This window comes from Xenopus tropicalis, chromosome 8 (genome assembly GCF_000004195.4).
Source record: "Xenopus tropicalis strain Nigerian chromosome 8, UCB_Xtro_10.0, whole genome shotgun sequence".
Classification (NCBI taxonomy): Eukaryota; Metazoa; Chordata; class Amphibia; order Anura; family Pipidae; genus Xenopus; species Xenopus tropicalis.
This window is the reverse complement of record NC_030684.2, coordinates 121,828,250-121,886,166: the sequence shown is the minus strand read 5'-3', so window position 1 is coordinate 121,886,166 and position 57,917 is coordinate 121,828,250. Positions and strand designations below refer to the sequence as shown.

Genomic DNA, 57,917 nt, shown 5'->3' with positions numbered 1-57,917 from the left:
ATATGAAATAATTTATATCATAATATATGCTATAATGCTATAATAATATATCATATAATGCTATATCTGTAATTAGTATATTCTTGCAAAGTTGCCTGATCAGGCTCATTAGGATCAACTGGATTGTAAAAGAAAAAGGCAGTATAAGACATGACAATGGAAAAAATAAACAAGATAATAAGAAAAACATAGTATACTAGTAGGGAATTTCTATTTATTACTGGTGGCCATGGTATGGGAGCCTCTAACAAGCTTAGTAATTATATATTGATTTGTAACAAGTGACATTCATTGGAGGTATTAGAGCCGGGGAATGACCAAGTTCGTATGCCAATCACTATCCCATTTCGTGAATTTTCAGGTATTATTTTTAACATTTAGTAATGTGCAAAATGTTTTGCCGCATAGGCTCCAATGGCCACCAAAATAAGTTGCACGGAAAAAAACCTCATGCAGTATAAAAAAAAGATGCAACAAAAAACACCCATTGACTACCCATTGACGACATCAGCAGAAAGTCTGTTCCGAGCAGATAGTTCAGTGTTTTACAGCAATTTCTAATTTTATTATCTGAGTTCTGCTACAAACAGTTTCATTCTTTTTATTATTGTCCTTAATTTATTTTACCTGATGCCTTTTTAAATTTAGTTTCTGCTTTATCTCCCATGTTTGCTGTTATATAGACCAAGAGCCACAATAACTATGCCAGCCGAGAACCAAAGCAGCAGCAGTGGATTCATTCTCCAGGGTTTCTCAGATTACCCAGACATACAGATCCCATTGTTCTGCCTGTTTCTCCTGATCTATATACTTACTTTACAGGCGAATGTACTTATCCTAATAGTGATTTACCAAACCTCCTTATTGCACACTCCTATGTACTTCTTCCTATGCAATCTTGCGTTTATAGATCTCTGTACTTCTTCTGTTTCTCAGCCTAAACTGCTTTCTATCCTCTTAAGAGGGGACAATACAATTTCTTTTGTTGGCTGTATGACCCAGTTACACTTCTTTCTGTCTTTGGCATGTTCTGAATTTCTCTCATTGACTGTCATGGCATTTGATCGCTATGTTGCTATTTGTAATCCTTTGAGGTATCTGACTGTGATGAACAGGAACTTCTGTGTTTTATTGGCCATAACTTGTTGGACCTTTAGTTTTTCTGCACCATTGTCACACACTGTGCTCATATCCCATTTACCTTTCTGTAGATCACAGGCAATAGACCATTTCTTCTGTGATCCTTCCATATTATTAAACCTGTCTTGTGCAAGCACTTTTTTTATTGAGATGCTAACATATGTTCTGGACTCAATTGTGGGACTTCCTGCCTTTGCACTTACAGTAGCCTCTTATACCTACATCATTTCCACTATTATAAAGATCCATTCTGCTACAGGAAGGAAGAAAGCTTTCTCTACTTGTACCTCCCACCTCACTGTTGTCATTCTTTTCTACGGCACTACATTGATTACTTATATGATGCCTATATCTCAGTATTCATCCACTACATCAAAACCATTTTCCTTTCTCTACACTGCCTTGATACCATTAATCAACCCTTTTATATACACTTTACGAAACAAAGATATTAAACAACATATTTTAATAGAAACTAACAGGAATATTTACAAGTGGTAGGTGCAGTGCTGGAGCAACAATATATGCAAGTGTGTAAAATGCAATTCACTGCAGTGCAGAACTGGCTAAAGCATATATTACAAAGAATGGTGGTAAACTGAACATTGTCTAATTGGACCTGTGCTGCCACTTTGCAATAAGATTTGACTAAACTGGAGAAAAAGAAAGCACATTGGCAAATGAGGTTCATTGTTGACAAATGCAATGTGTGCACTTTGGTAGGAGATATATATGTCATATATAATGTCATGGGGGGCTTTTTTCTTCTGAGAAGCGCTATTTTTGTGTATTACACATTGCATAAAATGGTATTAATTCAAGAGATGAAACCTCTTTATAGATCCTTGGTTGTTCAGTTTTAGGATCTTAATGAGCTGGAGACAGTGCAAAAACTGCAACTAAACTGATAAAGGGGGTGGAAGAATTAAACTATGAGGTTAGACTGTCAAGGTTGGGGTTGTTTTCTCTGGAGAAAAGGTACTTGCAAGGTGACATGATTACTCTTTACGAGCATGTTAAATAACACCATAGACAGATATTAGAGGATATTTTTTCATAGCCGCCCCTTTAGACTTGAAAAACTGAACTTTTATTTGAAGTAAAACCTGCTGGGAATATATTTGGAAGGGATGGACTTTGGTGTTTAATCATATCAATTTCTATCTATTTTCAGAAGTTTTGCCTGTGTCACATGCAACTTTAGGAAGACAGCAGGAGCTTAAGGAGTTATATTTATGGCTAAAGTCTTGGTACCACAAGGAAATATCAGCTCCATGCTCTAGGAACTCTTTAGCTCACCCACCCCTTGCCATTAAGGTGCAATTTATCATTGGTATAGAGTATTTTAGGGAAGCTAGCGCAGGCAGGCATTTAGATTAGTAAGGGGTCAGAGAAGGAGTGAGGGGCATACAGTTTACCAGCTAAGGAGCTTCCTCTGAAAACAGGCTAATAGTAACCCTAGATCTAACTCTCTGTTACCTAATGTAAAGTGTGTCAGAGGGAAAAGTAGTAACCTGCACGGTATGCTGCCAAATGTACAGAGCTTGTCAGGTAAATTAGGAGAGCTGGAGTTTATTGCGTGCACTCAAAATGATAATTAGCATCACTAAGATCTAGTGGAATAAAACATGCGAATGGGCTGTGAATTACAATAGTCTCACCTATTTTAGGAGCAACAGAGGATAAAAAAGGGCAGAAGGATTTTGTCTTTATGTAAAGCCAGAATTAAGGGGCATGCACTAAAAAAATTACCAGGGTTAGTGCTGGGGAGGGTGTGGAATCCATTTGGGTAGACATTTCTGCAGGGCTAAAGGTTAGAAAGAAAATAATCATTGGTGTATGCTACAAACAACCATGTTAGAATAAAGCTCAGCTACTATTACCAATGAAGGGGGATTCAAAACTGGGTCAAGTTGTTACTATGAGTGACTTAAATAATCCGGACATTGACTGGAGTAATGGGGCGGCCAAGTCAAAAAAGCTAGTAGGTTTGTAAATATGCTAAATGACTATGAAATATGAATATGAAATGCTAAGTGAATGCAGTGGGCAAGTGGAAGGCATCAAATAACCAGAAATTAAATGGCCAAGGACTATCACTCGCCAAATTATTTACGAATAAGTAAAAAAATATACAGTGCTTGAAATTGAAACATACTTGTGTAGCTGACACAACATAAATGTCAAAAGGCAAATGTACCTATACAATATATACATATATATATTTTTTGTAATTGTTTCGGTACTGCAGAAGAGAGTTCAAGATAGAATAGGGAATGAGGGAGGGGATGCAGCTTCGGACACAGAGGCAGAAGGAGGGGGAGTGCTGTGCAGGAGATGCCAGGAAGAGGAGATGAATGAGGAGGCACAGGGTTTCACTTACTATAGGCTACTTTGCATGGGAACAGGATTGGGTAAGTTAACCCTTTTGTGCCCAAGGGAATTGTGCAGATAGCTCAGAGTCCCACCATGAATTCATAAGGCATTTCATTGCTCTCCAGGAAGGGTTAACAATGGATCACAGGGCCATCACATCACCCAGCAGGGCATTCCACGCCTCACCTACAGTATGATCAAGTACCTTCCAAGGCACACATTGCATAGTACTTGTGAGATGTTTTTTCTTTTTATAAAACTAATCCCCCCCAAACCCTTTCCTTTCTGTTTCTGCCAAATCACACTGCATGCTGGCCCTTATTAACCGCACCAATGCCCAGTGCTGCTTATGGCCCCCACACACCTGCTGACATCCTTCCCTGCCGTCTTTAAGCTAAATAGGATGGAGAGGAACAGAAGAAAGATGGCACTGGGAGGGAAAGGAGAACAGATGGAATAATGGCGGAAACAGGAAGAGGGAAGTGCAGCAAAAGGAGACAAGAGATGGGATGCAGAGGAGTGAAAAAAAACAGTGGATGGCAGAGAATGGGAAGACGAATAGAGTAAGGGAGCGTTACTGTGGGTACATTGCCCCCATGCTATCCACACTCAGGATATATGACAGTGGCAGGCAGACAGTAATGAGTAGACAGCTCTGAAAGAGGTAAAGAGTCATCACCAAAACCACATTATTGAGTTTAAAGGGCAGATTGTCAGTCAGGAACGTCCCACACCAGTCAGGGATTCACACAAGAAAACTATGGTAGTTCAGTGTGTGTTCCTCACTGATGGTCTGCCATTTGTACTGAAGTGAACTGGAATGTTCTTCTGGTAACTGTATCATCGCCCCTCCAATGTTGTCTACATGTAACTCTCTCTAACTTAACATCTGTAGATTATAATGGGTAATGTACCCCTACTGAAAATTATACAGATATTAGACGTCACATTGGAGTTACGTAACCCCCTGTTGTAAAATATAGCACTATTTAAAATCACCATAGCATTCCATGAGCTTTATAAAAGATTTGATATGGTCATGGAACTCCTCTGTGACTTATAATATACTTATAGTTTACAATGGGGGGTACTTTATTCACTATATATGTTTATATATGGTTAAAAAAGATCAAAAATATTTTGGTTTTCAAGGATTGTTTGTCTTGAAGGTTTCCCCCTTGGACCAAAACACTGACTGAATAAACATTTTTTTTATATTTATAAAGTCCCAAGCATACTCCATTAATTTTTGTTTATTCAATATTTTTAATGGAGTGCCCTTTACATATACATTATATATTAATATATACAGTATGTATATATATCTATATATATGTATTTATTCATATATGTTCATTTTTTTTCTGTTTTTACCCACATAATACAAGACTGTACCACTGTAATGCTTTTTAGATTTTATCATCTAAGTAAGACTGTATCTCTCCGGGGTTTGTGGATCTATTGAGGTTCCACAACCATTAGGGAAATGCTTTGAGCTACTGTTTTTTTTCATCAGACCTCTATAAAAGAAATGGCTTCTGACATACGTTACACAATACTACAAGCACAGCCAACTACAAACCTTGTGTTCTCTTTCATTTATCTAATCACAATGATGTAATTAGTTTGTACCTCACACTGTAAGTTGATTGTGTCCTGTTATGTTTTTTAAGGGGGTTATATATTTTTAGTTTATATTTCAAACTCAAAGTCATAACTTGATCTATAGAAGCAATTTAGGGGGTTATGGGCACTATGTTTGCCCAGGAGCAGTAACCTACAGTATAGCAACCAATCAGTAGGTAGTATTATTGGTCACCTATTTGAAAGCAAACATCCAATTGGTTGCTATGGGGTACTGGGCACTGGGTACTGGTACTCCTGGGCTAATATATTGCCTTTTATTACATACAGAGGTTAGAGAGATATCAGTTTTAGAGACTAATTAAGCTTCCGTAACTTTATCATTGGGTTTTATTTCTGCAGTCTCAATTACAGAACAATTAAGCAAGAACAAACATGTTCCTAAATAAATGCAAGCACGCACTTGTAGAGCAAAAATACTGTATTATAACCAATTTCTAATTCATTTGATTATGACTAGATCTGTTTGAGGTTCAAATACTCCACAAGACGCTTGATGCAAATTCTACTTTAAACCTATATCTGAACGCTGGCAGGCTATACAACTGCAGATCATTTATTTAATTTTTTATTTCTAAATATAAACATACACATATATACCATGTTTTCTTTAGTGTATGAAATGTTATGTAGAGAAGAATACAGTATATTAAATCTCATAAAATACATATCTCTGTTTTTTGTTTTTAGATGTAACTGTTTTGTTTCAGGACCCTCTTGTAGTTGTGTTTACAGCTGCAGCAGAAAGTCTTTTACAGACAGATTTCTCCTACAACCAATTTCTTTTTGCTATTATCGTGCTTATCAGTTATCTTGCTAAATTTAGATTCTAATATCTCCATTGTTTGTAGACCAAGAGCCACAATAACTATGCCAGATGAACCAAAGCAGCAGCAGTGGATTCATTCTCCAGGGTTTCTCAGATTACCCAGACATACAGATCCCATTGTTCTGCCTGTTTCTCCTGATCTATCTTCTTACTTTAATGGGAAATATGCTTATCCTAATAGTGATTTACCAAACCTCCTTATTGCACACTCCTATGTACTTCTTCCTATGCAATCTTGCGTTTATAGATCTCTGTGCCTCTTCTGTTTCTCAGCCTAAACTTCTTTCTATCTTATTAAGAAGAGACAATACAATTTCTTTTGGTGGCTGTATGATCCAGTTATATTTCTTTATAGCTCTGACATGTGCTGAATTTGTCTCATTGACTGTCATGGCATATGACCGCTATGTTGCTATTTGTAATCCTTTGAGGTACTTGATTGTGATGAACAGAAGGGTCTGTGTTATATTGGTTATTACTTGCTGGATGATTACTTTTGCAGAACCGATGTCACACACTGTGCTCATATCCCATTTACCTTTCTGTAGATCACGAAGAATCGACCATTTCTTTTGTGATCTTTCCATATTATTAAAACTGTCTTGTGCAAACACTTTTTTTATTGAGATGTTGATATATGTTTTTGGCTCATTGGTGGCCCTTCCTGCCTTTGCACTTACAGTGGCCTCTTATACCTACATCATTTCTACTATACTAAAGATCCATTCTGCTACAGGAAGGAAGAAAGCTTTCTCTACTTGTACCTCCCACCTCACCGTGGTCAGTCTCTTCTATGGCACCACAATTATTACTTATATGAGGCCTACATCTCAGTATTCATCCACTTTATCTAAACCATTTTCCTTTCTCTACACTGCCCTGATTCCATTAATCAACCCTTTTATATACACTTTACGAAACAAAGATATTAAACAACAAATTTCCAACAAAATAGAACTCAAAAGGAATCATTTACAAATATAAGTTGCAGTGTTGTGAATGAAAATTAAGAATATATTTAGTTCTGTCATTACTCTATGCTCTTAGGAGGAGACAAAACAATTTCTTTTGGTGGCTGTATGACCCAACTGTACTGCTTTATGTCTTTGACATGCACTGAATTTTGTCTCATTGAATGTTATGGCATTTGACTGCTATGTCGCTATTTTTAACCCTTTGAGGAATTTAATTATGATAAACAGAAGGGTCTGTGTTATATTGTTTATCGCTTGTTGGATGTTTGGTTTTGCATCACCAGTGTCACACACTTTGCTCATATCCCATTTACCTTTCTGTACATTACGGCCTATAGACCATTTTGGGCTTATTGGTGGGACTTCCTGCCTTTGCACTATTATAAAGATCCATTCTGCTACAGGAAGGAAGAAAGCTTTCTCTACTTGTACCTCCCACCTCACTGTGGTCAGTCTCTTTTATGGCACCACACTGATTACTTATAAAGGCACATGTTCAGTAACTGAAAAGAGCAGCAGAGTGCCAAGCAGACAAAAGAGGGGACTATTGCAGAGCCCCAGATTGTGTTAGTTGTTGTCGGAGTCCAGAGGAGTGGGGGAAAAAACTGTAATTAAAAGCTATTCTATTTTTTATCAAGTACCTTCCAAGGCACAAATTGCTTAGTACTTGTGAGATGTTTTTTCTTTATATAAAACAGTTTTTTGTTTTTTTTTAAATGTACCATATTCTTATGCAATGGTCTATTTCTTTGCGCCAGCCTGTGACTAAAGAAAAGTGACTATTACTCATAAAACCATGCTGGAACAGAAGTATAGTATTGTGATTTTCAATGGGTTCATCCTGTCCATTGCTACCCCTATAAAAGCTTTCATACTGATACCAAACAGGCCTATATTTTTCAGCTTGAGAACATGCTCCCTTTTGAATAGCGGCACCACATAAACAATTTGCCAATCTCTTGGCACCGTGACAGATATCAAAGTATCCTGAAAATGTAAATAAAGCGGTTTGGCAGTCACAGAGCTCAGCTCTTTTAGTTCCCTGGGATACAAGTGCAACTGCAAGAACATATTTCAGGGGAAATTGCACCACTTAGTGCTCATTTAGAAAGCACTTGAGTTTGCCTCATGTTGTGCTCTGACTCTCACACAAGATTGTTTAAGGTGCAGAGGGCAGTGGCAGCAGGCTGTAAGTACTGGGTCACATTCAAATAAAGGACCCAGTTAAAATATGAATAACATTTGAAATTAGGGTCTCTCAATCAATTACTTGAATGGTAAAAATATTTAATAAGTTTAAAGTACAGCAGGGTTACATTTGTTAAGCTCATTTGTTTATTTCTATTTGTAATGACTCTTATTTTCACTTTTCATGAACTTTTCTACTGGGAGTTTCATCTCCTTCACTTTGTCATTAGTCTCTGCTTGTTTGCCATCTCTTTCTTTATATGATCTTTGAACCTACAAAACCACTTTCTTCCCCTGAATAAATTATTATTCTAATTTTATAAGCTTCAATGAACCCTTTGAGCATAAACTAATAGAAAAGTATAAAGCTTGCTAGTCCTGGGGAACTTTGGAGTTGTGGCTTATGGATCCAGGACAGAATGCTGAATGCAGAATGATTACTTATCTGCTCAAGCGTCAGAAGTGAGGAAACAAAATAAATCTACGGGCACACAGGAGCTATTAAGAAAGAGTATGTCATTCTAACACCACTACCTGCTGAACTGCGGTAAAAAAATCTGCACACCTTACAATATGGCTGGTTGCTGTGAAGAACTGACAAACAAAGTCAACAGAAGAAATCTGAGGAATTGAGAATCAATTCATTGCTATTAAGCATCAAAGCATATGTAGGGACCCATAGGCAGGGCCGCCATCAGAAATCACGGGGCCTCTCACAACAAAATTTTCTGGGCCCCACCCACCCAAGCCCCCAATGGCCCCTCCCACCGAAGCCCCCAATGGCCCCTCCCATCAATACAAGGGACACACAGGCATTGGTAGCGAGGGCCCACTAAAACCTTGGTAGCCAGGGCCCCCCTAAAACATTTGTGGCCAAGGATTACGTTTTGCATTAGTGCCAGTGCCACTAAAACATTGCTAGCCTGCCCAGGGCCCCCTAAAACATTGGTGGTCCTCCCCCAGTGTCCCCATACAATGGCCCGCTCTCCGCTGCTTCTTGCAGTCTCATATAGTGTCTAGCAAGGAGGTGTGGCTTCCTCTTTGGCTGCCTCTGGATCTCAGGTGAAGGTCCACCCTGCCTGGCAGCAGAACTAGGCCCCAGAAAAGTCTTATTGCCCTTGAGTGTTACCATCCACTCTGGTGAAGTCGGGGGCAGGGCCCCGTGAATGAGGAATAGAAAGAATAGCAGAAATTGTAATAGCACTCTTTAGGAGAGTGATATAGTGAGACTTAGCAAGCAAGGGCAGTTCAAGCCCCATCAAGGATAATAGTTCTGGAAGTACCCTTCCATCTGGCAATGTTGCCTCAGCATAGGGCCACGGAGTAGACATAGGAGACAGGCCAGAACAAACCCTGATCCCTACTCACACGGAGGACTCTTCAGCTAGTGGGTATCAACCTGAGGACTGAGGTATCTATTCAGACTGTTTTCAAAGGGGTACCAAGCTGACCAGGTGCATTTACCCTGCCCAGACTCCCAAAAGAGGTCGGATAAACTAGTGTGTATCCTCTTTTCTTTGTCCTCAGAGTGTACTATCAGCTAACATCTGTATCTGCATTGTGAGTATAACCCTGCTGATTCATTTGTCTCTGACAATAAACTTTATTACTATTACTATACATTATTAGTACTATATGTCCATGAAGATTCTCATTCATCCAGGTCATGATATACAGTATCTAGTAGAATTAAGTCTAAAACAACTGGACTTTTCTGAGTTTTTCTTGAAAACGTTTCACCACTCATCCGAGTGGCTTCTTCAGTTCAAATGACTGGTAGGGAATTCCCCGGTATTTAAACTCTTGATGGTAGTAGAGTCACAGACATCCAATCACAATGGTTCCATTGAACTTGTTCAGTTAGGTGTTAGCTGAAACTGACAGGTGTAAGAAGGTATGATCCAATCACAATGGTACCAAGATTCTCATTGATGAAGGTGTTAATCCTTCAAAGTACATGACTGGAAGTGTGAACTGTTGTGAAACTGCCGGGGTAAGGATGTCAACGCGCCATTGTATGTTGGTGACAAACGGTGTCTCAGGCCCCCTCCTCTGTTCAGGGATGGTTTTTCCAGGTTGGCATAAATGGCCTCTTTCACACCTCTTTCAAACCATCTGTCCTCTCGGTCCAAAATATGCACGTTACTGTCCTCAAAAGAGTGACCTTTTTCTTTGAGGTGTAGATAGACCGCTACATACCTTCTTACACCTGTCAGTTTCAGCTAACACCTAACTGAACAAGTTCAATGGAGCCATTGTGATTGGATGTCTGTGACTCTACTACCATCAAGAGTTTAAATACCGGGGAATTCCCTACCAGTCATTTGAACTGAAGAAGCCACTCGGATGAGTGGTGAAACGTTTTCAAGAAAAACTCAGAAAAGTCCAGTTGTTTTAGACTTAATTCTACTAGATATTAGTACTATAGTTTAACTGCAAGATCCTTCTGGTTGAACCAAACTGTTAATTATATCCTTATAATTGGCGTGTTCTGATGCCTGAATGTGCTGTTTATAACTTAAAGACACATGAACACTAATCCCCCCAAACCCTTTCCTTTCTGTTTCTGCCAAATCACACTGCATGCTGGCCCTTATTAACAGCACCAATGCCCAGTTCCCTGCCGTCTTTAAGCTAAATAGGATGGAGAGGAACAGAAGACAGATGACACTGGGAGGGAAAGGAGAACAGATGGAATAACGGTGGAAACAGGAAGAGGGAAGTGCAGCAAAAGGGGAAAGGAGGTGGGATGCAGAGGAGTGAAACAAAACACTGGATGACAGAGAATGGGGGCAAATCCAGTAAGGGAGTAATACTCAGGATATAGGCAGACACTACAGGGTAGACAGCTCTGGAAGAGGTATGGAGCAATCACCAAAACCACATTATTGAGTTCAAAGGGCAGATTGTCAGTCAGGAAAGCCCCACACCAGTCAGGGATTCACACAAGAAAAGTATGGTAGTTCAGTGTGTGTTCCTGACTGATTAAATGTTATTTGTACTAAGTGGACTGGAATGTGCTTCTGGCAACTGCATCATCGCCCCTCCAATGTTGTCTCCACTTAACTCTCTCATTGCCACTGTCATTCCACAACCAAAAACAAAATATTATTCTCTGGGCTTGTTTGCCCACAGCCTGCCACTGAAAGTATTCTATAGTACTTCAAATATCATATCCTTTCTACCATCCCTTTTTCTGCACTAAGAAAGAGACTGTACTAAGAAAGAGACTGCACTAAGAAAGTGAGTAATGTACCCCTAATTCAAATGATACAGATATTAGATGTCACATCAGAGATACGTTACCCCCAGTTGTAAAATATGGCACTATTAACCCTTTCACTGCCAGCCGTTTTGGTCAAAGCGGAACTTGTATTTCCACAGTTTTTGAACATTTTGCACTGTTTCACTTTAGGGGCCATTCCTCAGGGGGACTTTTAGTTTACCCAGGAAAACAATTTATTGTTTTTTTCATGTCAACCGAAGCTTTCAAAATATGGTCGAATTTTCATGTAATTCCAATTCTGTAACAAGATATAGGCTTCTAAATGTCTAAAAAAATCAAATTTTCCATAAAATAAACACACATACTAGAAACAAAAATTATTTTATGCACAAAAATACAACTGATTTGGAAAGTCCCATGTCTCCTGAACGTGCCAATACCAAATATATATAGTTTTATGGAGATTTCTCACTTGTATAGGTCAAAAACTCCCAGCAGTACACTACCAAATTTCCAAAGCACTGCTCCAGAAAGCTGCATACTTTAGATTTCAAGGCCAAAAATTCCACTAACAGAAGGTTTATCCCAGAAAATTGTACATTTTTGGAAAGAACAGATTCTGGGGAATCCAGAATAGGCACAACTGTCTGTCTACTCCAAACTATCAAGTCACAATGCTTTCCTAAAGTTATTGGTTTTGATCAAAAATTGTGAAACTTTTAAAAAATTGCTTAAAAGCTTCCAGTCTATAGTATCTTATCTCCTACAAGTCATAAAGTAACCAAATAAAACACCCTAAATATGAATGGCAGAGTCCACTGAACAGTTTGATGCCCAATATGTATAGGTTTACCTAAGTATGTGGCATGTAGGGGCCCCAATGTGAACTTATCCCCATATGATCTGTCATTTCAGCTCCTGCAAAATCAACACATTTACATCATTTATATGGGATAAAGCTAGTAAAAAGTACACTCACCCCAGAAAGTCATATATTCTTGGAAAGTACACATTTCCCGAAATCTAAAACGGGTACCCATGTCTTTCTACTCCAAAGTACCAAGCCACACAGCTTTTCTAAAGTTAGCAATTTTGATGACATTTCCAAAAATCCCCTCAAAGCTTCCACTTTGTAGCATCATATCTCCCACATAGCATTAGGTACCAAGATAAAACACCCTGAATTTGAATGGCAGGGATCCACTGAACAGTTTGATACCCAATATGTATAGGTTTACCTAAGTATGTGGCATGTAGGGGCCCCGATGGGAACATACCCCCATATGATCTATCATTTCAGCTTCTGCAAAATCAACACATTAACATCTTTTATGTGGGATAATGCTGCAAAAAAGTACACTTACCCCAGAAAAAATGTGTGTAAATGTATGTAAGAATGTATAAATGTTGTGTAAGTGCAAAAAAACCCCCATATCTTACCTGTCCTGAAGATCAGATCGTTGCTCTGTCCTCCATCTGCAGTCCTGGGAGCAGAAAGTCATGTAGGTCGGTCCTGCGACAATCGCATCGCAGGACTGACATGACAGCTCTCCTGTCTCGTTGCCCAGGTGGCTGTCATCGCTACAAACTCTCTGCAGTGGCGGCACATGCTGCTGCTGCAGAGAGAATCCTTCATCTGCCAATGACGTATGAGACATGTTGTTGGCAGTAAAACGGTTAAAATTCACCTTGGCATTCCAGAACCTTTATAAAAGATTTTATATGGTCATGGAACTCCTCTGTGATTTATAATATACTTATAGTTTACAATGGGGGGTACTTTATTCACTATATATGTTTATATATGGTTAAAAACTTTTCAGTTTTCAAGGATTGTTTGGTCCCCCTTAGGCCAAAACATTGATTGAATAAAAAAATTTTTTTTTAAATATTTATAAAGTACCATGCATTTTTGTTTATTCAATGTTTTTAAAGGAGTGCCCTTTACATATACATTATATATTGTATTTTGTATGTATATATATGTTCATGTTTTTTTTCTGTTTTTACCCACATAATACAAGACTGGACCACTGTAATGCTTTTTAGATTTTATCATCTTAGTAAGATTGTATCTCTCTGGAGGTTTTGTGGATCTACTGAGGTTCCACAACCATTAGGGAAATGCTTTGAGCTACTGTTTTTTTTTCATCAGACCTCTATAAATGAAATGGCTTCTGACATACTTTAAACAATACTACAAGCACAGCCAACTACATACCTTGTGTTCTCTTTCATTTATCTAATCACAATGATGTAATTAGTTTGTACCTCACACAGTAAGTTGATTGTGTCCTGTTATTTTTTGGTAAGGGGGTTATATATTTTTAGTTTATATTTCAAACCCAAAATCACAACTTGATCTACAGAAGGAATTTAGGGGCTTATCGGCACTATGTTTGCCCAGGAGCAGTAACCTATAGCAGCCAATAAGTAGGTAGTATTTACTGGTCACCTATTTGAAAGCAAACATCCAATTGGTTGCTATGGGGTACTGCTCCTGGGCAAACATATTGTCTTTTATTACATATAGGGATTAGAGAGATATCAGTTTTAGAGACTAATTAAGCTTCCGTAATTGTATCATTGGGTTTTATCGTTGCAGTCTCAATATTTAATGGAATTGCAGAACAATTAAGCAAGAACATATGTTCCTAAACAAGTGCAAGTATGTAGATAAAAATACTGTATTATAACCAATTTCTAATTCATTTGATTATGACTAGATCTGTTTGAGGTTCAAATACTCTACAAGACGCTTGATGCAAATTCAACATTAAACCTATATCTGAACACCGGCAGGCTATACAACTGCAGATCATTTATTTGATTTATTATTTCTAATTATGAACATACACATATATACTATGTTTTCAGTGTATAAAACGTTATCTGGAGAAGGATATATTAAACCTCACAATATACATATCTTTGTTTTTCGTTTTTAGATGTAACTGTTTTGTTTGAGGATCCTCTTATAGTTATGTTTACCACTGCAGCAGAAAGTCTTTTCCAGACAGATTTCTCCTACAACCATATTCATTCAATTTCTTTTTGCTATTATTATTATTTATTATTATTGTGCTTATCAGTTATTAGTCAATAACTATGCCAGCCAAGAACCAAAGCAGCAGCAGTGGATTCATTCTCCAGGGTTTCTCAGATTACCCAGACATACAGATCCCATTGTTCTGCCTGTTTCTCCTGATCTATCTTCTTACTTTACAGGGAAATGTACTTATCCTAATAGTGATTTACCAAACCTCCTTATTGCACATTCCTATGTACTTCTTCCTATGCAATCTTGCATTTATAGATCTCTGTGCCTCTTCTGTTTCTCAGCCTAAACTTCTTTCTATCCTCTTAGGAGGAGACAATAAAATTTCTTTTGGTGGCTGTATGACCCAGCTATACTTTTTTATGTCTTTAACATGCGCTGAATTTGTCTCACTGACTGCCATGGCATATGACCGCTATGTTGCTATTTGTAATCCTTTGAGATACTTGATAGTGATGAACAGAAGGGTCTGTGTTATGTTGGTCATTACTTGCTGGATGATTAGTTTTGTAGAACCAGTGTCACACACTGTGCTCATATCCCATTTACCTTTCTGTAGTTCATGGACAATTGACCATTTCTTTTGTGATCTTTCTATATTAAATATGTCTTGTGGAAGCACTTTTTGTATTCAGTTATTGACATTTGTTTTTGGCTCATTGGTGGCACTCCCTGCCTGTGCACTTACAGTAGCCTCTTATACCTACATCATTTCCACTATTATAAAGATCCATTCTGCTACAGGAAGGAAGAAAGCTTTCTCTACTTGTACCTCCCACCTCACTGTGGTCATTCTCTTCTATGGATCCACCCTGATAACTTATATGAGGCCTACATCTCAGTATTCAACCACTTTATCCAAACCATTTTCCTTTCTCTACACTGCCCTGATACCATTAATCAACCCTTTTATATACACTTTACGAAACAAAGACATTAAACGACAAATCTCCAACAAAATAAAATTCCAAAGGAGTCATTGACAAATATAAATTGCAGTGTTGTGAATGAAGAATATATTTAGTTCCTCTGTTTCTCAGTCAAAATGTCTTTTTATGCTTTTAGCAGGAGACAATTTCTTTTGGTGGCTGTATGACCCAGCTATACTGATGTCTTTGACATGCGCTGAATTTGTCTCATTGACTGTCATGGCAAATGACCGCTATGTTGCTATTTGTAATCCTTTGAGGTATAGGTATCGGACCCCTTATCCGGAAACCCGTTATCCAGAAAGCTCCGAATTACGGAATGCCCGTCTCCCATAGACTCCATTTTAATCAAATAATTCAGAATTTTAAAACTGATTTCCTTTTTCTATGTAGAAATAAAACTGTACCTTGTAATTGATTCCAACTAAGATATAAATAATCCTTATTGGATGCAAAACAATCCTATTGGGTTTAATTAATGTTTTATTGATTTTTTAGTAGACTTAAGGTATTGAGATCCAAATTACAGAAAGACCCCTTATCCAGAATACCCTTGGTCCCGAGCATTCTGGATAATGGGTCCTATACCTGTATTTAATTTTGATGAACAGAAGGGTCTGTGTTATATTGGTTATCGCTTATTGGATGGTTGGTCTTGCATTACCAGTGTCGCACACTGTGCTCATATTACATTTACCTTTCTGTACATCACGGCCAATAGACCATTTTTTTTATCTTTCCATATTATTAACCCTGACTTGTGCAAACACTTTTTCTGTTCAGATGTTGACATGTTTTGGGCTCATTGGTGGCACTTCTTGCCTTTGCACTTACAAGTGTCAGAAGAGAGGAAACAAAATAAATCTACGGGCACACAGGAGCTATTAAGCAACACCACTACCTGCTGAACTGCGGAAAAAATCTGCACAACTTACAATATGGCTGGTTGCTTTCAAGAACTGACAGACAAGGCCAAAAGCAAACTTAGTGGTTGGAGAAAAAGGTGCCTGGTCAGCATTTTGAACAGAAGAAATCTGAGTAATCGAGAATCAATACATTGCTATTAAGCTTCAAAGTATACAATGTGCAGTCTATATGAATGAATGAATTCCATATACATACAAATGTAACTGCATTCAAGTTTTGACAAGTATGCTTGTATTTATTATACAGGTATGGGATCCCTTATCCGGAAACCCGTTATCCAGAAAGCTCCGAATTACGGAATGCCCGTCTCCCATAGACTCCATTTTAATGAAATAATTTAGAATTTTAAACCAATTTCCTTTTTCTCTGTTGTAATAAAACAGTACCTTGTAATTGATCCCAACTAAGATATAAATAATCTTTATTGGATGCAAAACAATCTCATTGGGTTTAATTAATGTTTTATTGATTCTTTAGTAGACTTAAGGTATGGAGATCCAAATTACGGAAAGACCCCTTATCCGGAATACCCTTGGTCCCGAGCATTCTGGATAATGGGTCCTATACCTGTATATTATATTTCTATAAATAATCTACAGTTTGGTCATTTCCCTGTTGAACCAAACTATTAATTATATCCTTATAATTGGCGTGTTCTGATGCCTGAATGGGCTGTTTATAACTTAAAGACACATGAGCACTAATCCCCCCAAACCCTTTCCTTTCTGTTTCTGCCAAATCACAATCCATGCTGGCCCTTATTAACAGCACCAATGCCCAGTGCTGCTTATGGCCACCACACACCTGCTGACATCCTTCCCTGCCATCTTTAAGCTAAATAGGATGGAGAGGAACAGAAGAAAAATGACACTGGGAGGGAAAGGAGAACAGATGGAATAATGGCGGAAACAGGAAGAGGGAAGTGCAGCAAACGGAGACAGGAGATGGGATGCAGACGAGTGGAACAAAACACTGGATGGCAGAGAATGGGAAGGCGAATAGAGTAAGGGAGTAGTACTCAGGATATATGACAGTGGCAGGCAGACAGTACAGGGTAGACTCTGGAAGAGGTATGGAGCAATCACCAAAACCACATTATTGTGTTTAAAGGGCAAATTGTCAGTCAGGAACATCCCACACCAGTCAGGGATTCACACAAGAAAAGTATGGTAGTTCAGTGTGTGTTCCTCACTGATGGTCTGCCATTTGTACTAAGTGGACTGGAATGTGCTTCTGGCAACTGCATCATCGCCCCTCCAATGTTGTCTCCACTTAACTCTCTCATTGCCACTGTCATTCCACAACCAAAAGTAAAATATTCTTCTCTGGGCTTGTTTGCCCACAGCCTGCCACTGAAAGTATTCTATAGTACTTCAAATATCATATCCTTTCTACCATCCCTTTTTCTGCACTAAGAAAGAGACTGTTCAAAAGCTTTACATTTCTTAGAATACATCTGTAGATTATAGTGGGTAATGTACCCCTAATTAAAATTATACAGATATTACACGTCACATCAGAGTTAAGTAACCCCCTGTTGTAAAATATGGCACTATTAAAAATCACCTTGGCGTTCCAGGACCTTTATAAAAGATTTGATATGGTCATGGAACTCCTCTGTGACTTTTAATATACTTATAGTTTACTATGGGGGGTATTTTATTCACTATATATGTTTATATATGATTAAAAAGATCAAAAACATTTTGGTTTTCAAGGATTGTTGGTCTTGAAGAAGTTTTCCCCCTTGGACCAAAACACTGACTGAATAAACATTTTATTTTTTTTTAAATATTTATAAAGTACCATACATACTTTATTCATAATTCTTGTTTATTCAATTTTTTTTAAAGTGTCCTTTACATATGCATTACATATTAATATGCACTGTAAGTATGTATATGTATTTACAGTATTCATATATGTTCATATTTTTGTCTGTTTTTACCCACATAGTACAAGACTGGACCACTGTAATGCTTTTTAGATTTAATAATCTTAGTAAGACTGTATCTCTCCGGAGGTTTGTGGATCTACTGAGGTTCCACAGCCATTAGGGAAATGCTTTGAGCTACTGTTTTTTTTTCATCAGACCTCTATAAATGAAATGGCTTCTGACATACGTTAAACAATACTACAAGCACAGCCAACTACTACCTTGTGTTCTGTTTCATTTATCAAATCACGATGTAATTAGTTTGTACCTCACACAGTAAGTTGATTGTGTCCTGTTATTTTTTCAACAGGGGAGGGTTATATTTTGTATTTTGAGTTTATATTTCAAACTAAAAGTCATAACTTGATCTATAGAAGGAATTTAGGGGCTTATCGGCACTATGTTTGCCCAGGAGCAGTAACCTATAGCAACCAATCAGTAGGTAGTATTTACTGGTCACCTACAATATTTGAAAGCAAACATCCTATTGGTTCCTATGGGGTACTGGGCACTGAGTACTGGTACTCCTGGGCAAATATATTGCCTTTTATTACATAAAGGGGTTAGAGAGATATCAGTTTTAGAGACTAATTAAGCTTCTGTATCATTGGGTTTTATCTCTGCAGTCTCAATATTTAATGCAATTACAGAACAATTAAGCAAGAGCAAATGTTTCTAAATAAATGAAAGCACGCACTTGTAGAGCAAAACTACTATATTATAACCAATTTCTAATTCATTTGATTATGACTAGATCTGTTTGAAGTTCAAATACTCTACAAGATGTCTATGAAGATTCTCATTCATCCAGGTCATGATATACAGTATCTAGAAGAATTAAGTCTAAAACAACTGGACTTTTCTGATTTTTTCTTGAAACTGGAAAAACCATCCCTGAACAGAGGAGGGGGCCTGAGACACCGCTTGTCACCAACATACAATGCCGCTTTGACATCCTTACCCCGGAGGTTTCACAACAGTTCACACTTCCAGTCATGTACTTTGAAGGATTAACACCTTCATCAATGAGAATCTTGGTACCATTGTGACTGGATCATACCTTCTTACACCTGTCAGTTTCAGCTAACACCTAACTGAACAAGTTCAATGGAACCATTGTGATTGGATGTCTGTGACTCTACTACCATCAAGAGTTTAAATACCGGGGAATTCCCTACCAGTCATTTGAACTGAAGAAGCCACTCGGATGAGTGGTGAAACGTTTTCAAGAAAAACTCAGAAAAGTCCAGTTGTTTTAGACCTAATTCTACTAGATACTCTACAAGATGTTTGATACAAATTCAACGTTAAACCTATATCTGAACACTGGCAGGCTATACAACTGCAGATCATTTATTTGATTTATTATTTCTACATATAAACATACACATATTTGTTGTATATGTTTTCTTTAGTATATGAAATGTTATATAGAGAAGGATATATTAAATCTCATTAAATACATATCTCTGTTTTTCGTTTTTAGATGTAACTGTTTTGTTTCAGGACCCTCTTGTAGTTATGTTTACCACTGCAGCAGAAAGTCTTTTCCAGACCGATTTTTCCTACAACCAGATTCATTCAATTTCTTTATGCTATTATCGTGCTTATCAGTTACCTTGCTAAATTTAGATTCTAATATCTCCAGTGTTTGTAGGCCAAGAGCCACAATAACTATGCCAGCTGAGAACCAAAGCAGCAGCAGTGGATTCATTCTCCAGGGTTTCTCAGATTACCCAGACATACAGATCCCATTGTTCTGCCTGTTTCTCCTGATCTATCTTCTTACTTTACAGGGAAATGTACTTATCCTAATAGTGATTTACCAAACCTCCTTATTGCACACTCCTATGTACTTCTTCCTATGCAATCTTGCATTTATAGATCTCTGTGCCTCTTCTGTTTCTCAGCCTAAACTTCTTTCTATCTTCTTAAGAAGAGACAATACAATTTCTTTTGGTGGCTGTATGACCCAGTTATACTTCTTTATAGCTCTGACATGCGCTGAATTTATCTCACTGACTGTCATGGCATATGACCGCTATGTTGCTATTTGTAATCCTTTGAGGTACTTGGTTGTGATGAACAGAAGGGTCTGTGTTATGTTGGTCATCGCTTGCTGGATGTTTAGTTTTGCAGAACCAATGTTACACACTGTGCTCATATCCCATTTACCTTTCTGTCGATCACGGACAATAGACCAATTCTTTTGTGATCTTTCCATATTATTAAAACTGTCTTGTGCAAGCACAGTTTTTATTGAGATGATGACATATGTTTTAGGCTCATTGGTGGGACTTCCTGCCTTTGTACTTATAGTAGCCTCTTATACCTACATCATTGCCACTATACTAAAGATCCATTCTGCTACAGGAAGGAAGAAAGCTTTCTCTACTTGTACCTCCCACCTCACTGTGGTCATTCTTTTCTATGGCTCCACACTGATAACTTATATGAGGCCTACATCTCAGTATTCATCCACTTTATCTAAACCATTTTCCTTTCTCTACACTGCCCTGATACCATTAATCAACCCCTTTATATACACTTTACGAAACAAAGATATTAAACAACAAATTTCCAACAAAATAGAATTCATAAGGAGTAATTTACAAATATTAGGTTCAGTGTTGTGAATCAACATCTATTTTCATATTTTCATGTTTAGTTCCTCTGTTTCTTAGTCAAAATTTCTTTCTATGCTCTTAGGAAGAGACAATACAATTTCTTTTGGTGGCTGTATGACCCAGTTATACTGCTTTATGTCTTTGACATCCACTGAATTTGTGTCCTTGACTGCCATGGCATATGACCGCTATGTTGCTATTTTTAATCCTTCGAGGTATTTAATTTTGATGAACAAAAGGATCTGTGTTATATTGTTTATCGCTTGCTGGATGGTTGGTTTTGCATTGCTTTCTGTAGATCACAGGCAATAGACCATTTCTTTTTTGATCCTTCCATATTATTAACCCTGTCTTGTGCAAACACTTTTTCTGTTCAGTTGTTGACATATGTTTTTGGCTCATTGGTGGCCCTTCCTGCATTTGCACTTACAGTAGCCTCTTATACCTACATCATTTCCACTATTATAAAGATCCATTCTGCTACAGGAAGGAAGAAAGCTTTCTCTACTTGTACCTCCCACCTCACTGTCGTGAGTCTCTTCTATGGCTCCACACTGATTACTTATAAAGGCACATGTTCAGTAACTGAAAAGAGCAGCAGAGTGCCAAACAGACAAAAGAGGGGACTATTGCAGAGACCCAGATTGTGTTAGTCGTTACCGGGGTCCAGAGGAGTGGGGGGAAAAAACTGTACTTAAAATCTATTCTATTTTTGGCACATTTTTCTTTTTGGACAGCACTTAACAGAGATTATACATTATTCACCTCAGTTCCTCTCTCAAAGAGTTTCCAGTCTATTGCCCTTGTCACATTTACACACACTATGTTCAATGAATTCATTTGTACGAAACCAATTAACCTGCAAATGGAAAAGACAACGGTGTACCAAATGGAGGTAAGATTATAAACCCCATGTGGGTCATATCACACATTAACCCTTTTTTGAGCGTCGGGAATTGTGCAGGCAGCTCGGCTCCACAGTCCCTCTGTGCATTCATTAGGCATTTCAGCGCTCTCCAGGAAGGGTTAACAATGGATCACAGGGCCATCACCCAGCAGGGCATTCCACACCTTCTCTCACCTTTGATCAAGTACCTTCCAAGGCACAAATTGCATAGTAGTATCATATCTTAAGCAATAGTCTAGTTCTTTGTGCCACCCTGTGATTAAAGAAAAGTGACTATTACTCATAAAACCATGCTGGAACACAATCATAGTATTGTGATTTTCCTATCCATTGTTACCCCTATAAAAGCTTTCCTACCGATACCAAACAGGCCTATATTTTTCAGCTTGAGAACATGCTCCCTCTTGAATAGTGGCACCACATAAACAATTTGCCAATCTCTTGGCACCGTGACAGACATCAAAGAATCATGAAAATGTAAGTAAAGAGGTTTGGCAGTCACAGAGCTCAGCTGTTTTAGTACCCAGCGATCCAAGTGCAACAGCAAGAACATATTTCAGGGAAAATTGCACCACTTAGAGGCCCATTCATTAAACCACGATTAAGTTTTTTTGAGAAAAAAAACTCACTATCCGATAATTTCCGATGCAACCTTGCCTTTATAGATCTCTGTTTCTCAGCGTAAACTTCTTTCTATCCTCATAAGAAGAGGGGGAGGGGGGTAAACCCTGTTGGTAGGAATTTTAGCTGAACTAAAAGTTACTAAGTAAATTTTCATCGGTGTATGTTACAAACTGCCCAGTATAAGTGAGGAGAATAAAGCCCAGCTACTTTTACAAATAGTAGACTTGTTTTGGTTCTTCTTCTCTATTCTCAAACCACTACCTGCTGCACTGGGGGTAAATAATGAGCACTTTACAATATAACTGGAAGCTTTCAGGTTCTGGCAGATGCAGCCAAAAGCTAAGATGAACATGGTGGATGGAAGAAAAGGGGCCTGGCCAACATTTTGGAAAGCAAATGATGTAAACTCTAAAAAATGCAAATGCTAAATAGTTTCTTCTGTTCCTGTTTTCATCTTGTGTTCAAGTTTGGTTTTAGCCACATTTTTTAAAGACTGTGCCACTATAATACTTCTGAGATTTTCTTATGTATCTCCTGAGGTTCCTCAACCATTAGGGAATTTCTTTAAACTACTGCTTTTTTTATCATACCTCTATAAATTGTATGGCTTCTGAAATACTACCAAGCATTGTCAAACAGATACTTGGTGGTTCATTTCATTTATATTAAGAATGATTTGACTGTATTGTACTTCAAACAGTAAGTTTATTATCTACTATATATAACTACAGAGGGTTTTATGGGGTATCTGATATCTTCTCTGGATATCATTTCTTAAGTGGTGTGTTGGGCTTAAAATCAGAATTACTGAAGGCTTCTAAGTGACAATATCATCTATTTATAATTCTACACTATAACTTCATCAATTGAAGGAATTTAAAGAGAGATTATTAGAGACAGAATAATTACCAGTAAGCTGCAGAATGGCCAGTAAATAATTTTGGGTTTTTGTTTCGCAGACTCGGTTAAGCAAGAGCAAAGGTTGCCTTGAATCCTAAAATACATTTCATTTATATTAAGAATGATTTGATTGTAATGTACTTCAAACAGTAAGTTTATTATCTACTATATGTAACTACAGAGGATTTTATGGGGTATCTGATATCTTCTCTGGATATCATTTCTTAAGTGGTGTGTTGGGCTTAAAATCAGAATTACTGAAGGCTTCTAAGTGACAATATCATCTATTTATAATTCTACACTATAACTTCATCAATTGAAGGAATTTAAAGAGAGATTATTAGAGACAGAATAATTACCAGTAAGCTGCAGAATGGCCAGTAAATAATTTTGGGTTTTTGTTTCGCAGACTCGGTTAAGCAAGAGCAAAGGTTGCCTTGAATCCTAAAATACATTTTCAAATATATAAAACTACATACGAATGACATACACAGAAGGACTTAAGCAAACATACATACATAGAGAACTTCAAATACATGACAAGCAAATATTTAGAAAAGAAAATCTATTATAGGTAAAGATGAATTAGTATAAAAAAGAACATAGTGCAGATATTCCATGTTTCCTGTGTTAAAACACATTGACACATACAGAACGTTTCTGCAAAGATTGAATTTTTATAAACTCCCAATTCAATCTCTGATACATCGCCCCCTATGTTTCAACTACAAGTATGATAATCATGAGAAGCCTATCTCCCATAGACTCCATCAAATTTTTAAAAATGATTTCTTTCCTTTTTCTGTGTAATAAAACAGTACTTTGTACTTGATGGTAACTAAGCTGCAGGAATCCATATTGGTGTTTAAATTATTTTAAAATTATTTTTAGCTGAATTAAGGTATCGTGACCCAACTTACAAACAGATCCATTATCTGGAAAGGCCTAAATCCCAAGAATTCAAGGAAATAGGAAGGAATTCTAATAAATTTTCAGGAGATCATTGGATCTCGTGTTAAGTATTACTGTTTTTTACTTTCTCAAGATACAGGAAGAACAAGCATGCTTTCTTTTTCACCTACACACTCCCTGATATCACCCACCTGTAGGGGGGATATCGGGTGAAGATCCTCTCGCTTGGCAATTTTGGCAAGTGAGCGGATCTCAACGTGTATGGAGGCCTTTAGGGGTAGGGTGGATTGTAAGACACTGGGATGCAATTGGGTAGCTGTGAGTGAGACAGGTTCTCCACCCCCCCTTTCCTGTTGGCTTGAGATGAAAGGGTTTTGTTTAGTCACTGCAATGTCTCAATATTGGACTTAACAGTCTTTTTTTGGGGAGATGATAAACATGGCTATGGATATTTGATTACTCTTAAGGCTGATAGCCCAAGGACAGAATTATTTGCCCTAGATAGATCTCTGCTTCCACAGGCAACTAAAAGCTCTGTAATCCGTGTATAGGCCTTTCCACTGGTGACTCCTATTGTTGGGGATGGAAAGGCATTTCGGAGCCGTTAGTCACCTGTGGTAGCAGAGATCTATTGTGGATGAATAACTTGCTCCATGGACCATAAGCCTAACAGATTGCCATATGTACTCGTTTGTGATTTTACACTACGTACCTAGGTAGTGTTTTTAGATTCTCGGTGTTTTTATTTGATTCCATTAAATTTTACATTTTATTTGCTGGAATCTGAATCTGGGATGCTAGTAGGTGCAATCATATTGAATTGCTTGCAGGGTCCTTTCTTTTTCCCTAATGTCTGTAAACTCACGATACAGAATGTTAATAGGATAAGATATAAAGGGTAAAACCTTAGATACAGAATTGGTGATTACAAAAAATGGAAGATGATTGTCGAAGCCAACTAAAGTATCACCTTTACACTATTTTTCTTATATTTCATATGAATAGTTTCACCCTACAACCTTTTAACTGGCAAACAAAGTACAACACGTTTACCTACATATACTATACAGCATAACAGGTAAGTGTAAACCCAAACGAAATGACTGAAATCACAACAATCTGATAAAGACAATATTTGATTAAAGTATTGCCATGTGACAACATAGCCCATTTAGTTTCATCTAATTTATAGTCTTAATCTAAAATTTTACAGAAATTTGTAATTGCATTACCTTTTCGCCTACCACCAATGTTTTTAGTAGTATGTGTTTTTCGTTTTACCTGTGGCCTTGCTATATTTAGTTTCTGCTTTATCTCCCATGTTTGCCTTTATGTAGGCCAAGAGCCACAATAACTATGAGAGATGAACCAAAGCAGCAGCAGTGGATTCATTCTCCAGGGTTTCTCAGATTACCCAGACATACAGATCCCATTGTTCTGCCTGTTTCTCCTGATCTATCTACTTACTTTACAGGGAAATATGCTTATCCTAATAGTGATTTACCAAACCTCCTTATTGCACATTCCTATGTACTTCTTCCTATGCAATCTTGCATTTATAGATCTCTGTGCCTCTTCTGTTTCTCAGCCTAAACTTCTTCTTATCCTTCTAAGAAGAGACAATACAATTTCTTTTGGTGGCTGTATGACCCAGTTACACTTCTTTATGACTTTAACATGCGCTGAATTTGTCTCACTAACTGTCATGGCATATGACCGCTATGTTGCTATTTGCAATCCTTTGAGGTACTTGATTGTGATGAACAGAAAGGTCTGTGTTATATTGGTTATTACTTGCTGGATGTTCAGTCTTGCAGAACCAATGTCACACACTGTGCTCATATCCCATTTACCTTTCTGCAGATCACGGACAATCGACCATTTCTTTTGTGATCTTTCTTTATTATTAAACCTGTCTTGTGCAAACACTTTTTTTATTGAGTTGTTGACATATGTTTTGTGCTCATTGGTGGCACTTCCTGCCTTTGCGCTTACAGTAGCCTCTTATACCTACATCATTTCCACTATTATAAAGATCCATTCTGCTACAGGAAGGAAGAAAGCTTTCTCTACTTGTACCTCCCACCTCATCGTGGTCAGTCTCTTCTACGGCGCAACACTGATTACTTATATGAGGCCTACATCTCAGTATTCATCCACTTTATCTAAACCATTTTCCTTTCTCTACACTGCCCTGATACCATTAATCAACCCCTTTATATACACTTTACGAAACAAAGATATAAAACAACACATTTCCGACCAAATAGAAGTCATAAGGAGTCATTTACCATCGGTAGGTGTCCCTGCAAAATGACATTCACTAGAATGCTTGCTTTATTAATCATGTGCTTCAGCTTGTATCCATATTGACAAATAAGAAACAAGTGGGATTCATCACAACTCCTGCTAATATTTTACACTTTGCACACAATATACAAGCTCCAAAGTGGATTACATTTTAGTGAATGGCTGTATTTGTTTTTTGTATTTGCAACTGTAGAACAAGCCAGATATGGGGAAGATCACAGGGCTCATTTAAAAACATCGATGGGACACATGGATCAGATGCAAAAAGCATTTTAAACACAAGAAGTGAAAGTAACGCAACCCGCACTCAAAGCGCTGCCGTAGTTAAAGAATTAACCAATAAGTACCGTTATATTGTTCCCCAATTAAAGAAACTGAGATTTGCCAATTTATGGAGTCAATTCTTGTTATACTGTATGTATCTTCTGTGCTGACCATTTTGGTGTGAGCTCTTTGTCATAGAAAGTGTATGAGTGTTCTTGAAATTCTCAATGCTCACTGAGCTGTTACACAATATTTAAGCACAGTATTGAAGTAGTTGCATGTAAGTGGATGTATAGATGGGAGGTGCTGCACACAAACACTACTTATATCGATTACAAGGTGTGCTGGCCCATTAGAGTTACAAGGTCCACTTACATACATACAGTAGGATCCAGTGCAGATGGAGAAAAGCTACAGTAGATGCTGAGGGAGGAGATGTGAAATCTCTTACAGGGGCTGCTATGAAGACATTGTTAATCTACTACTGAGGTTGCTTGGGTGCCAGCTGAGGAGATTGGATCCATAAATACTACTTCACAGTTTTGTGTAGTTCTATTATCTGGGTACCAATATACTTTGTAGTAACTATGGGCTACACTGATTAACTTTGGAGGCTCTACTGTAAGCTCTACAATGGACTTTTGGGGCAACTTAAAACACTTTGGGGTAAAGGTTTACTATTCGGTCACTGTGGGCTATGAGATGTATATTTTGGAAATGGTTTGACTTTTGGCAACACCACAGAGTTGCACCCTGCTTTAGAATTGAGTACAGACATTCCTTGTAAAGACCAGCCAATAAAATTCAGTGATTGTATTGCCTAGTTCAGTGCCCAAATAACTAAGCCATACATTTTCTGCCTGCTCTAATATACGGCATTGCTATTTCTCATGTAGTTCTCTTTAAACAATATTTTTTTTTATATTCATTGTACTTGATAATAACTAAATTAACATAACTTCATATTGATGGTGAAACCATCTTTTTTTATTTTATTTTTATATTAACATTTTTGGTTTTTTGCTCTTTGAGGAACAGTGATCCAAATTAAGGAAAAATGTTGGACCTGGAAACGGCAGGTCCCAAGTTTCCTCAATAAAAGAAACCTACTTGTATATACAGTGTGTATATGTATTTTATATAATGTTCCCCCTGTTTTAAATTTAAATGATATTACAGGTATGGGATCCGTTATTCGATAGGCTTTCCATAATTCCGGGCTTTTTGGATAACGGGTTGTCTCCCATAGACTCAATTTTAATCAAATAATTCAAAATTTTAAAATTGATTTCCTTTCTCTCTGTAATAATAAAACAGTACCTTCTATTTGATCCCAACTAAGATATAATTACCCCTTATTGGGGGCAGAACAGCCCTATTGGGTTTATTTAATGGTTAAATGATTCCCTTTTCTCTGTAATAATAAAACAGTACCTGTACTTGATCCCAACTAAGATATAATTACCCCTTATTGGGGGCAGAACAGCCCTATTGGGTTTATTTAATGGTTAAATCATTCCTTTTTCTCTGTAATAATAAAACAGTACCTGTACTTGATCCCAACTAAGATATAATTACCCCTTATTGGGAGCAGAACAGCCCTATTGGGTTTATTTAATGGTTAAATGATTCCCTTTTCTCTGTAATAATAAAACAGTACCTTCTATTTGATCCAAACTAAGGTATAATTATTGTTATTATTTATATAGAGCCATCAGTTTACGCAGCGCTTTACAGAATTAAGGGGTACAAAAGACAGAACGGTTAACGTGTACGTATAAACAATTCACAAAAATTGGTTACAGTTACATTTGGATGAGGATTGGAGATACTAGGGGGAGGGCAAGAGCTTACATTCTAAAAGGGAGGGCTGAGACATAAGGTCAGGGTAACTAGCATGGCGTTAGAGTTCATGTTGGTGTGTAAAGTAACAGTAAGTGCGGAGTGAGAGGTGAAAACCAGTGGTTAGTGAGTGTTTGAGGGAAGATTAGGGGTGCTCAGTGGGTAGTCTCATTTCTGGGGGTTTAGGTTATAGGCTTGAGTGAAAATGTGAGTTTTAAGAGACCGTTTGAAGGCTTGGAGAGTCTGGCAGTGCTTAATGGGATGGGGAAGAGCGTTCCAGAGGAAGGGTGCAGCGCGTGAGAAGTCCTGGATGTGAGAGTGAGAGGAGGCGATGAGTGTGGAGGAGAGAAGGAAGTCATGTGCAAAGCGAAGGTTACGTCTGGGGGTGTACTTGGGGATAAGGGGGGTTAAATAGAGTGGGGCAGCACCAGTGCGTGCTTTGTAGGTGAGTACAAGAATCTTGAACTGGATCCTGTACATTACAGGTAGCCAGTGCAAGGATTGGCAGAGAGGGGCGGCACTTTTGGATCGGGAGGAGAGGTGTATGAGTCTGGCAGCACTGTTCATGATGGATTGGAGTGGGGTCAGTTTAGACAGGGGAAGCCCACAGAGCAGTGAGTTGCAGTAGTCTAAGCAAGATATGACAAGGGCGTGGATGAGAATTTTTGCAGTCGCATGAGTTAGGAAATGTCGAATGCGTGCAATGTTTTTGAGGTGAAACCGACAGGATTTAGAGAGTGTTTGAATGTGGGGAGTGAAAGGGGACCTTGTGGAACTGGGGATATATTAATATTTTCCACGCAGTGATGTCAAGCAGGAGTTGGAAAGTTGGAAGATGCATTTGGAATGCAGAAATTGCAGTTAGACAGTCGGAGACGCAAGCTAGGAGCGAGGGCAGGTCTGGGGCAGAGAGGTAGATTTGGGTATCATCTGCATATAAATGATAGTGAAATCCAAAAGAGCTGATTAGTTGACCCAGACCAGTGGTGTAGATTGAAAATTGAAGGGGTCCAAGAACAGAGCCTTGAGGTACCCCAACTGAGAGAGGCTGAGGAGAGGAGGTGGAGACTGAATGGGAGACACTGAAGGATCGGTTGGAAAGATAGGAGGAGATCCAAGATAGAGCCTTATCTTAAATCCCCATTGAGGATAGAATATGGAGCAAGAGAGAATGATCAACAGAATTAATCCTTATTGGAGGAAAAACAATCTTATTGGGTTTAATTAATGTTTTATTGATTTTTTAGCAGACTTAAGCTATGGAGACCCAAAATATGGAAATACCCTTGGTCCCGAGCATTCTGGATAACGGGTCCTATACCTGTATAAGACACGGAGGTTCATGACCATATTAAATCATGATGCTGCAGGCCATGTGTTCTTATATAGTCATGGAACTCCTCGGTAATACATATATATGAAATGTACTATTAGTACTACCGTGTGTTATGCAGGAGGATTCTATATACTGATACCAGATATTGCTGGCAGAAAGAAAAGATTTAAGGTACATCATCCAAGGCTACAGTAATCTCAAGATCTACATTTAGTTTTATACATATATATATATATATATATATATTTAAAGCAAAAGGTAAAAATTTGCACACTTTGGGCTTGTATAATATGCATATACAATATAAATACTATATAAATGCAAATGTTTTATAGTTTCCTATGTTTCTGTTTTCATCTTGTGTAATACTTTTGAGGTTTTCTTATCTTAGTAACACCTGAGTTCTCAGTATTTTACTCTTAGTTTTATGGATCTCTTGAGGTTCCTCAACCATTAGGGAACTGCTTTAAGCTACTGCTTTTTTTTATCGTACCTCTATAAATTGTATGGCTTCTGACATACTCCCAAGCATTGTCAAACTGATACTTGGTGGTTCATTTCATTTATTTAAGAATGATTTGACTGTAATGTACTTCTTACAGTAAGTTTTGTATGTACTCTTTATAACTGCAGAGGCTTTTTAGGGGGTATCTGATATCTTTACTGGATATCATTTCTTACTTGGTCTGTTGGGTTTAAAATTAGTGAAGAATTCTAAGTGACAATCTATTTTACATTCTAAGTTACAACTTGCTCTGTAGAAGGAATTGAAAGAGTTTTTTAGAGACAGAATAATTAAGCAGAATAGCCAGTTGGGTTTGGTTTTTGTTTTGCAGACTCAATTAAGCAAGAACTAAGGTTGCACTGGATTCTAAAATACATTTTAACATATATAAAACCACAAAATAATGGCATACATAGGAGGACTTAAATATATATCAAGCGATTTATCTTTTGGATAAATTATGGCTGAAAATTAAATCATATAAAAATAAACAAAGTTTTCTCCAGATATTCTGTGTTTCCATTATTTGAACCTATTGCCACATATAATAAATTTCTGCAAAGATCAAATTGTTAGGAATCCTGCAGAATTCCCACTGTTGATGATGAATGATGATTATGGGAAGGCCATCTACATTTTAAGCAATTAATTCCAGGTTCCAAGCATTCCAGAAAACAGATTTTATTCTAAGAAATTATCTAAATATATAATAAAAAAAATATATATCCCAATCTTAGCTAACAAATGTATCACCTTCACACTACTTTTCTTTTGTTTCATATCAGTAGTTTCACCCTATAACTTTTTAACTGGCTAACAAAGTACAACACCTTTACCTACATAAACTATAAAACAGGTAGTGAAATTAGTGAAATAATAATCTGATCAAGGCAATATTTGATTAGCTATTGATTAGCCATGTAACAACAGCCCATTTAGTTTATTTATCCTCTTAATAATCAGGTGTTATATTCAACACCAAATCTTCTCTTGTAGATATTTTTACATCGGCAGAAGGTATGTTCCAACAAGCTAGTTCAATTAAATTTTTCAGCAAATTCTAATTGTATAAACTTTTCTCCTACCACCAGAGTTATTCTTTTTCTTAGTTTGTGTATTCATTGCTAAATGTAGTTTCTGCTTTATCTCCCATGTTTGCCCTTATGCAGGCCAAGAGCCACAATAACTATGCCAGATGAACCAAAGCAGCAGCAGTGGATTCATTCTCCAGGGTTTCTCAGATTACCCAGACATACAGATCCCATTGTTCTGCCTGTTTCTCCTGATCTATCTTCTTACTTTACCGGCGAATGTACTTATCCTAATAGTGATTTACCAAACCTCATTATTCTACATTCCTATGTACTTCTTCCTATGCAATCTTGCATTTATAGATCTCTGTGCCTCTTCTGTTTCTCAGCCTAAACTTCTTTCTATCCTCTTAAGAAGAGACAATACAATTTCTTTTGGTGGCTGTATCACCCAGTTATATTGCTTTATAGCTCTGACATGCGCTGAATTTGTCTCATTGACTGTCATGGCATATGACCGCTATGTTGCTATTTGTAATCCTTTGAGATACTTGATTGTGATGAACAGAAGGGTCTGTGTTATGTTGGTCATCGCTTGCTGGATGTTTAGTTTTGCAGAACCAATGTCACACACTGTGCTCATATCCCATTTACCTTTCTGTAGATCAAGGACAATAGACCATTTCTTTTGTGATCCTTCCATATTATTAACCCTGTCTTGTGCAAGCAGTTTTCCTATTGATATGATGACATATGTTTTGGGCTCATTGGTGGCACTTCCTGCCTTTGCACTTACAGTAGCCTCTTATACCTACATCATTTCCACTATTATAAAGATCCATTCTGCTACAGGAAGGAAGAAAGCTTTCTCTACTTGTACCTCCCACCTCACCGTGGTCAGTCTCTTCTATGGCACCACAATTATTACATATGTAAGGCCTATGTCTCAGTATTCATCCACTTTATCTAAACCATTTTCTTTTGTCTACATTGCCCTGATCCCATTAATCAACCCTTTTATATACACTTTACGAAACAAAGATATTAAACAACACATTTCAAATAAAACAGAAATCAAAAGGGGTCATTTATGATGGCAGATGCAGTGCTGTGAACAAAATATGAACAAAAATATACCCCTGCAAAATGCCATTCACTAGAATGTGTGCTTTATTAATCATGTGCTTCAGCTTGTACCTGTATTGATGCATCAGGAACAAGTTGAATTGATCACAACTTTCGTGACACACACTGGAAACATTTGCATTGTGGATAAAAAACATGGTGGACTGCGCCAGTATTCTGCACACAGTCAGGACTTAGTATATGAACCCTAATCAACAACATTTTACTGAATGGCTGTATGTATCTTTATGTAAATTATTTCTTGAGTTTGCAGTTGTACAACAAGCCAGATAAATGATAATGACCAAAGGGCTCATTCACGATTGCACCCATGTGTGCTCTAAAATGGACACAATGGAGAGTTTATATTGACACAGTTCATTAAGATAATTGTATCCAAACACACTCTTTCACTTTCACATGGCTACTAATGCGTCCATCTTCTGATGCATTGTGCTGCAATCAATAGGAGCAACAGACATTGCTAGATGCAACATGCACGCATTTTGTATCCAAACACATTTTTCACACATCAGCACAAATGGTTCAGATGCAACAATTACAGTGGAATTATGGGAAAAATATATGGTAAAAATAAACTGCAGTATGGGTAACTATTTCTATTTGTGTCCAGAATTGCACTTTGCACTGCATTCACATTTATTAATGACTCCTCGCATCAGAAGGTTGAAGCCTTTACAGGCCCTTTAACAAAATTTCAATATTTTTACTATTAAAACAATGTGTGCAGTTATATTGTTCCCTAATTATAGGGCAAATTAATTTATGCTTTGAAACTGTTTTATATTGTAAGGGTGCCGGGCTATATGAGGATGTAGACAGGGTAGCATACAAATAATTCCATTAGAAAAATATTTATTCTTTGGCTATGGGATGTAGGTTTTGGAAATGGTTTGGAGCAGAGCGGAAGTGGTAGGCATAGAGCGGTACCCTGCTTTACTATCCTGTATTTTAGTATAGACTTTACTAGTAATGATAAGGCAATTAAAAAATAAAATCGAATGATTGTGTAACAGGTATATGTGGGGGTTACCCCAAAATGCTCTGCTCCTCTGTGTTGCTATAATCCAGACCCAGGCAAGGGGCCTAACTTCCAGCCACTCCACGTAAGCACATATTATACTAAACTTTTTATTTGTAGTTGAGACCTCCCATATAATGGAGGAAGGGTTACCACACCACCCTTGCACGCTGCATTCAATGTGTCAAGTAACTTTGGGTGCCAGTGACTCTTAAAAACAGTGGACCAATTTATTGATAAACTCCTTTACAGTCTTCTGGAGATGCATGCTCAATTTGATAATGCAGAATATATCTGCAAGTGCCAGATGGTCTTAATACATATGATACTCACAAAATGTCACTCACTACTTCATTTTTTAGGATTCATTGAGGTCTGGCATGGCACTGAGAGACTGGCAAAGTGCTAATGCGGTGCCGTTTTTAAAAAGGGACACTGTTCTTAGCCTGAAAACTATAGGCCTGTTAGTCTGACATCAGTAGTAGGAAAGCTTTTGTAAGGGGTAATAAGGGATAGGGTACTTAAATACATTGCAAATTACAATATTATGAGTTTGTGCCAGCATGCCTTTATGCATAACAGATGTTGCCAGACTAATTTAATTGCCATTTATGAGGAGGTGAGTAGGAACCTTGACTTTGCGATGGCAGTGGATGTCATCTACTTGGACTTTGGTTTATATGCTGATGATATTATTATAGTACTATCTAATCCCAAAGAGAGATTATCTAAAGTTAAACAAATATCACAAGAATTTGGAGACATTTCTTACTACAGGTATAGTACCCCTTATTTTGAAACCCATTATCCAGAAAGTTCCAAATTACGGAAAGGCCATCTCCCATAGACTCCATTTTAATGAAATAATTCACATTTTTAAAAATGGTTTCCTTTTTCTCTGTAATAATAAAACAGTACCTGTACTTGATCCCAACTAAGATATAATTACCCCTTATTGGGGGCAGAACAGCCCTATTGGGTTTATTTCATGGTTAAATGATTCCCTTTTCTCTGTAATAATAAAACAGTACCTGTACTTGATCCCAACTAAGATATAATTACCCCTTATTGGGGGCAGAACAGCCCTATTGGGTTTATTTCATGGTTAAATGATTCCCTTTTCTCTGTAATAATAAAACAGTACCTGTACTTGATCCCAACTAAGATATAATTACCCCTTATTGGGGGCAGAACAGCCCCATTGGGTTTATTTCATGGTTAAATGATTCCCTTTTCTCTGTAATAATAAAACAGTACCTGTACTTGATCCCAACTAAGATATAATTACCCCTTATTGGGGGCAGAACAGCCCTATTGGGTTTATTTCATGGTTAAATGATTCCCTTTTCTCTGTAATAATAAAACAGTACCTGTACTTGATCCCAACTAAGATATAATTACCCCTTATTGGGGGCAGAACAGCCCCATTGGGTTTATTTCATGGTTAAATGATTCCCTTTTCTCTGTAATAATAAAACAGTACCTGTAATTGATCCCAACTAAGATATAATTAATCCTTATTGGTACCAAAACAATCCTATTGGATTTAATTACTGTTTAAATAATTTTTTTAGTAGACTTAAGGTAGGAGATCGAATTACGGAAAGACCCCTTATCCGGAATACCCCATGTCCTGAGAATTCTGGATAACGGGTACCATACTTATATAAAATAAATGAGAATAAATCACAAGCTATGAAGTTTAACATACCACTTAAAGATCAATCTCCATTAAAATGTCAGTTTAAGTTATCTTTCAGGTGGAAAGATTATATATCTTACCTGGGTATAAAATTAACAAAACATCCAGAAAAATTGTTTAATATTCATTTTCTCCCATTGATGCAAGCTTTTAAACATGATTGGATTTGGATTCTTTTAAACATGATATTATTACATGGAAACCCTTTTTTATTTCTTGGATGGGAAGAATTGCTGCTATAAAAATGCTGTTGTTACCTAAATTACTATATTTGTTTCATACTATTCCTATTTCAATGCCCTCCAGTTTTCTTTGTAAAGTTAGAAATGTGTTTTACCAATTTATCTGGAATAAGAAAGCTCATAGAGAATCCAAATCTATTTTTCAAACAAATAAAGATGTAGCAGGTCTGGGAGCTCCAGATCTTAAGAAATACATAGCCAATATTTTAACTCAAACTATAGATTTATTAACCATACAGTCACAAAAGAAATGGGTAGAAATTGAAACTACTCTTTTGAAACCATTTTCGTGGGATAAACTACTATGGTCAAATGGCAAAGATGTTAAGATTAATTACATACATTTGCCTCCTATGGTTAAAGTTGCAGTCAAAATTTGGAGAGAAAACATAATTGATACATTATACTCTCCTTTTCCTTCTCCGTTGGCACCAATTTCAATTCTAGAACCCATTCTGAAAACAGATCTCAAAGGCTGGGGAAAGTTCTTCCAGTTTAAAAGACTTATAAAATATGATCATCTAAAAACTTTTACTTCTCTAAAGGAAGAATACAGCCTAGAGAAAGCTGAATTTTGCAAATATTTACAAATACACACATACTTAACACCTCTTCCCCAAAGCAAGTTAAGATCATTTTCAGATTTTGAAAAAAATAATTCTTCTGGGAGGGAGAAGGAAAAAAGGCCTGGCAAGGATCTATTATCTTTTAAAGAGACCTAAAGATTTGACAAAAATCCCTGCAATGGAGAAATGGGAAAAATGTTTAAATAAAAACTTTTCTATGAAAGATTGTCAACAAGCAATAACCGGGACACAGAGCTATACGAAATTCATAACACACCAGGAGAATCTTTACAAAATTTTATACAGTTGGTACCTAACCCCCTTAAAATTGTCACAGATTTATCCAGGAACTGTTAATACTTGTTGGAGATGTAACAAAGAAATAGGAGATATGTTACACATAAGGTGGTCCTGTTCTATTATCCAATCCTTCTCGACTTTAGCATTTTCTCTGATATCGAATTATATTTCACAAGATTTTGTTTTATCTCCAGAACTGGTGTAATTAAACATTTATGATGAAATTCTTAACAAAGTTCTGGAAATAGTAATTTTTTTTTTGGAAAGCAAGAAATAACAATGAACTATTGAAAATGACCCTTAAGGTGGCCATACACGGGCAGATCCGCTCGCTTGGCGATGTCGCCACGCGAGCGGAGCTTCACCTGATATCCCCACCTACGGGTGGCGATATCGGGGAGGCATGTAGGTGAATTCGATCGTTTGGCCCTGGGGCCAAAAGATCGAATTCTGCATGCGGCAATGGGGCAGTCGGTTCGGGGACCGCATCAACGAGCCGATGCGGTCCCCGATCAGACGGGATTTTCTAACCTGGCCGAACAATATCTGGCCAATTTCAGGCCAGATATTGGTCGGCCAGTCCGATCGTTTCTGCCCCTACATGGGCCGATAAGCTGCCGAGTCCGTCCAAGGGACCGATATCAGCAGCTTCTATCGGCCCGTGCATGGGGACCTTTATACTGTATATCTAACTATATTATGTGAACTCTATAAATCCAAAGGTAAATAGTTTCTTCTGTTCCTGTTTTCATCTCGTTGGTTTTAGCCACATTTTTTAAAGACTGTACCACTATAATACTTTTGAGATTTTCTTATGTTAGTATCTCCTGGGGTTCCTCAACCATTAGGGAATTGCTTTAAGCTACTGCTTTGTTATCGTACCTCTATAAATTGTATGGCTTCTGAAATACTGCCAAGCATTGTCAAACTGATATTTTATGTTTGGCTTATGTTAAGAATGATTTGATTGTATTGTACTTCAAACAGTAAGTTTATTATATATTATATAATAATATGGGGTATCTGATATCTTCTCTGGATATCATTTATTAAGTGGTCTGTGGGCTTAAAATCAGAATTATTGAAGGCTTCTAAGTGACAATATCAAAATCTATTTAAAATTTTACACTATAACTTGATTTATCGAAGAAATTTAAAGAGAGATTTTTAGAGACAGAATAATTAAGCTGCAGAATGGCCAGTAAATAATGTTGGGTTTTTGTTTCGCAGACTCCGTTAAGCAAGAGCAAAGGCTTCCTTCAATCCTAAAATACATTTTCAAATATATAAAACTACATACGAATGACATACACAGAAGGACATAAGCAAACATACATACATAGAGAACTTCAAATACACAACAAACAAATATTTAGAAAAGAAAATCTATTATAGGTAAAGATGAATTAGTATAAAAAAAGAACATAGTGCAGATATTCCATGTTTCTCTGTAATAAAGCAGTACCTTGTACTTGATGGTAACTAAGCTGCAGGAATCCATAGTGGTGTTTAAATGATTTTTAGCTGAATTAACTTACAGAAAGATCCTTTATCTGGAAAAGCCTAGGTCCCAGAAATTCCAGGAAATAGATCCTATTCTAAGAAATAATTTGTTAGGTGTTACTATTTTCTACTGTCTCAGGATACAGAAAGAACAAGCATGCTTTGAAAAAGCTTCTATAACGAATCACACGTCAGGCAGTTAATCTGATTTTTTTATGCTTGTATACCTGGCAACCTTTACACAAGATCTAATTAACATAGTCAATGCACACATAATATATATTTTTGAGTATAAGCAGTGCTTTCCTCCACCTCAGGGCCTTGAGACAGTTAGGGGTAGGGTGGATAGCCGTGAGTGAGACAGGTTCCCCCCTTTAACCCTGAGGTTAAAGGGTTTTTAGTCACTGCAGAGTCTCAATATTGGACCTTTTTGGGGAGATGATAAACATGGCTATGGATATTTGATTACTCTTAAGGCTGAATGTCCAAGGAGAGAGTTAGTTGCCCGAGATAGATCTCTGCTTCCACAGGCGACTAACCGATCCATAACAAAAAGTTGTCGCCGGTGGAAAGGCCTACGCAATGCTTCAGCTTTCCTAAGTCCCGTGAAGTTTCCTCCTGCACACAACTTCACGTGACTTCAGGAATCATAGCCATGTGTAGGCCTTTCCACTGGCGACTCCTGTTGGGGATGGAAAGGCATTTCAGAGCCGTTAGTCACCTGTGGTAGCAGAGATCTATCGTGGATGAATAACTTGCTCCATGGACCATAAGCCTAACTGATTGCCATATGTACTCGTTTGTGATATCACATTATGCAACATACCTAGGTAGTGTTTTTAGATTCTCTGTGTTTTTTATTTCATTCCATTAACTGTTACGTTTTATTTGCTGGAATCTGAATCTGGGATGCTAGTAGGTGCAATCACATTGAATTGCTTGCAGGGTCCTTTCTTTTTCCCTAATATCTGTAAACTCACAATACAGAATGTTAATAGGATAAGATATGTAGGGTAAAATCTTAGATACAGAAGTGGTGATAACAAAAAATGGAAGATGATAGTCGAAGCCAACTAAAGTATCACCTTTACACTATTTTTCTTATATTTCATATGAATAGTTTTACCCTACAACCTTTTAACAGGCAAACAAAGTACAACACGTTTACCTACATATACTATACAGCATAAAAGGTAAGTGTGAACCCAAACGAAATGACTGAAATCACAACAATCTGATAAAGACAATCTTACAGAAATTTGTAATTGCATTTTATTGCATTTTACCTGTGGCCTTGCTAAATGTAGTTTCTGCTATATCTCCCATGTTTTCCCTTATGTAGGCCAAGAGCCACAATAACTATGCCAGCTGAGAACCAAAGCAGCAGCAGTGGATTCATTCTCCAGGGTTTCTCAGATTACCCAGACATACAGATCCCATTGTTCTGCCTGTTTCTCCTGATCTATCTTCTTACTTTACAGGGAAATGTACTTATCCTAATAGTGATTTACCAAACCTCCTTATTGCACATTCCTATGTACTTCTTCCTATGCAATCTTGCATTTATAGATCTCTGTGCCTCTTCTGTTTCTCAGCCTAAACTTCTTCTTATCCTTCTAAGAAGAGACAATACAATTTCTTTTGGTGGCTGTATGACCCAGTTACACTGCTTTATAGCTCTGGCATGCACTGAATTTGTCTCACTGACTGTCATGGCATATGACCGCTATGTTGCTATTTGTAATCCTTTGAGATACTTGATTGTGATGAACAGAAGGGTCTGTGTTATGTTGGTCATCGCTTGCTGGGTGTTTAGTTTTGCAGAACCAGTGTCACACACTGTGCTCATATCCCATTTACCTTTCTGTAGATCACAGACAATAGACCATTTCTTTTGTGATCCTTCCATATTATTAACCCTGTCTTGTGCAAACACTTTTCCTATTGAGATGTTGAAATATGTTTTGGGCTCATTGGTGGCACTCCCTGCCTTTGCACTTACAGTAGCCTCTTATACCTACATCATTTCCACTATTATAAAGATCCATTCTGCTACAGGAAGGAAGAAAGCTTTCTCTACTTGTACCTCCCACCTCGCTGTGGTCAGTCTCTTCTACGGCACCACAATGATTACTTATATGAGGCCTACATCTCAGTATTCATCCACTACATCAAAACCATTTTCCTTTCTCTACACTGCCCTGATACCATTAATCAACCCTTTTATTTTCACTTTACGAAACAAAGATATAAAACAACACATTTCCGACCAAATAGAAGTCATACGGAGTCATTTACCATCGGTAGGTGCCCCTGCAAAATGATATTCACTAGAATGCTTACTTTTTTAATCATGTGCTTCAGCTTGTATCCATATTGAAGAAACATCACAACTCCTGTTGCACCCACTGGAAAAATCTGTATTGTGGATAAAAAACATGGTGAACTGTGCTGATATTTTGCACTTTGCACACAGTATACAAAGCTCCAAAATGGATTACATTTTAGTGAATGGCTGTATTTGTTTTTATGTAAATTATTTCTTGAATTGGCAACTGTAGAACAAGCCAGATATGGGGCAGATCATAGGGCTCATTTAAAAACACCCATGGGACACATGGATCAGATGCAAAAAAAGTGTTGTTGAACTTATTAGTGCTCACTGAGCTGTTGCACAACATTTAAGCACAGCATTGGAATAGTTGCATGTAAGTGGATATAGATGGGAGGTGCTGCACACAAACACTACTTATATCCATTACAATGTGTGCTGGCCCATTAGAGTCGTGTTGTTAATTTACAAGGGGCACTTGCATAGATATCGTAGGTTCCAGTGCAGATGGAGAAAAGCTACAGTAGATGCTGAGGGAGGAGATGAGAAATCTCTTACAGGGGCTGCTATGAAGAAATTGTTAATCTACTACTGAGGTTGCTTGGGTGCCAGTTGAGGAGATTGGATCCATAAATACAACTTCACAGTTTTGTGTAGTTCTATTATCTGGGTACTAATATACATTGTAGTAACTACAGTATGGGTTACACTGATTAACTTTGGAGGCTCTACTGTAAGCTCTACAATGTACTTTTGGGGCAACTTAAAAAACTTTGGGGTAAAGGTTTACTGTTTGGTCACTGGGGGCTATGAGTAAATATTTTGGAAATGGTTTGACTTTTGGCAACACCACAGAGTTGCACCCTGCTTTAGAATTGAGTAGACATTACTTGTAAAGACCAGCCAATAAAATTCAGTGATTGTATTGCCTAGTTCAGTGCCCAAATAACTAAGCCATACATTTTCTGCCTGCAGGTATGGGATCTGTTATCTGGAAAGCCCATTAACCAGAAAGCTCTAATATACGGCATTGCTATTTCTCATATAGTTCTATTTAAACAATGTTTTTTTTAATATTCATTGTAATAAATACTTGATGATAACAAAATTAACATAAAATAAAAAAAGATGGTTTCACCATCAATATGAAGTTATTTTAATTTTATATTAACATTTTTGTTTTTTTGTAGCTTTGAGGAACAGTGATCCAAATTAAGGGAAAATGTTGGACCTGGAAACTGCAGGTCCCAAGTTTGCTCAATAAAAGAAACCACACCTTTTTTTTGTATATACAGTATGTATATGTATTTTATATAATGTTACCTCTGTTTTAAATTTAAATGATATTACAGGTATGGGACCCATTATTCAGAAACCCGTTATCCAGAAAGCTCTGAATTACAGAATGCCTGTCTCCCATAGACTCCATTGTAATCAAATAATTCAAAATTATAAAATTGATTTCCTTTCTCTCTATAATAATAAAACAGTACCTGTACTTGATCCCAACTAAGATATAATTACCCCTTATTGGGGGCAGAACAGCCCTATTGGGTTTATTTCATGGTTAAATGATTCCCTTTTCTCTGTAATAATAAAACAGTACCTGTACTTGATCCCAACTAAGATATAATTACCCCTTATTGGGGGCAGAACAGCCCTATTGGGTTTATTTAATGGTTAAATGATTCCCTTTTTTCTGTAATAATAAAACAGTACCTGTACTTGATCCCAACTAAGATATAATTACCCCTTATTGGGGGCAGAACAGCCCTATTGGGTTTATTTCATGGTTAAATGATTCCCTTTTCTCTGTAATAATAAAACAGTACCTGTACTTGATCCCAACTAAGATATAATTACCCCTTATTGGGGGCAGAACAGCCCTATTGGGTTTATTTAATGGTTAAATGATTCCCTTTTCTCTGTAATAATAAAACAGTACCTGTACGTGATCCCAACTAAGATATAATTACCCCTTATTGGGGGCAGTGTAAGGTCCCTGACCGCCGATCTTAGATTTAGTAATCCGTGGGAGCCCTCCTACCAGGACATAGGCGTATACGGGGACAAGAACGACACAGCTCCAAGGGAAGTTCAAACTTGTCCAGTTTATTCTTACGTGATCATAGTATTTATACCACTCGTGTACATGCAAAGACAAAGGAGTCATTATAAAATAAAGATGGAGTAGAACCTCATTATCTACAAGGATGGCCTTCAAGGATGGCTAATGCGGGACAGGAATTTAAAGGAGGATACAAGGAGTAGAAAGGCGTTAGTGCACAGATAAGATTAAGTTGTTTCTCAAGGCTTATGTTGTGTCAGGTGCAAGTTGTGCAAGGGTACTATTTGGGAAAAACAGCTTATTATGGGATGTTCAAACCTTGCTGGTTGCTGTTACAAAATGGAGATACATCTCTAAAATGGAGTATGATATGCTAAGTATCAAAGTATCAAAATACATGCATATGTGAATATATAATTACATGAATATATGATTATATGATATTATATCAAACCTTACAGGCAGAACAGCCATATTGGGTTTATTTAATGGTTAAATGATTCCCTTTTCTCTGTAATAATAAAACAGTACCTGTACTTGATCCCAACTAAGATATAATTACCCCTTATTGGGGGCAGAACAGCCCTATTGGGTTTATTTCATGGTTAAATGATTCCCTTTTCTCTGTAATAATAAAACAGTACCTGTACTTGATCCCAACTAAGATATAATTACCCCTTATTGGGGGCAGAACAGCCCTATTGGGTTTATTTAATGGTTAAATGATTCCCTTTTCTCTGTAATAATAAAACAGTACCTGTACTTGATCCCAACTAAGATATAATTAATCCTTGTTGGAGGAAAAACAATCCTATTAGGTTTAATTAATGTTTTATTGATTATTTAGAAGACTCAAGGTATGGAGATCCAAAATACGGAAATACCCTTGGTCCCGAGCATGATGGATAACGGGTCCTATACCTGTATAAGTCACGGAGGTTCATGACCATATTAAATCATGATGCTGCAGGCCATGTGTTCTTATTTAGTCATGGAACTCCTTGGTAGTACCGTGTGTTATGCAGGAGTATTCTATATACTGATACCAGATATAAAGAAAGAAAAGATTTAAGGTACATCATCCAAGGCTACAGTAATCTCAAGATCTACATTTAGTTTTATATATGTATATATATTTAAAGCAACAGGTTAACACTGGCACACTCAGGGTTTGTATAATATGCAAAAAGCATGATTTTTTTCAAGTTACTCGAGTATAAGCCGATCCGAATATAAGCCGAGGTACCTAATTTTACCTAAGAAAACTGGAAAAACGTATTGACTCGAGTATAAGCCTAGGGAAATGCAGCCGTTACTGCAAGTTGAAGTGATATCACCCCCCTCCCAGCAGCCAATTAGCAGAACAATGTATTTAATAATCTTGATGTGTTTTGCTATACTGTGGGGAGGGAAAGGGTTACATTGTTCCTATGTATAACTGGGTGTGACCATCTGTGGGTATATAATCCCTCCCCAATATGGACTCTAGGGGCTTCTGAGGAAGAAGGGGGAGGCTACGAAACGAGTTAAGCGCTAGGTCTTTGTAAGAGATGTATTCAAGTTTTTATTAAGATGGAATAAAGATTTTTTGATTTTTATTCAGTGGTGCTCCGCTATATGTATTTTTTGGTATAACGTTTTTGGGATCCTTCTGGGAGTGGTTCCTGGCGTGTAGCACACTGAAAAAGCGGTAAGTGCTCCTGTGTGTTATTATCATTTTTCTTGCAGCAGAACAATGTGAAAGCATCAAGATAGCAGCTCCCAGTATATATCAGAATAGCACACAATAGTAAGAAATCCAAGTGCGGCTTGGGACTCCCCCAGTTACATGGGAGTAGGAGAAACAATAGGTTATTGTGCCGCCTTTCACAGTCCATCTCTCTCCTCTCATAGCTCTAAGGCCTCATTGGGGATACATACATTAAGCCCTTTAAATCATTTATAATAAATCTTTGTCTAAGGCTTATTTTGACAATCTCTCTCATTTCCCTCTTGCTCCCTCTCTCTTTATCTGACCCTTTTTAATAGAGCTTCTTTTAAAAGAGAATCCTCAATAGTCTGCTGATCCACTGGGTGTACTGACAGAGAGAGAGACAAGAAAGGCAAAAAGATACAGCCCCGGGAAATATACACACACAACATCGCGCCTTTACACACAGTTCATGCCCGCAATTGTCATTTATCCCCTACCCTGCGAAGCGCTGTGTATGATGCTGCCGCCGATGCGCGTCGCATTGGTGCCCTGTCTGTGCTCGTTCCTTTGATAAACCATGTCATGGAAATATAAATAACCGCCCTTTATTTCTCTATTATCAATTTTGTACTAAAGATTTTGTTTTATCCGGCAGCATGATCACGTTGCTGTTAGAAGCCTCCATTGCTATCTGTTGCCACAGTAAGTAGCAGTGCGTACGCAACGATACCGTATATACGCGAGTATAAGCACAGTATAAGCCGAGGTTTACTTTTTAAGCACATTTTTAGTGCTAAAAAACTCGGCTTATACTCGAGTATATACGGTACATTATTTAATAGGACTGAATTAATCTGATTTGCATAGTGATCAAGGTTCTTTTTGGGGAATTAACTTGAGTGAATCCTGCCTGAACCCAGCATCACCATCCCTACATATTCCTGTGTTTGAATGACTTGTGTTTTGTGTACTAAGATCTGGGGCAATTCCAGCTGGCAACCCAACATCTCTAAGAATCCCATGCCCCCCTGCCCTAGACTCCTACTGGTCCTAGTGCTTCTTCTCCTACCCCCTAATATTCCCTGACTAATATGTTTTATCCCAATAAGCAACCTATCAGAACATCTAGATTGTAGATTGGGGCAGGGACCTCCATACACTTTATTTATTTGTATTTGTTATACTTTGTATTTATCTATTATTATCTTAATAACCCCCTGTTTGTATTAATGTATTCTACTGTACAGCGCTGCGTACATAAGTAGCGCTTTATAAATAAAGATATACATACATACATATTCTTCTTGGCATGAAAACATCTTTTGATTGTAACAGAAAGGCATTTGTGACTAAAAGACACAACTCTGTCAATTCATTGGCTGATGTAACCAAGCATGTATGCATGCCCTTAGTACCTTAGTAACTCAATATGGGATTGTCCAATGGCATAAGAAATATTTTAATGACAAAGGTTTCATTTATATGAGACAGTATCCTAGTAGAGCTTACAATCTAAGGTCCCTATCACACACACACACTATGTAAGTTTCTGATTTATTGAGGGAAACCAGAGTACTTTGAGGAAACCACAATAGATAAAAGGAAAAGATACAACCTTCCCCTCAGTGAGTCCTCAGAAGGCTTGCTTAATTCTTTTAGGCTTAATAGAACCTCCTAACTGAATGCCTGTGTAATGGCACAGTGATTTATATGTAACTTTGCAAGTTGTATAGTCTTGGTGACATTCTGACAGCTGAGAGAGAAACTAGACATGCCTGAATGAGCAATAAGGGGGACATAGAGTCACAGAAAGAAGAGAAATGCAAACTTTCCAAGATGCAGATAAAAATATATTGGAACGTATAGACATACAAAGGTTAGGCAATGCCAAAAGAAATACAGAAAACAAATAAATGTACAGTACAAATCAATAACCAAAGCAAAACGATTTTTACAGGAAACATAGCCAACAGTAGAGACTTAAGCATATGTGGCCTTTTTGTCCTCCCCTGCCTTTACTCCAAATATGATTGAATAACAATTGCCCCATCGAATGCACACAGAGAGGTGACAGATGGACAATGGTGCCAAGTCACCTATATGCCAAGGGCCTTAACTTTAATGAACCCTTCTAGCACAAACAGATAGATAAGCTGAAAGAGAAAGCCTGCCAGTCCTGGAAAACATTGCAATTGTTACTTATAGGTGGTGTTGCTGATATGTTCAGAGGTGAAGAAATAGAACAGGTCTACTAACATACAGGGGGTATTGTAAAAATACTGTAATGTTATTCTCACACCACTACCTGCTGCACTGGGGGTAAATAATGAGCACTTTACAATATAACTGGCTGCTTTCAGGTTTTGGCAGACACAGTCAAAAACAAAGATGGTGATTGGAGGGAAAGATGCCTGCCCAGTATTTTGTAGAGCAAGAAATAATAATGAACTTTTGACAAGTTACTGTTATGAATTTAATTGTATTATGTATACTCTATATAACTGCAAATGTTAAATAGTTTCTTCTGTTTATATCTCGTGTTCAAGTTTATTTTTATCTGCATTTTTCAAGACTGTACCACTGTAATGCTTTTGAGGTTTTCTTATCTTAGTAACACCTGAGGTCTTAGTATTTTACTCTTAGTTTTATGGATCTCTTGAGGTTCCTCAACCATTAGGGAACTGCTTTAAGCTACTGCTTTTTTTTATCGTACCTCTATAAATTGTATGGCTTCTGAAATACTACCAAGCATTGTCAAACCGATACTTGGTGGTTCATTTCATTTATTTAAGAATGATTTGATTGTAATGTACTTCTAACAGTAAGTTGTGTATGTACTCTTTATAACTGCATAGGCTTTTTAGGGGGTATCTGATATCTTTACTGGATATCATTTCTTACTTGGTGTGTTGGGTTTAAAATTAGTGAAGAAGTGACAATCTATTTTACATTCTAAGTTATAACTTGCTCTATAGAAGGAATTGAAAGAGATTTTTAGAGACAGAATAATTAAGCAGCAGAATAGCCAGTTGGGTTTGGTTTTTGTTTTGCAGACTCAATTAAGCAAGAACTAAGGTTGCACTGGATTCTAAAATACATTTTAACATATATAAAACCATAAAATAATGGCATACATTGGAGGACTTAAACATACAGGACTTCAAGTATATATCAAGCGATTTATCTTTTGGAAAAGGAAAATTATTATAGCTGAAAATAAAATCATATAAAAAAAAATAAAGTTTTCTCCAGATATTCTGTGTTTGAACCTATTGCCACATATAGAAAATTTCTGCAGAGATCAAATTGTTAGGAATCCTGCAGAATTCCCACTGTTGATGATGATGAATGATGATTATGGGAAGGCCATCTCCCATAGACTACATTTTAAGCAAATAATTCCAGGTCCCGAGCATTCCAGAAAATAGATTTTATTCTAAGAAATAATCTAAATATATAATACATTTTTTAAATATATATATCCCAATCCTAGCCAACAAAGGTATCACCTTCACACTACTTTTCCTTTTGTTTCATATCAATAGTTTTACCCTATAACTTTTTAACTGGCTAACAAAGTACAACACCTTTACCTACATAAACTATACAGCACAAAAGGTAAGTGTGAACTCATATGAAATTAGTGAAATAATTACAATCTGATCAAGACAATATTTGATTAGCTATTGATTAGCCATGTAACAATACAGCCCATTTAATTTATTTATCCTCTTAATAATCAGGTGTTATATTCAGCACCAAATCTTCTCTTGTAGATATTTTTCATCGGCAGAAAGTATGTTCCAACAAGCTAGTTTAATTAAATTTCTAATTGTATAAACTTTTCTCCTACCACCAGCGTTACACTTTTTCTTAGTTTGTGTATTTATTGCTAAATGTAGTTTCTGCTTTATCTCCCATGTTTGCCCTTATGTAGGCCAAGAGCCACAATAACTATGCCAGATGAACCAAAGCAGCAGCAGTGGATTCATTCTCCAGGGTTTCTCAGATTACCCAGACATACAGATCCCATTGTTCTGCCTGTTTCTCCTGATCTATCTTCTTACTTTACAGGGAAATGTACTTATCATAATAGTGATTTACCAAACCTCATTATTCTACATTCCTATGTACTTCTTCCTATGCAATCTTGCATTTATAGATCTCTGTGCCTCTTCTCTTTCTCAGCCTAAACTGCTTTCTATCCTTCTTAGAAGAGACAATACAATTTCTTTTGGTTGCTGCATGACCCAGTTACACTGCTTTATGACTTTGACATGTGTTGAATTTATCTCATTGACTGTCATGGCCTTCGACCGCTATGTTGCTATTTGTAATCCTTTGAGGTACTTGGTTGTGATGAACAGAAGGGTCTGTGTTATGTTGGTCATAACTTGCTGGATGTTTAGTTTTACAGAACCAATATCACACACTGTGCTCATATCCCATTTACCTTTCTGTAGATCACGGACAATTGACCATTTCTTCTGTGATCCTTCCATATTAATAACCCTGTCTTGTGCAAACACTTTTCCTATTGAGATTTTGACATTTGTTTTGGGCTCATTGGTGGCACTCCCTGCCTTTGTTCTTACAGTAGCCTCTTATACCTACATAATTTCCACTATTATAAAGATCCATTCTGCTACAGGAAGGAAGAAAGCTTTCTCTACTTGTACCTCCCACCTCACTGTGGTCAGTGTCTTCTATGGCACCACAATTATTACATATGTAAGGCCTACATCTCAGTATTCATCCACTTCAAAACCATTTTCCTTTCTCTACACTGCCCTGATACCATTAATCAACCCTTTTATATACACTTTACGAAACAAAGATATTAAACAACGAATTTCAAATAAAACAGAAATCAAAAGGAGTCATTTATGATGGCAGATGCAGTGCTGTGAACAAAATATGAACAAAAATATGTCCCTGCAAAATGCCATTCACTAGAATGTGTGCTTTATTAATCATGTGCTTCAGCTTGTACCTGTATTGATGCATCAGGAACAAGTTGAATTGATCACAACTTTCGTGACACACACTGGAAACATTTGCATTGTGGATAAAAAACATGGTGGACTGCGCCAGTATTCTGCACAGTCATGACTTAGTATATGAACCCTAATCAATAACATTTTAGTGAATGGCTGTATGTATCTTTATGTAAATTATTTCTTGAGTTTGCAGTTGTACAACAAGCCAGATAAATGATAATGACCAAAGGGCTCATTCACGATTGCACCCATGTGTGCTCTAAAATGGACACAATGGAGAGTTTATATTGACACAGTTCATTAAGATAATTGTATCCAAACACACTCCTGCACTTTCACATGGCCACTAATGCGTCCATCTTGCTTCTTTTGATGCTTACAACGATTGATGCTTGGGAACCCTAAAGCTACAGCCACTGTGGATTCCAGGGTTCTTAGGGTGAAGGCACACTAGTAGCAGCTAGATTTTCATGGCTACTAAACTCCAGAAAATACCCTGCCATAGACAATACTAAGAATTACCTCTGCTAAAACACACATAGAGACAGTTATCAGCATTGTCTATTTTAGTAGCCACAACAAGTAGCTGCTACTAGTAACTATGTGTGTCTTCACCCTCACAGTGGGTTAAATCAATAGGACCAACAGACATTGCTAGATGCAACATGCACGCATTTTGTATCCAAACAGAGTTTTCAAACATCAGGCACAAATGGTTCATATGCAACAATTACAGTGGAAGTATGGGAAAAATATATGGTAAAAATAAACTGCAGTTTGGGTAACTATTTCTGTTTGTGTCCAGAATTGCCCTTTGCACTGCATTCATTAATGATTCCTCGCATCAGTTGGAAGTTTGAAGCCTTTACAGGTTGTATAACAAGATTTCAAGATTTTTACTATTAAAACAATGTGTGCAGTTATATTATTCCCTAATTATAGGGCTTACTAATTTATGTTGTGAAACTGTTTTATATTGTAAGGGTGCTGAACCATGTGAAGATGAGGACAGGGTAGGATACAAATAATTCCATTAGAAAAATGAGGAGAATGCAAGTCAAAATGTAAAAAGCATACTGCCCAATAGTCCTCCTATTGTTTAGTAAAAACACCACACTTTTGGCTCACCTAATCACATATTTACTCAGTCACACTTACTTCACATTTTCTAGAACAGGCAGCCATCTCTAAAAAGGTATTCTTCCTTCCTTTCCCTCCTTGCTTCATACTGCACATGTGTTTCATTCCCTCCCCCCCTCCCCTCTGCCAGATCTGCTTCTGATTGGCTGGTGGGCATGTGTAGCTCAGAACAGGAGACAGGATCAAGTTACACACATGCTCAGAGAATAGGAAGGCTGCCGCTGGCACCTACAGGAAGGGGAGAGAGATTTCAGTGATGTCACTGTAGGCTTCACACTGCTGTAGGCTGCCAGCACCATATCTCAGAGAAGCAAGCAGGAATCTGGGAATTTAGATATGCAGTAAGTACTTAAAAAGAATGCCTTTAGACTTACTTTTAATTTATATTAACCTTTCATTGTCCTTTAATGCAGCATGGCAGCTACAATGTTAGAGATTTTTCAAGAATTGTTGGTAGCCAGATAGTGAGTGGACGTAGATAGAAGCAGTTTCAATCACATACAGGTGCTGCACACATACCCTACTTATCCATTACAAAGTGTGCTGGCCCTATACAGCTGTGTTGTTCATTTATAAGGGACACTTGCATAGATGCTTTAGGATTCAGTGCAGATGGAGATAAGCTGCAGTAGTTGTTGAGGGAGGAAATGAACACTCTCTTACAGGGGATGCTAAGTAAATATGTTGTGGTCTACCACAGAGCTTGCTTGGGTGGCAGGTCGGTCTAAATGCATACTTAAATATGGCTTCATAGTTTTGTGTAGTGCTACTACTGGGTATGATATTCTTTCCATGAACTATGGTTGATACAGTTCAACATTGCAGGCTCTACTATGAACTGTACAATGTACTTATGGGTAATTTAAAAGCTTTGTAAAGTAAAGACTTACTGTTTGGCTATGGGATGTAGGTTTTGGAAATGGTTTGACTATTGGCCTAGAGCGGTACCCTGCTTTACTATCTTATATTTTAGTACAAACTACTAGTACTAGTAGCTAAGGCTATTAAAAAAATACAAATAAAATCAAATGATTGTGTAACAGGTCTATGTGGGGTTAACCCAAAATGCTTCCCTACTCTGCATTGTTATAATCCAGGTCCAGGCAAGGGGCCTTACTTAGAAACTTACTACTAATTACTATAGAAACTCCTGGTAAGCACATATTATATTAGACTATGAAGATTTTTATTCATCCAGGTCATGGTATATCTAGTATAAATAAGTCTAAAGCAACTGGACTTGCTAAGTAATCATTGAAGATGTTTCACTACTCATCCGAGCAGAATTAGTGGAAGAGTATACAGTATATGCTGAGGACTTCCCAGACCAGTCAGTTGAACTGAAGAAGCTGCTCGGATGAATAGTGAAACGTCTTCAATGATTATTTAACAAGTCCAGTTGCTTTAGATTTATTTATACTAGATATATTATATTAGACTTTTTATCTGTAGTTGGGCCTCCCCCTTATAATGGAGGAAGGGTTACCACACCAGCACGCTGCATTCAATGTCTCAAAGGAGTGTAAAGGAGTGATTCATAAAAACAGTGGACCAATTGATGAACTCCTTTACAATCTCTTTTGGAGGTGCATGCTCAATTTGGTAATGCAGAATATATCTGCAAGTGCCAGATGGTTTTATACATATGATACTCACAAAATACCTCTCTTAACTGTTGTAAACCCTAAGGTAGTAAAGCTTGTCTCTTGGTGACTAATCACCATCACCTCTTTACTTAATTTTTTAGGATTCAATGAGGTCTGGCATGGCGCTGAGAGACTGGCAAAGTGCTAATGTGGTGCCATTATTTAAAAAGGGACCCTGTTCTCAGCCGGAAAACTATAGGCCTGTTAGTCTGACATCAGTGGTTGGAAAGCTTTTGGAAGGGGTAATAAGGGATAGGGTACTTTAATACATTGCAAATTACAATATTATGAGTTTGTGCCAGCATGGTTGTATGCGTAACAGATGTTGCCAGACTAATTTACACATTTACCGCACAAAAAGTTAATGATCAAATTGAGAAATATTGGCCTAGAACATAATATTTGTAATTGGATAGAGAACTGGCTGAAGGATAGATTACAAAGAGTGGTGGTAAATGGAACATTTTTAATTGGGCCAGTGTGGTTAGTGGAGTACCGCAGGGGTCTGGCCTTGGTCCTTTGCTTTTTAACTTTTTAAAAAGGTGATTGTGGGTTGACATGATTAATCTGTACAAGTACATGATTATAGACAGATAGGGGTATCCTTTTTTCCCCATAAAAATGATCAGAGCACCAGAGGCAACCCCTTTAGATTAAAAGAAAAAAACTTTAATTGAAGGAAACATAGGTGTGTTTTTACAGTGAGGGCAGTGAGGCTGGGGAATGCCCTTCCTAGTGATGTTCTGATGGCAGATCTGTTAATACCTTTAAGAGTGGCCTGGATGATTTCCTGAAAAAGTAAAATATCCAAGGCTAATGTGATACTAAAATCTATCTATATCTAATGTTTATGTACAGTATGTGAGTGTATAGATCGGTCAGTATGGATCTATTTGTGTGCACTGGGTTCATTTAAAATGGTTGAATGTGATGGTCTTTAGTCTTTTTTCAACCCAACTTAACTATGTAACTAGGTGAAGCCCACAGAGGTTAATTACTCCAGGAATCTACCTTTTCCTGAGCCTAACCATTTGGGTTGTTATAATGGCAGTATTGAAACCACAGGGAAATAACTCTCACTAATCTCCTTGGTGGAGCACTAGACTGCTTAATAACTTCTCCTGATCCTATAGTGAACTATGAACAAAATCTGACCTGAAACTTGCTTCTCGTATACTGGGCCTATCTCTGCCCAGGCATACCTCACCTCCTCCTGCAAGTGGGGGGAACCAAAGAGACAGAACAGAGGCAAACTTCGCTTTTTCTTAATTATCTTGGGAGAAACTTGACATCTGGAAACCCCACTATTCAGAAGGGTCTGATATATGGCATTGCTATTTCCCATATTTACTCATGCAACTCTTTATTTTTTCTTTAACGTTCTTTATAATAAGTACTTGATGATAACTAAGCTAGAATACATTCATATTGATGCTAAAAGCATTGTGCATTTTTATTTTATATTCAAATGTTTTAGCAGCTTTGAGGCATAGTGATCAATAAAATGCAAAACCCTTGGAAACCTCAAGACTTAAGCATCTCTAAAAAATACCATACCTGCATTTTTTAAAGGTGCATTACTTCCACTGTACCTTTGTATGACACTATTCATCTATATATAATATCATGCTGACATATTATTCAGCACTTTACAGAGATTATACATCATTTTTATCAGTCCCCGCCCTAGTGGAGCTAGGAAAAGGCTGTTATAAAAGCTTCTCTATAAGTGGCTGATCTTCAAAGACCATCTACAGCATAAAGTGAAAGATAATGAGTGCAAAGTGAAACAAAAATGGCAACATTAGGCATGTTTTTACCCACAATGCTATATTCATAAAGGGGATTTCTACCCCAAAATGTTTTCTTAAAAATAAAATGAGATGAAATTCAAAGCAATGTTTCATGTACATTAAAATAAAAAATATAAGTGGTTTTAGAGTTAATTATAAATATAATTACAGTTTTAAAAAAGTGTTTGTTTATGCAACAGAGTCTCAGGAGCCAGAGAAATAAACACCAAGACAGATTCTGCTTTTTTTTAGTAATTGCACATAATGTTAAAACCATTGAAAAATGTTTAATTAATGTATAACAAAAGTTGCTTAGCCAAAAAATTAGATAATTGCACCCATTGCAATCTGGCACCATTGTTCAGCTTGAACCAGAGTCTGGTTCTCGGTAAAAGTAAAATGGAATTTCCTCATTTTCCCCTTTTGGGGGGTTTCTCTGTGCTGCTTTCTTTTTCTTCCGTTAACACTGTTTTGCCTGAATACAGCACATTTCCACATTTTTGTTTATTTAGCCCTGGGGCACTATCGGCTGGCTACCACACATTTCTATGGATCCCATACCCTGCCTAGGCACTGATTCTGCTGCCTCTTGCTGTGCCCATTGAATTAGAATTATAGGGGTGATTTACTGACGCCGGGGTCACTTACTGATACCGGGTAGCAAGAACATGTTTCAAGCCCGCTACTATATCACTTAAATCTGCTTGTTTACAATTTCTTTCTATATATCCGTCAGTTTTTGAACCTACATACATCCTACCTCTCAGTAATTGTTTGCTTCAAAAGCTTAGCATAATTCTTTTAGCCTCAATAGCATCTCCTAGCTAAACATATATGTATAATGGTACAGTCATTTGTATTTAACATTATTGTACATAGTTGATGGAACTCTGAATCTGCCAAATTATGAATTAAGTGTGAAATTTAAATTTAACTAGAAGCCCCTGGCACTTAGGGCTTTTTGTCAATCACTGCCCTCGTGGAGAGAAGACAGCAGAGCAGACACCCCTCAAAAAAGCTCAAAAGATAAGGTCTGCTAGTTTTGGGAAACATTGCAGTTGTGGCTTATGGGTAACATTATTGATCTGGTCATCAATTATGCTTAGACTAGTGCCAACACAGTGAGACCTATTTATCAACATTTGAATTTTCATAGTTTTTTTTTTTTTTGTATTTCAACAAGCCTTTATTAGATTTCTCACATCATAGTTACAGCATTTTTGTCTCATACAAGTAAAACAAATTCTTATAATCAAGGATCTTTAATTCTAACAATAAGTGAGCTAAGGAGGGGAAGGAGAAGAGTGGACTAGAGGGGAAAGAAAGAATCGAAGACCGTCAAAGGGCCATATTCAGGAGGATGCGGGGAGAGGAAGGGGGAGAGAAGAAGAAGGAAAATAAGACCAAGGAAAACTACACGTCGAATTTTCATAGTTTTATAGTTTTTTTCAACACTACTAAACTGATTTACATGAATGTCATTTATCAAAAGATGTAATTTATCAAAAGATTCGGACTGAAAAAGCACAAACGGGAAACAAGACACAGAAAAACTAGAAACCATGAAAACTGCAAATTTTTCATATTGTCGCAGAAAAGCCAGTGTAAAAGAACAAAACAAAAAACCATTAAAACCATGAAGTAAAGAAAGACCTCCCAATTGTATAAGCAACATCTTCCAATGACTTCTACATGATCTCGACAGATTTTTGATGGTGTCTTTTTGCATTTTGCCACATAATAAATTGTGACAAAATCTTGTATTTTTTTCCTGCGACAAAACCGGGTTTTGGCATTAAAAAAACCCAGACTGGAAAAATAGAGTTTTAGTAAATCTCCACAATTCTGAGTTTGTGACTAAGTGGTATGATACTCCACATGTTCTCTTAAGTTAATGGCATTACTAATTGAACAAAGGGTGGTGGAAAGATTGTGGAAGATTATTGAGAAGGTGGAGGGCCTCAAGCAGGTTAGAAGTGTAGACAAACTTTAAGATTTTGAGACTAATAAGGGAGAAGAAATTGTAACATTTTGAGAGATGGACATTTAACACATGAACAGAGGAATAAACTTGACTATGATCTTAATCAAGTATTTACTTGGAATAAGTTGGTCTCTGGTTATCAGGTCAAATAAAAGTGATCTAGAATTTAATACTTGATGGTCTTATGGGGGTTCACATTATTTACGGGCTACAAAAAAATGTAAAAACCCAAAATTAAGGGATTATAATGGGATTCCCAGAGGGGAAGGGGTGGTGGTAGTTCCCTAATTTAGTTAGCAAGTTGGCATGTACCAATTGGTTCGAGAGATTAAGTCCCAATGATGATTGGAGGGAAGCTATACATTCATCTTTATCACCCACTCTCCACAGTTTTTAGGAAATGTACGAGAGAAAGCCCCCCTCACCAGGACAGGGGCAGGAGTGACAGCACAGTAGAGAGGCCATCCATTACCACCCTTCAAGAAAGGCTGTGTAGAACCCAATTTACAATAAAAATAGTATATTTATCCTGTCCCGAGTATCCCTGGATCCATAAGTAACTCTGGATGCATCAGAGTATGAGTTAATTTGGACACTTTGCCTTTTAGTTTTTACCACCTGCCCAAGGTCATAAAACACTACATAACCCTCTGGGTCGACCCATTGTGTTGAGGTCTGCAGGTTTGTCTGTATACAGGCACGGAGATACTTTCTTCAAATGTATATGGGATTTGAATTTAAACATAACTAAATATAACTATCACCGAGAGGGTTTTGTATTTGGACCCATTTTAAGGTACTAAGGGGCATGTTTACTAAGACTGGAGATAAATATCACCGGTGATGTTGCCCATAGCAACCATTCAGCAATTAGATTTGAACAGTCACCTACAGTACAAGTTAGAAATCAAGAGCAAAGATCTAATTGGTTGCTACGGGCAACACCACCACTGATATTTATCTCCAGTCTTAGTAAATATACCCCTAACTCTTATATTTGATATGATAGTTCTCACCAGTCCACCAACACGTGGTTGTCCAATATCCTTTATGGACAATTTTAGAACTCAATCACTTATGATTTGAAAACAGTTTCTAGATAAGGGTTATCCAGAGAATGTTGTGGAATTACCTTATCAAGAAGTTTTAAGTAATGCGCAGATGTAAATGATAAATTCTCATGGAGCATAGTAAAAAAGGAAGTGAGAACATGCTCTATAGGAGGGTGTAAGTGGTGCAGCTGAGGAGAGGCCAATACCGGTTCTACTGGAGTTGAATGAAACCAGCAAGTTAACTGAAAGGACAGTTCGTGATCACTAATATATTTTCCAGAATGATAAAGAATTAGCCAATATTATTTGACCAAAATCCTTTTTTATATTTAGGAGGGCCCAGAGCATTAAGGAAATAATAACCCCATCTAGATGAATTTGTCCCAATAATGCAGGAATGAGTATGGGTCTGTTTAATAAGAATACTGAGATTTTCACTTAAAATTATGTGGAAAATGTATAAACTGTATGTTTTGCCCAAAACGTCACTTACGTGATTTTTTTTAAATACACTTTTTTGCATTGAAGATAATCCATCTTCTGTTTTGAATATATATATATATATGTGTATAAACTAATATAAATAGAGCACTTTATAAATGGTGAAGAAAAAATTGTATAAATATATATTTTTTTTATCCATCATCATAGTAAGATTGTAGCTCTCAAGGTAGCTATTTTGTGGATCTCTTGAGGTTCCTCAACCATTAGGGACCTCTTTAAGCTACTGCTTTTTTTTATCGTACCTCTATATATTGAATGGCTTCTGAAATACTTTAAATACTACAAGCACAGCCAACTACATACCTTGTGTTCTGTTTCATTTATCTTAACAATGATGTGATTAGTTTGTACTTCACACAGTAAGTTGATTGTGTATTATTTATTTTTTGTGTACTGTTTATTTTATTTTGGAAGAAGGGTTATATATATATATATATATATATGTGATAATATAAAAATCTATTTCAAACTCATTACAGCATAACTGAGCAAAAACAAAGGTTATAAAATATATTTTAAAACAAGTAGCAACAAAAGACCACATATAATGGCATCAGTACATAAGAGGTCTTAGGTATGCAGGCCACCAAGATTTTTCTTGTATTGCAAGGTACTGAAAATAGATCCTGCCACGCATTTTAAAATGTTTCACTACAAGATTAATATCGACCCCCCCTTATGATTTTGATCATAATCAAGATATTAGGATATCCAACATATACAGCACAAAAGATAAAAGG

The 57,917-nt window shown here is 37.2% G+C and overlaps 8 protein-coding genes across 8 annotated transcripts; all 8 read left to right on the top strand.

The window, feature by feature from the left end:
* Positions 1 to 702: 702 nt before the first annotated feature.
* Positions 703 to 1,641, top strand: LOC116406815 (olfactory receptor 8U1-like). Its single transcript, XM_031891728.1, has one exon. It carries the CDS (start codon positions 703 to 705, stop codon positions 1,639 to 1,641), a length of 939 nt encoding a protein of 312 aa, XP_031747588.1.
* Positions 1,642 to 6,031: 4,390 nt separating this feature from the next.
* Positions 6,032 to 6,973, top strand: LOC116406814 (olfactory receptor 1G1-like; the record flags this gene model as incomplete). Its single annotated transcript, XM_031891727.1, has 1 exon — positions 6,032 to 6,973. A coding segment is annotated over one exon (942 nt), but the record flags the coding sequence as incomplete, so codon positions are not given.
* Positions 6,974 to 14,485: 7,512 nt separating this feature from the next.
* On the top strand, positions 14,486 to 15,418 carry LOC101731162 (olfactory receptor 8D1-like). Its single transcript, XM_004917469.1, has one exon. It carries the CDS (start codon positions 14,486 to 14,488, stop codon positions 15,416 to 15,418), a length of 933 nt encoding a protein of 310 aa, XP_004917526.1.
* Positions 15,419 to 19,903: 4,485 nt separating this feature from the next.
* On the top strand, positions 19,904 to 20,863 carry LOC101731097 (olfactory receptor 6Y1). The gene has a single exon (XM_031891726.1). The coding sequence runs from the start codon at positions 19,904 to 19,906 to the stop codon at positions 20,861 to 20,863; it is 960 nt and encodes a 319-aa protein (XP_031747586.1).
* Positions 20,864 to 25,560: 4,697 nt separating this feature from the next.
* LOC116406813 (olfactory receptor 146-like) lies at positions 25,561 to 26,514 on the top strand. The gene has a single exon (XM_031891725.1). The coding sequence runs from the start codon at positions 25,561 to 25,563 to the stop codon at positions 26,512 to 26,514; it is 954 nt and encodes a 317-aa protein (XP_031747585.1).
* Positions 26,515 to 31,649: 5,135 nt separating this feature from the next.
* LOC100494756 (olfactory receptor 5V1-like) lies at positions 31,650 to 32,579 on the top strand. The gene has a single exon (XM_002937438.2). The coding sequence runs from the start codon at positions 31,650 to 31,652 to the stop codon at positions 32,577 to 32,579; it is 930 nt and encodes a 309-aa protein (XP_002937484.2).
* Positions 32,580 to 39,326: 6,747 nt separating this feature from the next.
* On the top strand, positions 39,327 to 40,289 carry LOC116406812 (olfactory receptor 8U1-like). Its single transcript, XM_031891724.1, has one exon. The coding sequence runs from the start codon at positions 39,327 to 39,329 to the stop codon at positions 40,287 to 40,289; it is 963 nt and encodes a 320-aa protein (XP_031747584.1).
* A 7,732-nt stretch (positions 40,290 to 48,021) lies between these two features.
* LOC116406811 (olfactory receptor 8U1-like) lies at positions 48,022 to 48,948 on the top strand. The gene has a single exon (XM_031891723.1). It carries the CDS (start codon positions 48,022 to 48,024, stop codon positions 48,946 to 48,948), a length of 927 nt encoding a protein of 308 aa, XP_031747583.1.
* Positions 48,949 to 57,917: the final 8,969 nt, after the last annotated feature.

What these genes read in the sequence shown, in the direction of transcription:
- LOC116406815 (XM_031891728.1), top strand. Translation starts at nt 703, where the DNA reads ATGCCAGCCGAGAACCAAAGCAGCAGCAGTGGATTCATTCTCCAGGGT.
- LOC101731162 (XM_004917469.1), top strand. Translation starts at nt 14,486, where the DNA reads ATGCCAGCCAAGAACCAAAGCAGCAGCAGTGGATTCATTCTCCAGGGT.
- LOC101731097 (XM_031891726.1), top strand. Translation starts at nt 19,904, where the DNA reads ATGCCAGCTGAGAACCAAAGCAGCAGCAGTGGATTCATTCTCCAGGGT.
- LOC116406813 (XM_031891725.1), top strand. Translation starts at nt 25,561, where the DNA reads ATGAACCAAAGCAGCAGCAGTGGATTCATTCTCCAGGGTTTCTCAGAT.
- LOC100494756 (XM_002937438.2), top strand. Translation starts at nt 31,650, where the DNA reads ATGAACCAAAGCAGCAGCAGTGGATTCATTCTCCAGGGTTTCTCAGAT.
- LOC116406812 (XM_031891724.1), top strand. Translation starts at nt 39,327, where the DNA reads ATGCCAGCTGAGAACCAAAGCAGCAGCAGTGGATTCATTCTCCAGGGT.
- LOC116406811 (XM_031891723.1), top strand. Translation starts at nt 48,022, where the DNA reads ATGAACCAAAGCAGCAGCAGTGGATTCATTCTCCAGGGTTTCTCAGAT.